The following is a 72,089-nucleotide window of genomic DNA, read 5'->3' on the forward strand; positions in this document are numbered from 1 at the left end:
ATATCCTAGTAAGAGCACCAGTGGAAGGGAAGCCATGGGTCCCTAAGACTGAACCCCCAGTGAACTAGACTGTCGGGGGAGGGCGGCAATGGGGGGAGGGTTGGGAGGAACACCCATAAGGAAGGGGGGGAGGAAGGGATGTTTGCCAAATGTACATAAGAAATACTCAAGTTAAAAAAAAAAAAAAAAAAAAAAAAAAAAAAAAAAAAAAAAAAACCCAGTGGTTCCTAAGCAAAACAGACAGGGAGGGAGACTTGAGGGAGGAAGGGAGGTAGGTGGAGCAGGGAGACCTAGGAGGGCAAATGTTGTCAATGCTTCACCCAGGACTGTCCTGGGGAAAGAGCAGAGGGGAGAGAGTAGTTAAGGACAGAGGTTTCCTCACAATGACCAGTCCTGACTGTGCCCCGTCTGCACGTGCACAAACCTTTGTCTCTCCTGTTCTTTGGCCCAGGGAAGCTAAGGGCTAGCACGGTCAAGATCAACTCACACACTGAGCAGATGCAGAGACGGTCCGGTATTGAAGGTAGTACATGGGGTGCGCCATGTTCTCCTGCATGGGTGGGGTCTCTGCACCAGCGACTAGAAGCTCCTCCATTTTGTAAGTCATCTTTACGTGAGGTAGGCAGAGAGTCAGTGAGCAGGCCTGAGAGTCAAGCAAACTGCCATGGCTGCTGACTGCGTTTTCCAAGTTGGTGAAGAAAAGGGGTGTTTGTAGATGCCAGGAGAGGAACTCTAAGCATAATTGCTCCATCCTGGAAGGACTTCTGATGAACTAGGCACCAAGACACCACACAGCACCCCAGTAGTAGCCATAATTTAATTAACAGTTAATTAGGTGCACATACTAGTCTCTCTGGGTTGAAGATTGTATTAATGTTTTTTGTTTTTCTATATTACCTGAATTCTGAGACCATGTGTTATTTTTAAGACAACCCACCCCCCCCCCAGTTTATTTGGGGGGAAGGGCATGTAGCACACGTGTGGAAGTCAGAGGACAACTTACGGGGGTCAGTTCTTGCTTTAAGTTAACGTAGGTCCCAGGGATCGAGTGGCAAGCGCCTTTGCCCACTGAGCCATCCTGTCAGCTTAAAGGGATGTTTAGAGGTTCTATGCAAATGAGAAAAGTCTCTCCAATGGCCACAAAAGAAATGAGAGATGAATGAAGAGAAGCTGTCCCCAGCTAGTGACTCCCCAGCAGACACTAGAGAGGAATTATTTAATGATTATACTTCCAAACTTGAAAACCTGAAGAAGAAAAGTCGTGATTGTCACAATGGCTAATCTTCACTGCCAACTTCGATCTCCTAGGAGACACACCCCAGGGCATGTAGAGGGGAGTGTTTCTAGAGGGGAGATGAGAAAACCGCTCTGGTTATGAATGACATCATTCTACAGGGCTGAAAAATAAAAAGAAGAAAAAGTGTCAAGAACCAACCTTGGCCAGGCTTCTCCTATGCCATGAGGAGCTTCAGAGGAATATTTTGCTGTAAAATCCCGAAGTGACCTCACCTCAGGAGCGAAACCCACAGAGCACAGATTGACAAAGTGACTGCTGCAATAGCCTTGCGCTAGCTAAATCCCCAACCCCGGGTTTAAGGTTTTTAATCCACGTACATGGGGTTGCTCATCCATGCAGGGAGAGGCAACCCCGAACCCAAAAAGCACACAACTTTTATTCATTACAGAGGGCAGACTTCAGCGACAGGGTTAGCTGGCCTTTTCTCATTGGTGGTACACAGGACAAAGGATCTGGTCAGGCATTGGCTGGCCTGCTCAAGGAGCTGTTCTTGGTTCAATTAGTCACTTTCCTCATCCAGCCCTGTACCTGGCCTTGGAGAATAACTGGGAAAGGGCTAAGTTGGCACGTCCCTGTGGGGGAGGGGGGGTGAACTGGATGGTTGGGCAGGGCCAGGAAGACATCTTGCGGTTGTTCTCAGAATTTACCACAGGGAGGGATAGGGGTCTTTCTGAGAACCGTTGTTTTTCTTCGTTTTGTCTTAATTAGCTTAGTCAGAATCTTGATCACCAAAACTTTATCATATCACTGGGCATCATGAAGTCAGATGTATCTCTCAGAAAGGTCACAAGTTTGTCATAGGCATCCTGACCACCAGATGTATTTCTCAAAACCTTGTTTTTATAACTTTGTTTCTCGTATCTATGAAACTTTGAAACTTTATTTCTTCAATTTCACTTCCTACTTGCAAACTTTGATTGAGCACTGCCCTGCTTCCAGGCCAGCCTCTTGTAGACAACATGGATGTTAGTTTTGGGCTTAGTCTTGCTATAAAGCTGAGTCTGAACCACCATCCTGCAAACACTCTCGTCCCTGACAGCGACTTGCTTTTTTGTGTAGTTGTGCTACAGTGGTGGTCGGTGGCTTGATTTAAATCATATTCCTGGACAACTAAAATCCTCCTTCAGGGGCTTTAGTAGCAGCCTGCTTCTGTAACCTAGTGTCATTTTAGACCAGGCAGGGCTGGCTTCCTTTGTCCCTGTACCAACCCTACTTTCTCAGTTACAGCTTACAAAGAACACATACAGCACCACATCCTTGACTTTATGTTACCCTTGAAACAATGTTTGTAGAGAAGCAAGTTTCCTGATTTGATAGTCTGGGTCACTCACCTGTGTGATTTCCTCTTGACACCAATTTCTGCCCTTCCGTTCTATGCACAGCTATGCTTTCTGCTAGAGACATTCAAAACACGCTTTCTCTGAGCCCGAAAGGCACTTTTTAGCAAAACTTTCCACCTCACCGTGCATCATAATCCCCTTTGAATGATGTAAAGGGATCAGGTCTCATAGCTCTGCCAAGTGCTTCACAGCATGCCCCACACAGAGGTGACTCAAACACTTGCTGCCCTCAGAGGAGAACTTTTTTGAAGAAGGAGGAGGCCCCTGCTCACTGCGACCCAAGCCAGCAATTCGGTATGGCAGTAATGTAGTAATGTGGCAAGGATCTTACTTCCTGAGCCTCTCTCCTCTCACTCTGTGGCTGAATTACTATGTAAGAGGGTTGCTTTTGCTTTTTGTTTGCTCATTGGTGGGTGGGTTGAATGGTTGATTGGTAGGTTGGTTGGTTGATTTGGTTTGGTTTTTCAAGACAGGATTTCTCTGTGTCATCCTGGGTGTCCTAGAATTCCATAGACAAGGCTGGCCTCAAACTCAGATATCTGCTTCTCAAGTGCTGGGATTAAAGGCACCACCACCATCACCACCCCCACCACCACCATCACCACCCCCACCACCACCATCACCACCCCCACCACCACCATCACCACCCCCACCACCACCATCACCATCCCCACCACCACCTGGCACATTTTGAGTAGGTTCTCACAACTTTAGGGTTCAAATTCTTTACAAAGCCAGGAATTCTACCTCCCCACTTGCCTCAGGTATACATGTGTGTATCTGTATGTGGGTATGCACATGTGAGGCCAGAAGAGGCTATCAAATCCCCTGGAGCTGGAGATTCAGGAAGTTTTAGCTGCCCGAGTACTGGGAATTGAACCTCTGTCTGCTGAAAAAAGCAGCAAGCTCTTGAAACCTATTACACTATTTCTCCATACCTAAAAATATTTCAGAATGTGAACAGGGCTCTCCTTGAGAGGTTTTGAATATTTTTTCTCTCAGTATTTTAAAGAAGTTTCGTATACCCAGCTGCAGACAGCCCTGCAGCAACAGGGCTGAGCAGGTCCAGCACCCCTATGATTCCTTGACCATCCTGACCACAGACACAACTCTCCCAAGGAGAGGGGGCTCTACAAAATATATCTAGAAAGTCAGCAGGTGCTGTTGGCACACAGGACGACCCTATTCCCTGACCGCTAAGGTTTGGATGCACTCAGTCATCAAAGGGTTCAGGTGTTAGAAGGTGGGAAGGCCTGTGGAATTGTGAGGGAAGTCAGCAGGCATAAGAGGTTACCTCCTGGGAGATTCCCTACGGTTAAGGCTGTTTGGGAATCCCCGCCCACCACGCGCTCTGCCTCACTGGGTCATATATTCTCCACTAGGAGCCCTTCATCAGACTCCAGCTAGCGTTGGTGACGCACCCCTGAACAGCTACAAATGTCAGATACGTCAACTTGTTCTCGTTGCAACATCACCTCTGTGATGTTGTTCCTGTCAAGAAAACCACGTGCACTGACTATTTTGAGATTTCTAAATCCTAGTGGATAAAAACCAGCAAAGATTTTTAGGACCCTGACCCTAATATTCTGCTTCTGGTTCTTCTCTAAACTAATTGATAGCTTGTCATTTATTCATTTCTTATTCATATATTAGCTGAACCTACCAAGAAATGGTCACAAATTCTACATTATGCTAAACGCCCAACATCTGGTTTGATGATATTTTCGTAGTCAGGATCTTTCTGCCTTGCAGTACCCCTGCATCCAAGCACCAGCATTCATACCACAAGCCCAGATAACAATATTTTTTTTAACTTTTTGATGTGTGATAAAAGTCAATGCTGGTTTTAAAAATCACTTTTAAAACAAGCCCTTGGAAAACCTGTCTCCGTTAGGCAAAAGCTTCTAAGGTGCCTGACATTAGAGAAAATGTCCAGACTTTCTGAAGCAACCTCATAGACTCTTACAGCTCACATTTTCGGGGGAGGGTAGAGTTGCAGGGCTGGGGGCAGATGTGGGCCCTATTTTAAATGGAGTCCTAAGAAGAGCATGCAACCTCGTGACAGACCATGAACTTTGCATGCATGACCCCTGGATCCAGTTTTTAGGACTAAATAAGTAAATAAGATGATAGGTGGGTCTCACCGGGCAAACCCCAAGGAACACTAAATATTAGAATTAAGATAACTGTGGCAATGTAGAAATAATCTCGACATTTTCAAAGGAAAGGCAAAGATTATTCTAGGGAACAGGTGCTGCTGCTTTAGATGTATAGATCTATACATCTATAGATCTATACATGCACTTATGGGATACAACAACAGGTAAGTTGTTGCAAATGGACGCCTTTACTATGATAGCATTATTTTTCTGAGTACATTATGTTTGCAGTTTAAGAAGTGTTTTATGATGTCTGAGTCAGCTCTCCATTACTATAACAACATATCTGAGACCATTTATAAGAATTGTATTTTGCCTCACTGTGGTGGTTCGAATGAGAATGGCCTTCGTAGGCTCATAGTGTTCAAATAGGTGGTCCCCAGTTGGTAGAAGTATTTAACGAGAGCAGGAAGCACGGTCTTACTGGAGTAGATGTGTCAAAAGGGATGGGCTTTGAGGTGTCAAAAGCCCACACCAGGTCTAGACTCTCTCTGCGCCTGCAACTTGAAAAACCGTGTGAGCTTCCAGCGACTGCTCCAGCCATAACTGGTCATGAACTAACCTTCTGAGACTGTAATAAGCCAGTCCCCAATTAAATGATTTTTTTTTTAAATTGGAGTTGCTTTGGTCATGGCGTCTCCTCACTGCATAAAAGAGTAGGTGGAACACTCAGAAGTGCAAAGGGTTTTCACTCTGTAATAGGGTGCCTCACGGCTTGGGGCCTCTGGTGGTAAATGGTGCTGGAATTGACAACACAGAGCTGTGTGCGTTGGGCCTGGAAAGATGGTTCCGTGGGTAGGGGACTTGTTGCTCTTGCAGAAGTTTCAAGTCCAGTCCCCAGCACCCCCCTGTAATTCCAGCTCTAAGCAATCTGTCACCCTCTTCTGGCCTCCACAGACACCCAAATATATGAGGCACATACACATACGTACACATAAATCAAAATAACTATTAGAAAGATATCTTTTTTAAAAGAGATAAAGGAGAGAAATGAAAATGTAGCTACAATCTCAAGATTCCCTTCCCAAGGCCTCCAGTGACTCAAAGACTTTAAGATCTTCCTCCAAAAATGATTGTTTGAGAGGCCTGGTCAGAGAGAGACAATTCCTGACAGGTTCGCTTCTTATAATGCTCGCTCACAGCTTCTAGGTACTGAGCATTAGTTCATCAAGAGAAGAGGGCAATGTGTTAGAGCAAATGCCCTAAATGCTGCCTTCCTCTTCCATATCATCTGCTCAACACTTGGGTTTCGGGGTTTGATTTCTCAAGAGCTCAGCTGCGTTTACCTAAATTTTCTCTCATTCATTCTTCCACCGGAACCAAAACCAAGACAAAGCAAAAACACAGCAGTACTAAAGGCAAGAGTGCATATGGAAGAGACGCTCTCATGCTTGTTTTGGTCACAGCCATGTTCACAGAAGCCGAGACACTGCTTCAACCCAGGTTCCCAGCAGCAGGGGCTGAGATGAGGAAATATGACACACAAACACGGGGTAGCCACAGAGAAGCTCTGAATCATATGACACGCCGCCAAATGCACGTCGTGGTATGAAGTGAGCTCAGCCAGACACAGGAGGATGACCTGAGAGTAGAGTGGTGATTGGGGATGGGGGAGGGGTGGGCGTGGAGAGGGAGGGGGTTAGAATGGGTCAGCAAACAGGGTCTGCACGAGTCTCATTAATATGCACATACAGCATATAGTTTAAAGTTTTTAAGTAGGCCTCTTGGGGGAAAATATACTATGCAATAAACAGGCTTCCCGGGATCTATCACTAACCAGTGTAGTTATTACAATGTATTGCTATTAGGAAATTTCCGATTGATTTGAAAAACAAACTGAGACAGAAAATAGAGTGACCAGGAACCCTGAGGGGGAATTAAACTTGACTATAAAAGGAGGAGAGGTGGCCTTGGCCTCACATACATTTCCTCCCCCAACCCTTTCTCCCTCCCAGTTACTTCTTTTTCCTCCTGGCTTCTTCTGAATAGTCCCGATTTTGCTTTGGCTGAGTTCTCTTGGTGCCCTGGGTTGTTTGGGTATAACTCAGTAATTAAGATGGATGGCTCTTGAGTCTGAGGATTCCAGCCCTGGCTCCCTTGTAACTTGCACAAGTTACTTGCCTTCTTGTGAGTCAAATAGTCCCAGCGGTTTGCAGACTTGACCCAAGAACACTGTTAGTTAGAGCGTGCTTACCTGGTACATGTCACAGGCTTACAAACTCAAGTTTCTCCTTTCTCAAGAGTGCCTTTAAGTCACAGAGCACGCCCACACACATTATTGCCTCGCTGAACCCTACAGAGAGGTAATCAATACACAGAGCTGAGAAAAAACTTGCACAGGACACAAGAATGTCCATCTAGGGTTCTCTGGCTAGCAGGAGTTGCCCTGTTCATGCAAATTAGCTCTCTTTATGTAGAGAGTAGACGACCTATCCATCATGTGGGCTGTCTACAGCATACATAATGGCACTCTAGAAACATTAGTCCTCTCTCCCACCCCACTCACTTTCCCTCCCCATTATGGACTTTCTCACATGAATGTTTAAATGTATTGTTTGATTATGGAAAGCCATATTCTCCAATAAATATTCAGAGATCAGTTATAAAACATAAGGCAAGAAACAACATGGTTTAAGGTGAGTATGAAAATTAAAAAATAAAAAGGCTCAGAAGGGAGAGTTTTTGAAAGAACACAGACTACTGAGGTTTGGTCTGTTGCTATGTACTGCAATGCTAAATTCTGTACCTGAAAGTCTAGGCCTACCAGTGAATTCAAAGTTTGTTTTAAGCTTTGGTTCCTTGATTTAAAATTATTGGTTAAATAAAATTAGCTCCAGCCCATTTCCGGGGGCACTAGAGATAGCCGGCTTGAAGTGACCTGGTTGGAGGAGAGAGAGGAGAGAGGGAGGAAGAAGATGCCATGGGTTGAGTCGAGGAACCATGGCTCTGAGGGCTGACCAATTGGAGTTAAGAGCAGCCCAAGATGAAACATAGTGAGTAATAACTCAGGGTTATCAATAGGAAAGTAAATTCTAATAGCATAGAAGGCAGATATCTGCCCAGCTCTTGCGCTGTTTAAGGCTTACTGTAAATAATGAGAGTTGTGTGTCTTTTATCCAGGAACCGAATGACCAAAGGTGGGGCAGAAACCCCAGATTGGGATTAAAAATTTCAGCAACACAATCAGGTTTGGGTGGGGCCAGAGGAAGCTTGTAAGGCAATGACACAAAATTCAGGAAGCTGTTTCCAGAATGGCCTAATTGGCTTCTCTGGCGATGTAGTAAGATACTGACCAGAAGCAGCTTGAGGAGGGAGGGGGTTTATTTAGCTTACAAGTTACAGTCCATCGTGGAAGAGAGAAAGACAGGAACTCGAGGCAGGAATTAGAGACAGGAACTGAAGCAGAAACCCATGGTGAAGCCTTGCTTTCTGGCTTGCTTCAAAAGGCCAAGGTTCAGCTGCCTTTCTTTGCAGCCTAGGTCTACCCGCCTCGCAAGGGCTTGCCTTTAGATAGTCCAGATCTGAACTGGAGCAATAGCTAATGCCTGGGAATGAATGTAGACTGGCAGTGTGAACTTTCACTCCACAACTCTTTCAGATGCCCATCAATCATGACAACCATCCGACTACGAGAATTTGTAGAGCGTCGTCCAATGCTTCCACCTAGGTAAGGCTCTCTTGGATTAAAAAGAAACCCACCAGACTGAGGGGCAGCTGCTACTGGGGATTGGAGGTAGGGGTGTTGTATAAAGTGAGTCCTTGAGTTTAGACAAAGTTGTGGGGTTTGTAGGGTTTTGTTTTTTTTTTTTTTTTAAAGACTTAAACAATATGCATGCATTCGGGGTGTGTGTGTGTGTGTGTGTGTGTGTGTGTGTGTGTGTGTGTGTGCCACGTGCTTGCAAGTGCCCCCAAAGGCCATAAGAGGACATTAGGTATTAGGTCCTGGATCTCAAGATACAGGTGGTTGTAAGCTGTCTGATATGAATGCTGAGAACTGAACCGGGATCCTTCGGAAGAACATGGGGGGGACGATCTTAACCACTGAGCCAATCTCCAGCTCCAAGTGTATGCAAAGTCGTGAGATAAGAATTACCTTCTTTGCAGAATCCAAGCAACCAGGAAATGTCAAATACCCAAAATATGAGACAGATGCTGGTTTTCTCCTGAAACGGGCTTCACCAGAAAGAAGGGCAAACTAAAACCCAAACTTTGAATCAGAACCATTTGTTTTTGGGGGTAAATTAAACCACCACATTTCTCTGCAATATGAGAGCTGACCGCATAAGGTGGGACCAAGGGGAGGCTTCCGTTCATTCTCCCAGGCCATATATCACATGGGCAAATACACCCTATAGGTATACTTTACTTTGCTGGGTTTATCTTGCTGGGAGACAGCAGGTACCATTCATAAGTCCTAAGCCCTCTTTCCCATCAACACCTACTATGAGGTCTGCAGAGACTTAGAAACTAAGAAGTTTGGGGCAGCAAGCTTCACACCCTGGGGGCCACCTTCTTTTTAAGCTTTTTAAAATTACTTTCAAGTTGTTATAAACATGAATGGGTTCTCGATTTAGAGTCAAGAAGGGTACAAAAAGGAGGTGGATTCTTCCTCCACAGTTAAGGAAAGCTACCCTAGGACGGGCTTGTAGCAGGGGAGTCCTGCCATAGAGGCCTGGAGAGGCCATTGCTTGAAGCTCTGTAAGCCTGGATTACATTGCAGACCCAAAGCTGTTGGCCATACCAGAGCAGTGGAATTCCTGTCAAGGAGAGCTGCACCTCAGAAGTAGAACTAGTACAAGAGAGAGAGACATGTTGTGCAGTCAACAAAACTGGAGGGAGTGGGATATCACGAAGGGTCATCTAAACCCTTGAACATCAGACAGAGATAACAGAAAGTGGGGTTTGCAGTGTTTCTTTGGTCCAGTAGTTCCTTAGTATGCCCCATTTCCTCCCACTTGGGATGGTATTATAGAATCTGTGCCATTGTATTTGGAAGTAGGTGATCTGGTTGGTCTATGGTGATTGATTTGACAGGGGTTACAGTTAAGAGATTGCATGCGTCTCAGAAGAGACTTTGACCCTTGGGCCTTTACACGGCGCTGAGACTGTGCTAGAGTTTGAGGCTGTTTGAAGCTGGACTAAATGCATTTTGCCTCATGGCGTGGCTATACGCCTGTGGGTGCCAAAGAGTGGAATGTGATGGTTTGAATAAGACTGGTTTCATGGGTTCAGTTGTTTGAATGAATTAGGATGTAAAGCTCTCAACTGCTACTCCAACACCGTGCCTATCCACTTCCCACCATGATGGCCATGGACTAACCCTCTGAAGTAGTAAGCAAGTGTCCAATGAAACACTCTGTTTTATAAGAGTTGCTTTGGTCATGGTGTCTCTTCACAGCAGCAGACTAAGAAAAATATTAACCTTAACAGTCTCGGAGACATCCGGACGCCACTGCAAGGTCAGCTCATTCTACCCAGAAAGACAGAAGCATCTTGAAAAGAAGACACTTTTCAGTCTCTAGCTACTAATGTCTCATTACTCTTGTTTCATCACTGGTGAAAGTAGGAGCTATTGTTCCCATTTTTCTGATGAGCAAATGGAACCTCTCCTCCCATTTCTTGAGGAAATACCTACCATACATGGGGTCAGTACATCCTGGGTGATAAGAGGGTACACTGGCCAACTCCAGTCCTGCCTTTATCTCATTTTCTGTATTTGTTCATATCCTTAGCTGAGATACTTAGCCCCAAGCTTCTCGACCAGGCTGTAGCATTCGCCGCTGTCATTATGACATTGCCTAGATTTGGCTGTTACCATGAGATGAGCTTCGAGTGAGAGGACCCCCATGCCTGAACACTGCAGATACAGCTAAGCTTCCTAACGGTTCTTCTGATTGAAACCACCTTTCTCTGTCCCTTTGGTACATTAGGTTTGCTTGCTGTCTGCCTAGAAGTAGGAGAATCACATAGTCCAAACAGAAATAGTGCTGAATTTCTCTGGAAAATAACAATCCTACATGTGCTGTAGATGGCTCTAAATAAGACATAAAATTTAGGGACTGGGTTTGTTTTACGGCTCTGGTATTCACTAGCTGCATAGTATCCAGAATGTGCACTTAGCCTCTCTGAGCTTCTTTTACTGTTATAACACAGTTATAAAAACAGGGAGCTCATGTTTACTTTGCTAGGTGCCTGATAATTATATGGGATCCTATCGTTAAGACTGGAGGCCCAGCACAGGTGACTCAGAAGGACACATAATGGTATCCCTTTGCATAGACAGACAAACTCGCTCCTGAACTCACCCATGTATACTGAATGTTCTCTGTGTCTAAGAACAGATCCTGTTCTGGTTACAGCCATCCTCCCAGGGGATAGGTTGAACCCACCCTTGCCAAGCTGTCAGGGGCATGCAAACAATGTACAGTGTAAGCAGACGCAGCAGGCTTACCCACTTACCTCAGGAGGGCTTTCTATGACTGATTCAGCAACCAGTACCCGGTAGGCACGGCCTAACACATGGGGCATCCCCATTCATTCATCCTTTCCCTCAAGCCAAACCTCCTACTGCAAAGCCCCTGGCTAAGCCAGACGCATTTCTCCTTAAGGTAAATTTTGTTACTCTCTCACTACTTTAATGGTTGAACTAGAAGCTTTCTCATGTTCCAGGTTAAGGTGACACGTGAGAACTTAGAAAACTCACACTAAAGAATCAGAGGGAGATGAGCAGGCAAGGTAGAGAACACCTCTAACCCAAATATTCAAGAGGCTGAGGCAGGAGGATTGTGAGTTTTGGGGTCAGCATGGACAATTCAGAGACCCAATCTCAAAATAAAAATAAAGGTGGGGCTGAGACTCGGTGATAGAACTCCTGCTTAGCAGGTGTAAGTCCCTGGTTCAACAGGCAGCTCTGACAAGGCAGGAAAGGGCTGGCTAAGTGAGCCAGACATGCAAAAGGAAGAGAGAAAAGTTAGAAGCAAAATGAGCCATCTCTTTCTCTCCCACATATCTCCTCATTTCTCCACTCAGCCTGCTCCTCCACCCCCAAGCTGCTCACTCTCCCCACCTCTCACCACTTAAGCCTGATCGGCCAGGGGTCTCTTCCAAGGGACTGCAGTGGGTCACACTACTGGAGGTCAGGGAGGGTGGCTCCATTCTTGAAGCAATGGCTAGAGCAGGATGAACTTCTTTAGAGGCTCAGCAGGCTTTGGTGTACAGATTATGTCAGAGAAGATCAAGCAGCCTGCTGCAGACAGCACAATAGCCACCAGAACCATGTCCCCGATGTCTGATTCCTCATGAACCTCGACTCTAGGGGTCTCCTTCTACCTCAGTGCTCAGAACTAGAGGCTTGCCTAAGTGGCACCTCCATTTCCCACACACTCAGCAATGTCATTTGGTCTCTATTTTTGGGCCAACTTCTCTCTCCTCTTATGACTTAATCCCTGGTATAACTCAGGGCTCACTTCTATTATCTTAGCCACTAGGCAGGCCCAGGCAACCTGTGGTTGATCAGAAAATTACAGCCCTCTGAGATCTGTTTGCACAGACAGAACCTGACTTGCCCAGCACTTGATTTGATTCACACTAGACAGTCATGCCCCCTTGACTCCTGTAATCATTCAGGTCTCCAATGGTTCCCAAAGGCCAGTATGTTGAAGACCTGGTCTTTCTCCTGCCACAGGTGCTATGGAGGGGTGGCAGAACTTTTAGAAGAATGCACTCCTACCGTGATGTGCTATGTAGCGGAAGCAACAGGACAATTAATTAGTCACAGACTGAGACCATAAGGCAAAATCACCTTTATTTATTTTTTAGATTTTGGTATAATTTTTAATGATATTTTTATTTTTTGCCAGTTGTCAAAGTCATTATTATTATTATTACTATTATTCTTTTTTTTTTTTTTTCCGGAGCTGAGGACCGAACCCAGGGCCTTGCGCTTTCTAGGCAAGCGCTCTACCACTGAGCTAAATCCCCAACCCCTATTATTACTATTATTATTATTAATTTACATTTCAAATGTTGTCCCCCTTTTCAGTCCCCCCTCCACAAACCCCACACCCCATCACCTTTGCCTCTAAGAGGTTGCTCCCCCAACTACCCACCCACTCCCACCTCTCCCCTCCAGCATCCCCCTTCTCTGGGACATCAGCTGAAGGGGATGGCAAGCCCATAGGAAGAACAACAGTATCAACTACCCAGACCCGTCACAGCTCCCAGGGACTAAGCTGCCAACCAAAGAGCATACATGGGCCTGTTCCTGTCTCCCGCTACATACGTAGCAGAGGACTGGCTTACCCAGCATTTGTGGGAGATGATGTACTTGGTCCTTTATTGTTTTTAAGATGATTTATCTGATCTGTGTTACAGTAACAAAAAGCTAACATACACACATACTCTACTCTGAACTGAGCTGTGATTTAGTCTTGGTTTATGTGTGACCTCCCTCCTCTAGAGAGTCTTGCCCATACTCTTAGCCTAAGAAAACCCTAGACACCCAGCCCTCCTTAGTGCCCCATTAGCTTGTCCTCTGCTCTCTGTCAGTAGGTTCCCTTTGTATGTTAATCTGACAGCTTTTGCAGAAGGGTTTTTGGACCTCACTCTCTATCCTAGTCTCCTGTCTCGATGATATTACCAATGACCTACCTCCCCCAAGCCCCATCTCCATAAGCTCTACCGCTTCCCAATGGCGTCATCACGGGGCCAGAGGCTTCCACATACCTCTGCATTTCAGATGCAGAAACAACTCAAGCTCACACCCCAGACATACTTCTTCCCATGCAGGTTACGCTTCAAAACAAGAACCAAGGTGGTGGCAAATCCTGGTAATCCCAGCACTGAATCAGGAAGATGGTAATAAGTTCAGGGCCAGCCAAGAGAGACATGTGGAGACACATACGGAGAGACACACCTGACTGTCCTCACCACACAGCTCTTAGATGAGACTAGAATCCTCCTCCCAGACTTACTATCACATGCCTTGACATTACCGTTCTGTATAATCAATTATTACAGCTAAGTAAAAAAAAAAAAAAAACTTGCTATGGAATCTTATAAACATTTCAAAGGTTAAATAATAAGGAATTCTCATTTTTTTTATTCCTGTGTTTCAGCCATTATCAACATCTGTTTCATTGACTTTAAGAATTTTATTTCACTTTATGTGTATGTTCCTGAGTATATATATATATATGTGTGTGTGTGTGTGTGTGTGTGTGTGTGTGTGTGTGTGTGTGTGTGTGTGTGTACCACATGTGTGCCAGTATCCTCAGGGTCTAGAAAAGGGCCTCAGATGCCTGGGAAGTGGAGTTATGGAACGTTGTGAGCTGTCAGATGTGGGTTCTGGGCACTGATCTGGGTCCTCTGCAAGAGCAGCCAGTGCTCTAAACTGTCTCTCCTTGACATTGGTTATACAGAGTGTCTCCCCATCTCTTTCCATCCCTTCCTCCTCTCTTCCCACTCTCGGTCCCACCCTCCTTCCCTCTCCTCCTTTTCCTCTTTTCCCTACTCTTTTGACCTAATACACGGCATGCTAAGTATTTCCCTGTGAGTCCTGGAAGTAAATGACATTCTGTTACAGGTTTTAGAGGTTACTGGGGAAGGGAAACCAGCCAATACCACAAACTCAGGTCTGCTGGAAAGACACTTATTATGAACAACAACCAACATGGCTGGAAAATTCCATTGGCTTCAGTCACTCGGAACAGGGCACAAAGTGCAGATAAATTATCTATCACACACCAGCTGGTATGCCTCTGGAAAGAACAGCCTGTAGTGACTGTTTTTTTCTCGCCTACTTCCTCTAGGCTATATATCACTCACCAAGGAAGGGACGTCAAAGGCTGGACAACTGGGCAACTGGCAAGACTCCATTTTGATTACAGTGTGAAGAAGGCTCCAAGGTGAGACATAGCCTTAAATCTTAATTTCTAAGAATATCACCAAATCTAAGAGGATAAGTAAAGTGGGCTGTATTATCCTTTTTTTAAAGATTAATTTTAAAAAAAATTATGTATGTGTCTGTATGTGGGTACGTATACCTGAGTGCAGGTACCCATGGAGACCAGAAGTCAGCTGCCCTACAGGGGTGCTGGGAATTGAACTCAGGTTCTCAGTAGGAGCTGAGCCATTTCTCCAGTCCCTAGCTGCACAATCTTAATAGTAACAATAATAATACTGTTCATCACAAGTGTTATCTGATAGTTAGAAGTAGGGGGATACACCAAACTATTAAAAATGTTGGGGCTTCCTGATTTTGGTTTTGTGGGACCTGAAGTGTTGAGATTGAACCCTTTAAAGCCCCAAGTATGCTAAGCATGAACTCCACCAAGGAGTTGCATCTCTAGCATTGACAATAACGGCTTTGTTTGCATTTTTCACAAGTGGTAATATTATTAGTACCTTGTCCTTTTTCCTTACTCCTTTGTCTAGTTTGCAGATTTTCTCAAAGAACATATTGCTTCCACGACCAGCAATAAATGTAGGATTTTTATTAAATCATCTATGAAATTCAAGAAACATTATGTAGTTTAGAATTCCAGGTTGGCAAAGCAACTTAAACTTGCTAGCATTTGATTTCATTCTCAGTAGAGTTATAAGTCTGGTCTTTGTGGTTCCTTCTGATCTGTGTGTGGCTTTCACAAAAAAGAAAAGCAAAATAAATAAATAAATAAATAAATAAATAAATAAATAAATAAATAACCACGGATAGGTTAACCTTATTTTCTGGTTCAGAAAAGCTAGAAACTATAGGAGGCCAAAAAAAAAAAAAAAGTGTCAATTTAAGGAATTTATAAAATGTTTGATTTGGGGCAATTTTCACATTCTGAGTATCGCACTCCCAAATAAAAGAATTGGTGTAGCAATTCTAAGGCAGATAAAGCACTTGGCATGATTATCATCATTTGAATTCACCATCTCCTACACATTACAGTTTCCCTTCTCTTAGTGATCGCCGTCCAGCCAACCCCCCACCGGGGTGGGGCTGGCACCACCTGTACTGAGAGCCGTGTAGAGTCTGCCTTTAGATCGTGCAGCTGGAAACAGCTTTGAACTCATCCTGACCCAGTGAGGAATACAGCACAAAGGAGTGGTAGATCGTTAGTTCTCAGTGTTAATCACTGTGTGCCCGCCTGCTCATACAACAGTACACACGTGGAACTCAGAAAACCCAGGGATCAAATTCAGGTCACCAGCCTTTGCTCAGTGGGCCATCTCGATGGGCCAAGTGACATGTCTCGACCTAGGTCACGCAATTACCGTAAACGTTAGGCCTAAAATGTAATCCATAGTTTCCAAGTCCCAGTTCAGGGCTCTTGGCACTAAGTCGAGTATTTGCTTCGATTAACTTCTGCTGTTAAGTTTTCGGGAATAAGGTCCTGTTATATTATTCAGGTTGGCCTCAAAATTCAAGCTGAGCTCAGGTGATCTTCCCCCACAGCCTTTGGAGTCACTGGGAACTATAGGTTCCATTGTACATGACTTAATACGCTATTTAGAGCTGAGTCCTCTACTAGAAAACAAATAGAGGAAATAACAGGTGCCCATATATGTATATAGTTTGTTTTGTGCCTTGTTGGAAAACATTTTAAAGAAATTGAATATATCCAATCTCATTCTAAGATGGGGAAAAGAATCCTGAAGCAATGAGGTGCATTACTGATTTCACGTCTGCCACTTCTGATGTCTCCCTACTTTTTCCAACATGAAGGTGTTCCCATTCCTTCTACTAGCACAAAAGTCCCTGGAAAAGCTTTCTTAGTCTTTGTCGACATCCTTCATTGCCAGACGTGCTGAAACAGAAAACACGTACATTTGCAAGGTCCGAGTGCAGGCCACCTAGTGTCCTAATGTACTTACAGCCAAGCCTCAAGCATGCCAGGCCTGTGAGTGAATCCTCCCAGGAATGGATGAAGGATTGGCCGTTGTATTTAGATTTTCCGTTTGCTTTTGTCTTTGAAGGATAATTGGGGAGGAGCACGGGAAGGTTACAACCGTCCTACAGAACACCAAGATGAGCCACGGAGTTAGTCTAGCTTAAAGAACGCTTTGATGGCTGGGGGTTTAGCTCAGTGGTAGAGCGCTTGCCTAGGAAGCGCAAGGCCCTGGGTTCGGTCCCCAGCTCCGAACCAAAAAAAAAAAAAACAAAAAAAAAAAACAAAAAAACAGAACGCTTTGACTCCTAGATTGCAGCTCATGAGAAAATGGACCCGTTCTCCAAAGGTGCTCAGCAAGCTCTTTTTGTTTCAATACAGACCCCTCATAGACTTGGCAATTCCACCTAGGAGCAAAATTCCGTACGTGCCGCAATTAGACCAGCAAACGCTCTTTCGATACATCTGTTATAGAAGATGGTCAAGGCCTACGGACAAGTGGCATAATGAGACAACTTATGAAAGAAGCTACTCCCTGCCGTTCTATGAGCTCGGTAAGCGCTATCACCTAGCTGAGACTAATCTTGCTGGTGGGCCGAGATCAGCTGGTCATGGGGGCTCTCTGCCTCAAGGGGCGTGACTGGGACCAGTCAGACTGGGGGCAGAGATGCATATGCAGAGCTGGGAGTTGAAACGGATCAAAGGGGAGCCCAAGCCTCCTTCCTTTTTTTCTAGCTCCCTGAATCTGAGACCGAAAGGGTGAATGAAGGTCCTTCACCGTCCTCAGAAGCTAACCCGCTGAGCACTGGAAATAGACTCTTGAGTGTACCCGTGCTCTAAGGGAACCCTTCTAAACACCTATAACAATAATTTTCACCACGGTTCAGAAGTTCTACACTCCCCTGGTAGCCCATCTGTATGAGGGTCCTCTTGGTGGGCAGAGGGGATCCTGGGTATTCATGTGACAAAAGGTGGTCTCACACTTTGGTGGGTTCTTATTTACCCCCATACAGCTCTCTGGGCTGAGTACTGTTTTAACCAGGGGGAGCCAAGTTTCCAAGATGTCTGGTGAATTACACACCAGGAGGAAAGAGACAGAATTCATCCCACATTGCTTTCCAGCATGGCTCACCTCAAAGCTATACTGCCTGTCACAGCCTGCACTGCTAATTGTTAACAGTTTTCCCTAAAGAGAGTTCCCGTCTTTTTACTGAAAAACAGAAAACTGTTGATACAAGTGTAACCACAACCCTAGAGGCTGAAGCTTGCAGACTGGAAGTTCAAAGCTGACCTGGGCTACAAAATGAGTTTAATTTAAGAGTGGTAGATTTGGAAAAATTTCCCTTCTGTCTCTTGTCCCCAGAAAAGGCAGCTGCAATCTGGAGGGATGCTGGAGTCAGGAGGGAAGAGATGTCCAGGCTGAAAGTCAGAAAAAAAAATTCTAAAAGAGCTCCATTCACTCTTCAGAAAGCTTTCTCTGATAGCTGCTAGAAAACTTTCTAAAAGAGCTGTGCCAGCTCCCCGAGTAATTCTTGGGATTTAAGGTCAGGAATCCTGTTAGAAAAACCTCTAAAAGAGCTATGAAAAATTCTAAAAGAGCTGTGTTCTCTATGAATTTTCCAACTAAAATCAGAAATCCTCAAAAGCTGTGTTTGCTCTCCAGAGATCTTCAGACAGCTCAGCTCTTGCTATAGAAAAATTCTAAAAAAGAATTTTTGCTATTGCTCTCTGCTAGCTCTATAAGACTCAAAGTGAGCCTTAGCTACCGGAAGACCTCCAAACGAGACTCAAGAACGGAGACTGATGCAAGAGCAAGAAGTTTATTGTTCTAGCACACTGAGGCCATCCTGCACCCAGGAGAGGCGACCTTCTCTCTCTCTTTTGTATGCTTTTCATACAGTTTTTGAGGGCAGATTGTAGGAACAGCAACTAAGCATGCAATGATTGGTGGATCTGAGAGTACCATTCTGACCACACCTGGACCTAAATTAATGCTGTTCCAGGCCAACCCTGAACTCAGGAGTCTGCCTGCATTAATGAGCATAAACAACACCAACAACAGAAACGTAGCTGGATGGGATCTTGCCCTGCAATCACCACTCCCTAAATCTCTATCTCCTTCCTTAGGATCTTTCTGACATTTCCAGTCAGATTCCCTAGATTAATGAAATATTTTTCATTCTTCCTATTATTACATGCTTGTTTCTATAGTGTGTTTAAAACACCTCCTAGCAGAGTAAAGTTCTGTTATAAGGGCACCATTAAAATGCTCTAGCCTTAGCCTTATTGTAAAAGGCAGTTGTGTTTAACCTATGCCTTCCTTGGACACTCCCTGTTACATACAAAGGACCTGCTAGGGATTCTAAAGAGTTATGATTGGGATGGGGGCTCCCGCAGGCATGAATTTAGAGATGGCAGACTGTCTGTCCTCCATACAATATAGGAAGGGAGATCAACAGTCTAGGGTTAGGACAGCAAAATAAAAATCAAATGATTTTTATTACATTTTAATATAATCTAATAATATCTATTAATTGTAAACTAAAGAAAGGAGCTTTGATTCAGCCCCCCCTTTTCTATATTTAAAATTTAAAATTTTCTAAACTGCATTCTTATTTGTCATGTGTGTGCTCATGCACGTGAGCATAAAGAGCTCACAGGTTAACTGGTGGAGTTGGTCCTCTCCTTCCACTATCTGGAGCCAAAGGATTGAACCCAATTTGTTAGACTTGGCTATAAGTGCCTTTTCCTACTGACCATCTCCCTGGCACCCACATTTTAATTATATCCCTTTAAGTGTCTTTAAAAAAAAAAAAAAAAAAGATTTATTTATTATATTCAAGTACACTCTAGCTGTCTTCAGATACACCAGAAGAGGGCGTCAGATTTCATTACAGATGATTGTAAGCCACCATGTGGTTGCTGGGATTTGAACTCAGGACCTCTGGAAGAGCAGTCAGTACTCTTAACCATTGAGCCATCTCTCCACCTCTCCCCAAGTGTCTTAAAATACTTTTATTGTACAGGGATTCTTTAAAGATAGTGTGTTAACAATGAAAGCTGTGCTAAGAGGAAAACTCATAGCGCTGAGTGCCTGCAGAAAGAAACAGGAGAGAGCATATGTCAGCAGCTTGACAGCACACCTAAAAGCTCTAGAACAAAAAGAAGCAAATACACCCAGGAGCAGTAGAAGGCAGGAAATAATCAAACTCAGAGCCGAAATCAACCAAGTAGAAACAAAAAGGACCATAGAAAGAATCAACAGAACCAAAAGTTGGTTCTTTGAGAAAATCAACAAGATAGATAAACCCTTAGCCAGACTAATGAGAGGACACAGAGAGTGTGTCCAAATTAACAAAATCAGAAATGAAAAGGGAGACATAACTACAGATTCAGAGGAAATTCAAAAAATCATCAGATCTTACTATAAAAGCCTATATTCAACAAAACTTGAAAATCTGCAGGAAATGGACAATTTCCTAGACAGATACCAGGTACCGAAGTTAAATCAGGAACAGATAAACCAGTTAAACAACCCCATAACTCCTAAGGAAATAGAAGCAGTCATTAAAGGTCTCCCAACCAAAAAGAGCCCAGGTCCAGACGGGGTTAGTGCAGAATTCTATCAGACCTTCATAGAAGACCTCATACCAATACTATCCAAACTATTCCACAAAATTGAAACAGATGGAGCACTACCGAATTCCTTCTATGAAGCCACAATTACTCTTATACCTAAACCACACAAAGACCCAACAAAGAAAGAGAACTTCAGACCAATTTCCCTTATGAATATCGGCCTTAAAAATACTCAATAAAATTCTGGCAAACGAATCCAAGAGCACATCAAAACAATCATTCACCATAATCAAGTAGGCTTCATCCCAGGCATGCAGGGATGGTTTAATATACGGAAAACCATCAACGTGATCCATTATATAAACAAACTGAAAGAACAAAACCACATGATCATTTCATTAGATGCTGAGAAAGCATTTGACAAAATTCAACACCCCTTCATGATAAAAGTCCTGGAAAGAATAGGAATTCAAGGCCCATACCTAAACATAGTAAAAGCCATATACAGCAAACCAGTTGCTAACATTAAACTAAATGGAGAGAAACTTGAAGCAATCCCACTAAAATCAGGGACTAGACAAGGCTGCCCACTCTCTCCCTACTTATTCAATATAGTTCTTGAAGTTCTAGCCAGAGCAATCAGACAACAAAAAGGAGGTCAAGGGATACACATCGGAAAAGAAGAAGTCAAAATATCACTATTTGCAGATGATATGATAGTATATTTAAGTGATCCCAAAAGTTCCACCAGAGAACTACTAAAGCTGATAAACAACTTCAGCAAAGTGGCTGGGTGTAAAATTAACTCAAATAAATCAGTAGCCTTCCTCTACACAAAAGAGAAACAAGCCGAGAAAGAAATTAGGGAAATGACACCCTTCATAATAGACCCAAATAATATAAAGTACCTCAGTGTGACTTTAACCAAGCAAGTAAAAGATTTGTACAATAAGAACTTCAAGACTCTGAAGAAAGAAATTGAAGAAGACCTCAGAAGATGGAAAGATCTTCCATGCTCATGGATTAGCAGGATTAATATAGTAAAATGGCCATTTTACCAAAAGCGATCTACAGATTCAATGCAATCCCCATCAAAATACCAATCCAATTCTTCAAAAGTTAGACAGAACAATTTGCAAATTCATCTGGAATAACAAAAAACCCAGGATAGCTAAAACTATCCTCAACAATAAAAAAAGGACTTCAGGGGGAATCACTATCCCTGAACTCAAGCAGTATTACAGAGCAATAGTCATAAAAACTGCATGGTATTGGTACAGAGACAGACAGATAGACCAATGGAACAGAATTGAAGACCCAGAAATGAACCCACACACCTATGGGCACTTGATTTTTGACAAAGGAGCCAAAACCAGCAAATGGAAAAAAGATAGCATTTTCAGCAAATGGTGCTGGTTAACTGGAGGTCAACATGTAGAAGAATGCAGATCGATCCATGCTTATCACCCTGTATAAAGCTTAAGTCCAAGTAGATCAAGAACCTCCACATCAAACCAGATACACTCAAACTAATAGAAGAAAAACTAGGAAGCATCTGGAACACATGGGCACTGGAAAAAATTTCCTGAACAAAACACCAATGGCTTATGCTCTAAGATCAAGAATCGACAAATGGGATCTCATAAAACTGCAAAGCTTCTGTAAGGCAAAGGACACTGTGGTTAGGACAAAAGCGGCAACCAACAGATTGGGAAAAGATCTTTACCAATCCTACAACAGATAGAGGCCTTATATCCAAAATATACAAAGAACTCAAGAAGTTAGACGAGGGAGACAAATAACCCTATTAAAAATGGGGTTCAGAGCTAAACAAAGAATTCACAGCTGAGGAATGCCGAATGGCTGAGAAACACCTAAAGAAATGTTCAACATCTTTAGTCATAAGGGAAATGCAAATCAAAACAACCCTGAGATTTCACCTCACACCAGTGAGAATGGCTAAGATCAAAAACTCAGGTGACAGCAGATGCTGGTGAGGATGCGGAGAAAGAGGAACACTCCTCCATTGTTGGTGGGATTGCAAACTGGTACAACCATTCTGGAAATCAGTCTGGAGGTTCCTCAGAAAATTGGACATTGAACTGCCTGAGGATCCAGCTATACCTCTCTTGGGCATATACCCAAAAGATGCCCCAACATATAAAAAAAGACACGTGCTCTACTATGTTTCGCAGCCTTATTTATAATAGCCAGAAGCTGGAAAAGAACCCAGATGCCCTTCAACAGAGGAATGGATACAGAAAATGTGGTACATCTACACAATGGAATATTACTCAGCTATCAAAAACAATGACTTTATGAAATTCAGAGGCAAATGGTTGGAACTGGAAAATATCATCCTGAGTGAGGTAACCCAATCACTTAAAAAACACACATGGTATGCACTCATTGATAAGTGGCTATTAGCCCAAATGCTTGAATTACCCTAGATGCCTAGAACAAATGAAACTCAAGACGGATGATCAAAATGTGAATGCTTCCTCCTTCTTTAAAAGGGGAACAAGAATACCCTTGGCAGGGAATAGAGAGGCAAAGATTAAAACAGACACAGAAAGAACACCCATTCAGAGCCTGCCCCACATGTGGCCCATACATATACAGCCATCCAATTAGACAAGATGGATGAAGCAAAGAAGTGCAGGCCGACAGGAGCCGGATGTAGATCGCTCCTGAGAGACACAGCCAGAATACAGCAAACACAGAGGCGAATGCCAGCAGCAAACCACTGAACTGAGAATAGGACCCCCGTTGAAGGAATCAGAGAAAGAACTGGAAGAGCTTGAAGGGGCTCGAGACCCCATATGTACAACAAGGCCAAGCAACCAGAGTTTCAGGGACTAAGCCACTACCTAAAGACTATACATGGACTGACCCTGGACTCTGACCTCATAGGTAGCAATGAATAGCCTAGTAAGAGCACCAGTGGAAGGGGAAGCCCTGGGTCCTGCTAAGACTGAACCCCCAGTGAACTAGATTGTTGGGGGGAGGGCGGCAATGGGGGGAGGATGGGGAGGGGAACACCCATAAAGAAGGGGAGGGGGGAGAGGGATGTTTGCCCGGAAACCGGGAAAGGGAATAACACTCAAAATGTATATAAGAAATAATAAAAAAAAAAAAAAAAAAAAAAGATAGTGTGTTAAAATTTCAGAGGGAGTAGCCCTAAAACAATCACTAATTAGTTTTAAATTCCAGGTTGGGATAAGAAACTAGGCACCATTTCATCGCATCCTAGACCAGTTAACTCAGTACCAGAAGTCTACTGCTGTGATGAGAGGAACGGCTTTGCACGAAGCACTTTTTAAAACTAAAGTAAGCATGGCATTTCAAGAAAACAATTTTGAGCATTTTTTTAGTGACTAAATTAACAGTAACAGCACTGACTGCCTTTAAGTTTGTCTACAGATGAATCTAATCCTAAATGATTTTTGTGCTGCAAATTCTTTTCAGGGAAAATGTTTGGGAAATCAAGATCTACCTTGAGAACGTGTCATCTGTTGGAGGGGATAGCTTGTGAGGTGCAGTACACTGCTTGTCTGCGACACCACCACATAAACGGTGAAATAAAAATGATGTCAGTGTCATAATGTCACAAGCTGTTAACATCTTGTTGCTGCTACTTACCAACTTCCAATCACCTAACCTTCTCAGTAAGGGTTCATCCATGGGAACAGAGAGTACACAGAACTTCCTGTACTTATGATTGTGCCATTATTATATATACACACACAGAGGAAGGAAGTGGGGGGGGGGGAGCGCCAGAGTGCCAGAGGGAATCTGGTCAAGGAAGAAGACTGGAGACAAATCTGTAGTGGGAGTTATGACCAGTAAAGGGGGGAAGGGGCTGATGAACATCTGTTTACAGAAGAGTTAACCGTGGCTGCTTGTATTCTAATACTAATTATGTTCCCCAGAAAATTGTTTGCACAGTGAAGTCTGCTTGTAGCTTCTTGGAACCTGCCCCCAGTTGGTTCTGATGGGTAAATAAAGATGCCAACAGCCAATCACTGGAGAGGGCAGACAGGCAGGATTTTAGGATTCCTGGGTTTGGGGAAGGGGAGGAGGAAGAGGAGGGGAATCTGCCAAGCCAGCAGAGTGTGGAGGAGAGGAGAGGCCAGGCCTGAGAAGAGTGGAGGACAGAGAGGCATGACCGCCATGTGAAGGAGCCAGGAGAGCCTGGCCCAGAGGGCTGCCCGACTGGGTCCGGAGCAGCCAAGATAGAACATGGAATCAGTAAGTAGTGATTGGGGATTAACCATGTGGAGGTTAGGCAGTGGCCTGCTAATGTGCTGATTCATGTTGGATATAAAGGCAGTGTGTGTGTCTTTCATTGGGGAACCTAGACCATTGCAGTGGGTAGTAGAACCTGCTCTGGGATTTATTAATTAAACATTAGACGACACTTAACAGCATCCTTCTCAAGAAGCCTTGATAACTAGGCATAGGCTCCTCAGGAAGAGATAAAGGGTCCCAAAGAAAAGAAATAGCCCCAAAGAAAGGAATCCTGCCTTCCGGGTGCTGGGAGACACTCTCCCACAGCTGACACATCGATTGGCTTCTTACTCAATCCCCCAAAGTTTAGCCTTTCTGTGAACAAATTCCCTCCAAGAACATGGAGTTCCATGTAGTTACAGCTGCCTTCCTTAGTCTCTGACATGATCACCTAGCCATCACCGAGAGATCTGAAAACCAACACAAGAAAGACTAAGGCCAAAAGAAAACAGACCCCAGTCCATCTAGAATAGAATTCAAGGGATACAAAGGGGGAAAAAGCTAGTGTAACTGCATGTATTAGAGAATTAGAATGTTATGTATGGATCAAATTTATGGGCATTATGAATGCAGACTTATGATGGACTCACTCTCGTACTTGTACAGAGACGGAGAAGCTCTGTGATATGCTATGTGTCCGCAAGCTCCCCTGAAGGCTGTGGGGTTCCAGTCCTAGTCCAAAGTTCCTTGAACTTGCATGGCGAGTGCCAGTGTGTTAAGTCCTGGTCCGAGTCTGAAGGCCTGGTTCAGTCCAAATGAGTTTCCTGAACTTAAATACTTAGTCCCTCATTGGTGGCCCTGTTTGGGGAGGTTTAAAAGATGTGGTCTTGCTAAAGGAAATATGTCATTAAGGACAGGATTTTAAAGCCCAGCGTTCTCTCCCTTATGGGTACTGTTCAAGATGGAAGCTCTCAGCTTGCTGCTCCGGTCATTCTTGATGACCACGCTTTCCCAACAGGACTCATCCCTCTGCATCAGGTAGAGCTCATGATGGACAGCTTAAGTTGCACGATAACTTGGTAGCTTAAGGTCAAACATTTCAGTCTCTATTGAGGCCCACCAGCAGGCCAAGAACTTTCTGAAAAGGAAAGTTTGCTGCAAGACAGAAGGGTCTGGCTCTGTGTTCTAAAGACCTGCTCTGTGATTCTGCACCTGCCTAGAATTCCCTTATTTCAATTATTTGTTTGGCAAAATCAGCAGCTTGAAATAACAAGACCAGATGAGGAATAAGTTACATATAAAATACAAAGAGGCCCCGTGGGCATGGCTTACTGGTAGGAGCCTGATGTAGCAACCCAGCCTTTCCCTCAGGAGGGCTCTTGTTGAATTTTTATTAAAATTTTTATTGTAGTTTACTATTTATTATTGTGTGTACATACACATGGAGGCATGCGTGTTGTGTGCATGGCACACATGTGGAGGTCAGAGGACAACTTTTGGGGACCTTTACATGGTTCCAAGGATCAGGCTTGTACAAGAGCTCGTGTGTAGCATGTAGTTTAATGCTCTACCCGCCTTTAGCTCCAGGACATGACCGAGATACCAGCCCCCTCCCAGTTTCCCTCGAATCCTCTAATAAAAGAGACAGACACACGCACACATGCAGGTACACACACACACACACACACACACACACACACACACACACACACACATACACACACACACACACACACACACAGAGTTCAATTACAACTTGCCTTCTCGGCACAATTGTTGGGTGCTACTATCTCCTACCCTAAACTTCAGTGCTAGTCCCTCCCACCTGGCCCCTGTCAAACATCCTTGGCCACAGGCCCCAGCTCCCCCGCAAGACCTCACATGGTTGCTGTGTTCTTCTTCCTCCAAAACATGGCAGAAACTCTCTACCTTCCCTGTGACTGTCTCCCTTTTCCTCCTGGGACCCAGAAGTCCCACCTGTACCTTCTACCCAGCAATTTGACCCCCAGCATTCTTTACTGAAAAATTAAGAACCAATTGGGGGATGGGACCTTAGCATCGGAACCGCTCCCTTGAATCCCCCAAGGATATTTATGCTTTGGGTTTACTATTTCCTTGGGCAGAAGCGGTTCTAATGATTTCCAGGTGGCCTCTCCCACCAGCTATTCTTCCAGATGCGGAGTATTATTCTCACTGCTCCTTCTGGACCCCCCCAAAAAAATAGACAGTACAGGTTCAGAGCCATGAGACACAGCACTGACCCACACCACCACAGGTCCTGATCTCTGTAAGCTCTGTAAGGCCAGCTTCTGAGCCAGACCCCACAAAGGTGAACATTTCTTCTGCAACAATGCACGTAAACATTAGTTAAGAACCCACAAGAATCTTGTGGGGAAGCAGGAAGAAATAACAACAGCACACGTTTTGGGTAACGAGCTGTTGAGGTCATCACACACACACACACACACACACACACAGACACACACACAGACACACAGACACACACACAGACACACACACACACACACACACACACACACACACACACAGACACAGACAGACACACACACACACACGGTCATACACGGTGCATGAGGGCCTTGAGCATTCCATGCCAGCAGTCCACCACAGGTCATCACACACACACACACACACACACACACACACACACACACACACACACACACACACAGACACAGACACACACACACACACACACACACACACACACACACACACACACACACACACCGGTCATACACGGTCGCAGGGCCTTGAGCATTCCGTGCCAGCAGTCCACAGGTCATCACACACACACAGACACAGACACACACACAGACACACACACACACACAGACACAGACACACACACACACACACACACACACAGACAAACACACACACACAGACACAGACACACACACAGACACACACACAGACACACAGACACACACACACACACACCGGTCATACACGGTCGCAGGGCCTTGAGCCTTCCATGCCAGCAGTCCACCACAACCCTATTTGTTTCTTTTGGTTAAAAGCTTATCACTCAATGAAGTTTGACTTTTTCAAAGGCTTTTGCCAAATCTTTGCCTTTTAATTGTATTTAATCCTTACAGATTGCCAACAATTTCCACCACTTTTAGTTTGCCTTTTGTATGTTCTACACCTTGTTAAATAAGTGTATCTCCCATTATTGCCTCTTTTTGTGTTTTGCTTGTTTTTTTTTTTTTTTTTGAGACGGAATTTTTCTGTGTAGCCCTGGCTGTTCTGGAGCTCCCTATGTAAACAAACCAGGCTGGCCTCAAACTCAAGAGATCTTGCCTGCCTCTGTGTCCCAACTGCTGGCTTCAGACTTTTATATTATCATAGAAAGTACAAATTACCGTTCTAAATCTATGTTTAATACCAATTTAGCATCAATAACATACGGAAATCCTGGTCTTAGTGGCTGCTGTCCCTGCTCTTATTGTCAATTGTGTTTTTATAAAGGCACCAAGTACCCTAAATTGTTAAAACATTAATAATGCCAGTTGTCAAGTTGCCTTTCATCGGGATCTTGGGTACATTTTCATGTTGCATGCCATCTACACTTCCTGTAGATTTATTCATTTTTCTACTAGTTATTTTTGTGGCATCTTCAGTATTTTAAGGGTCTGAATTAAAATAGCTTTTCAAGTTCCAACTTCCTCAACGTTCTTAAAACCCTTCAACGTCCTCCATGATAATGCTATGTTTTAATTACATTAGCTTTGTAACGTGCCAACTGGTTAAGGCAGACCTCCTGAGCCAGATGTAGTGGCACACACATGGGAAGTGGAGTCCAGAAAGTTCAAGGTGACTTCCAGGCCAGCCAGGGCCATATGAGACCGTCTAAAGTAAACACACATAACCTCTCTTATTATCTTTTCAAAAATGTCTGTCTGCCCTCCTGATTCTATATAGTATTCAATTAGTACCAACTGTGTACACTAACGCCCCTGCTCAAGTATCTTGTGCTACAGTTCAGTAAGGTTAACTTTGGGGTGAACCCCACTTGCAGACACGCAATATACGAAATTTTAAATTTTAAGATGCATATGCCCACTACATGCTTGCAACTATCCATGGAGAACAAATGACAGCATCAGATCCCCACAACTGGAGTTAGAGGCAGCTGAGAGCCACACAGTGTTGGAACTGAACTCTGGTCCTCCGAAGAGACAGCAAGTGATCTAAACCACTGGGCTCTCTCCATCCCCTGGCTCAGGCTTTCCGACTCAGCAGTTCTGCTGCTGCTCAGCTCTGACAGGCATGTAATATTTCTACCTACAGGAGTCTCTCATAACAAGGACTGGCTATTTGGCTGAGCATCCCTGAATCCACTGCCAACCTCACCAGACCCTTCCTAACTCAGTTCCATTTCTTCGCCTCTGCAGGTCTTTCCAGTCTGGGCCCTGAACATTGTCCCTCATCCATTTTTCTCGTTAGTTATGTTTAGCTGTCTCCTAAGAGCCTTCTCTGGCCCTCATCAGATGTTTTGATTAGGTTCCATTCATTTCACCATGTACTGGGTCACTCATCAGTGTTTAGGATAGGACTATACTTGCCCCCGCTGCTGCACATTTACTGTCTAGCAGGGTGTGGCATATACAGCTTGTTAAATAAAACTATAATAGTTATCAATGACTTGAAGGACAGCAGAGCTTCTCTTCTAAGCAACGGATAGATAGTTCACATCGGAGAGAAACCAAATTAGCCAGAGTGGCTGAAAATCAAACAACAGCAACGGAGACATCTGGATACTGCAGGGAAACCCCTGGAAACCCGACTTGAATGAAAATGTGTTCATTCCTGAAAATATGTTTCACTAATGCAATGCTTATAGCCAAAACACAGACCTTCCAAGGTCTTTCATTTCCACGGGGAGAGAAGTGGGACTTACCACCATTTGCTCCTTTGACACGTTAGATGGCTGGAGGAGTCACTGTACTAATCATTCATTGAACGCAAGGAAACCGCTCCTATCTAGCACTTTTCTTGAACCATGTGTTAATCAAAATACTTCAGCTAAAAATATATATATATTTAGATCCCAAAGATTCTACTGATCTCTGCCCACTTTGTCCCAGACTGCATGGGACAGCCTTCCTCCCCACTAGTATTACTAGGAACAGAAGAAAAACAACACACAAAACATACTGGAAATATTTGGTTCCTTTTAATCAGCTATTGATGGTATAATAAAATAATCTCAAGTGATACCTAATTAAACATTTAATGGTTCATGAAGGATAATCTCAGCACAACATAAAGCCTAAGTGTCAGGTGATACCTCTTTGCTTTTTCAAGAAAGGAGGAATGAAGGCATGATCGAAATTCTGGCTGACAACTTGGACTTGTGTGGGTTACTTAAGGGTCATTTTGTAGGTATACTGGCAGATGGAATGTTGGAAGCAAACCCACGGTCTTAGAAACAACAGTATGCTTAAAAAAGAAAGTGAAAAGATATACATTGAGCTCATATCTGCAAAACAAAAAAAAAAATATCCACCAAATATCACAACAGATTTTTTTTAATTATTTTCCAACATTAAGATTGTTATTGTAGGGAAACATTTCTCTCTCTCGCTCTCTCTTTTTGAACACTCAATTTAATGTATTAAATAAATTGCAGAGAGAACTAAGTTCTGTGTTCTATACAAATTAAAAGTCCCATGAACATACTCCCCTCACCCTACCAAAGCTCAATTTTGCAATGGTCTCAGCAGAAAAAAAGCAGTTCACAATTTAAACAGAATTTGTAGCATTACAAAAGTTGACAGAACACTTATCTTTCCATCATTTTTTTTCCTAACAGCAAAGATTACAATGACAGAAGTGAATGATCAGAATGTAAAAATATTTGTGCAAAACTGCATTAATTGTTCTTACCATCTAGTTGGGGTAAAACTCAAACACAATGGCCATAATGAAGAAAGGCAAGGCTGCAAGTTCTAGATGTCAAACGGGGATACATAGTTACTAACCATGGACAGGACTGTGCGGCACCACGAGCAGCAGAGCAACAGATGTGGCAGCCAGGCCGCTGGAAGCTGGATGAGAGGCCAGGCCAGCCGTGACAGCCATCAATCCAGAGACTGCAAACCAATGCAGCTGAAAACGCACTTCAATGTCTTTATTCTTGAATTTGTGGGTCACAGAGAAATGTGTAAGTCCTCTCAAGGAATGTCTCTTGCATTGCTGGCAGTCCTTAGAAGAGCTGAATCATGGACTCTCTGGATTTACCCACACCAATCCATTTAACTGGAGAACATAACGAGGAAAGAACATCAGGTCCCTGAGGGAGGGCAGCCCTGCTAGGTCAGAGCTAGGCTCCTAACTCTCCTACACTTTAAGATAAGAGCAAGGTTGTATTTAAAAAATAAAGTATTAAGTTTTCCCAGAACTGAGTGATTGACATGAAAAATTTAAAGTTAATATTATTTCTTAAAGTGCAATGAATACTGAATATCTTTCATCTCTACAGCAAAGTAGAACTATAGGTATAATTCTGTTAGATAATTTAGTATATAACAGAAACCTTTTAAAATGAATTAGATAGTATCCATTGATGTAAATGTTGAGAATCAAAGGAATGGGTTTCTGGAGAGTTGGTTCAGTGGTAACTGCTGCTCCTGCAGAGGGGATCCTGGTTCAATTCCTAGCACAAATGACTTAAAACCATTTTTAACTGTAGGTCCTGAGAATCTGCAGTGCTCTCTTCTGGCTCTGTGGGCATTGTACAAAAGTGGTTTACACTCAGGTACACATCAAATAATAAAACCTTGAAGAGTTCTTCCTCCGTGTATATAATTTTAGCATATTATAAACATAAAACATGATTTATTAGCCTTTGTATTAAGAAATGTATTTAAAATTGAAAAACCACATACTGTATTAGGAGTACTTTTTGTATTTAATTCTAAACATGACAAATATACAGGAAAAACTGACAGTGATTTGAGGAAGTAAATTGATTTCTTAAAACATTGGGAAATTAAGTTGCAAATATTACTGCTTTTGGCTTTTTAAAAATAAGGTTATATATTGGTAAAAAATGATGAGTTAGCTTCATTTTTCAGTTTTTGTTTTATGATTTGTAAGTGTACCATGCAGAAATTCAGTGTACTAAATTTTTATATTTTCATTTCTAGACCACAAAGGAATGACTGCTACTCAAAAATAATTTAAATGGATAAAATAAGTATCTCGGTTATGTTATTAATAAAGGTGAATTCCAAATATTTTTGTTTTGCTTGCTTTTTAAAAAATTATTTAATTTTTTTTTTGTTTCATGTGCATTGGTGTTTTACCTGTATGTACGTCTGTGTGAAGGTGTGAGGGTATCAAATCTTAGAGTTACAGACAGTTGTGAGCTGCCATGTGGGTGCTGGGAATTGAACCTGGGTCTTCTAGAAGAGCAGTCAGTGCTCTTAACCACTGAGCCATATCTCTAGCCCCTGAAATTTGTTTTTTGTTTTTTGTTTTTTTTTTAAATAAAAAGCTGTATTCTATGTCAGAAAGAGAGGTGGTCCTCTACTTTTTCCATGGTTCTCTTTCTGTCAGCAGCTTGTACTCATTTCCCTCTAGAAAGGATGCACACAGAAAGGATCCAGTACTGCCTGACTTGCCTTTTATTCTGTTTTAACTACACAGCTTTTACCATTTCTTCACCCTCAATGATTATGACAATAAAGTCTTGGTCCCAATCAGCAGAGACAAAGAATTTTTTAAATAGAGTTCCTGACAAATAGAAAATATAAACAAATATAAAACTCCATTGTGAGTTTTACATTAAAACATATAGAAACATCTTGATGACTTTAGACTACGGAGCCTTAGGAATGGCCCAGTGCCCCAGTTCAGGGGCATGCGCGGACATCCCTGCCGCAAGAGCTCTAAACTGGAGAACTACTGGGTCCCTAAAGTACTGGTGGGAGGGACTTTATGTCACTTTACAGGGTTCACTGAGAGTCAGCTATTTATATTTCAAAAGCTGTTGACTAAAAGCCATTAGCAAATATGCCTTACTAAGTTTGACATCAATCTGGGACAAGAAAAATGTCTGAACTGAATCACGAATAAAAATGAAACACAAGGGACGGTGTAAGTTCACAATAGGTTGTGTGTGGAAAATACCTCCCACCTACTTTTCTTCTTTAGTTCCCAGCACTGTAAGCAAAAGCATAAAAGGGATGAAGCAAGCAGGTCATCTCATTTTAATGGCTTTATATGAGTTATACCCATTTCTCCTTTTGTCTATTTGTCTTGTTTGTTTTATTGAGATAGGATTTTACTATATTTACCATACTATATCGGCCTATCTAACCTAGCACTCTGAGCAATCCTCCAGCCTCAGCCTCCTATGAGCAAGGACTAATGAGTAAATCAACTCATTCTTAATTATTGCTTTGTATTTTTTGAAATGCAATGAAATGTACTGGCTAATTTTATGTTGACTTGACACAAGCTAAAGTCACTAGAGAGGAAAGAGATCCTCAACTGAGAAAACGCCTTCATAAGATTGGACTGCAGGCTGGCCTGTAGGGCATCTTCTTAATCAGTGATTGCTGGGGGAAGGCCCAGTTCATTGTGGATGTGCCAGCCTGACAGGTGGGTGGCTGAGCCAGCCATCAGGAGCAAGCCAACACTCCTCCATGGCCTCTGCATCAGCTCCTGCCTCTCCCAGGCTCCTGCCTGGTTTGAGTTTCTGCCCTGGATGAGTATCGAGGAACAGTGATGTGAAGGAATAAGCCAAATGAACCCTGTCCTTCCCAAGTGCTTTGGTGACCGTGTTTCACTACAGCAACAGAAACCCTAAGACAAGAGATGTCCTTTTTAAATATCTTACATTTCCTAATGTCTATCTATGCAAGACTTCAACTCTTAAGGTTAGCTTTAGGCCAAATGAAAATAACAACCACCACAACAAAAAATCATTTTCTGATGAGGGTGAAAATCATAAAAGTATTATTTATCAAGAGAAATGATGGGGCTAGAGAGATGGCTCAATGGTTAAGAGCACTGACTGCTCTTCCAGGGGTCCTGAGTTCAAATCCTAGCAACCATATGGTGGCTCACAACCATCTGTAATGAGATCTGATGCCCTCTTCTGGTGTGTCTGGAGACAGCTACAGAGCACTTATAGATAATAAATAAATCTTTAAAAAAAAGAGAAACGATAAAGTCAACATCACAGGGGAAAAAAAAAAAAAAAAAAAAGAACCAAATATCAGATAAACAAACAAACAAACAAAAAAAAAACCCCACAGACTAAAAGAAAGCTAAAGACAGTCGCTCATAAAGTGTTTACCTGGTATTTGAAGCTCATCTTCAATAAACCGAACATAATTTTGTGCATTGACAGGTAGCTCCTTAAATGTCCTTGCATTAGATATATCTGTGTTCCATCCTGGGAGAGTCTTATACTGAACTTCCACTTTATTTAAGACTTCTTGGTTTGCTAAAAGTCAAAGAGTATATGTGTTTATGGAACACCGTGCCTATTGCAAAATGCCAGTTTCTGAAAATACAGAGGCAGATGCTCACAGCCAACCACTGGACTGAGAATGGGGTCCCCAATGGAGGAGCTAAAGGACTGAAAGAGCCAAGGGGATTTGCAACCCCACAGGAAGAACAACGATAGCAACCAATCAGACATCCCAGAGCTCCCAGGAACTAACCCACCAACCAAAGAGTATATATGGAGTGACCCATGGCTCCAGCCGCATTTGTAGCAGAGGATGGGCTTTACAGGGCATCAATGGGAGGAAAAGCCCCTGGTCCTGTGAAGGCTCGATGCCCAGTGTAGGGGAATGCCAGGGCAGGGAGGTGGGAGGGGATGGGTGGGTGGGAGAGCACCCTCATAGAATCATAGAAGAAGGTGAGGGAAAATGGGATAGGGGGTTTCCAGAGGGAAAAATGGGAAAGGGAAAACATTTGAAATACAAAAAAAGAAAATATCCAGTAAAAGAAAAGAAAAGAGAAATTGACAGGAAAATTATTCTTTATGAATGTCCAGTCTTAAAGTCATAAAAGCGTCCCAGCCTGCCAAGTTTCCTTAAGGTTGTCAACATTCCCTCAGTTGGCGTGTCCTTGCTGTTCAGGAGAGATAATCTGAGAAATCAGCAATGTCCACTGCTAAAGCCAGAAGCAGTTACTGAACTCCCAGTAAGGACAGGCTGCCCAAACTGTACTGCCTCAAGTAGGTGTGCAAACTACAGTTCACCTACAAACTTCAGAGAGATTAGCAAAACCACTGTGGGGCTCGGAGGGTGGAGTAAGTTCATGTACCAAGAAAGAGCACACCACAGGACACTTTTCTTTTATCCTTTTCTCCCCCCCTTTCCCCCCAGGAAGAGATAACTCCTCCTCTATGGAAATTATTCACTTTAAAATTTTCTCTCTCCCTCACTTTGATGAGACGGAGGGGTCTTACTATACATTGCCCAGACTAGCTCTGAACTCCTGAGCTCAAGTGGGCTTCTTGCCTTAGGCAATTCAGCACCATTCTTAGCTTGTGTATGTGTCAATTACGTAAGTTAAGAAAGATGAAAGCTTGAAGCTGCATGGTCGATCCAAGCATCTTTCTCATTCTGAGTTACAGCACATGCTTGTGACCCAACACTCAAGTTAATACCTGTTTTGAACAAATGCTGATGTGAGTTTATCTGCACTATTAGTAAAAATCAAGCCTGTGAAAGATAATCTTATAAATAAGTAGCAATTATATATCACATATAATATAGTTAAATAACAATATAACTTATAATAGGTTATAATGATCCTATAAATTTTAGATACAGCTTAAAAAACAAAAGAGTACCTGGGAAATGAGGTATGGTTTCCCCATCTAATTTGTAAGCAACTCCGACTTTGATCTCCGTAAACATATCCAAAATATCCAACTTGGTAAGGGCCAACCTAATTTTGAAAGAAAAGACATTGTTGAAACAGCAAACTTCTGGCATCCAATAAGGCTGATACAGGAGTAAGGAAATTCATGCAAAGCTCAAAGTTCCATAGCAATTCTGAAAAGTAGTTAGGATTGTACTTGAAAGCGTGCCACACATAAACACCACGCTGACGAGGACACTGCATGGACATAGTCTTCATAGCACACCGAGGTGCTTTCTAGTAATTACAACGGACTTTCACTGGTGGCTTCACACTTCCTCAGCTTTCTCACTGAGGGATGACTGTGGGAGTCTGCTTGGAGTTAAGGATGCACTTTGTGCCAGAGGAACACAGCAGAACGCACTGCTCCACATAATCACAAGATATTAAGTACATTTCCACACATGCTACCAGCCCAGTTCTTCATTCTGGTTAACATCACCTCCACCCTTCTGGTCAGAAACTGACAGAGTAAGGAAACGACCTCTTCATGATACATCAAAGTTTCTCGAAAACTGACTGGAAAACAGGATTTTAAGGGAAAAATCTGTGAAAATTAAATAAAACACTAGGTTTGGGATTCTGATCCATAAATTTGGGGGGGGGTTGTTTTGTTTGTTGTTGTTGTTAAAAAAAGCTTATTAGAAGTTCAGTCTAATTAATCCAGATACAAACACATTTACAGCAGATTTTCATGATCTGGACAATGTATCTACATCTCAGCTCCTACCAGCACCTTGACTTAAAGACGATCAAAGTCAGACTCAAAAGGTTAAGTACATCCAGTCACATCAGCCGACGACGTCTGAACCCAGGACATCAGATACTGAGTCCACTACAGACTAAATCTCCATGCACCCCCTCCGCCTTTGTATATACGTACACTGCTCACTCTATCCACCCACGTAGGCATCTGTTCGCTCCTATCTGCCTATCTATCTTGCTGCCATCCTCTGTTCGGAAACACTCATGAGGTCAGATGAGTATTGAAAGCACTGGGTATCCAGACTAACGTGGGGGGTCTCTTCCTGTGCACTTTCTCCTCTATCTCACTGCACTTGGGAAACTACCGTTTCATTCTGGAGACAAACGAGTGAAGTTTCTTCTCTGTTAGGGGACTCTCAAGTTTACTTTCTACAGAATCAAATCTGTGGTTGCCAACTGTCCACTGTCTCCTGAAACAAATGTTTCTTAAGAACACTCACGCAGTAAATCCATTGATCATGTGAGCGTATTTGAGTAAGACAAGGTCCAACCAGCCGCATCTTCTTTTCCTCCCAGTAGTTACTCCAAATTCTCTACCCCGTGTTTGTAATAATTCTCCAATTTCCTGGATAACAGAATTTATGAGTTAGAATATCAGAGCTATGTATATCCAGGGAATTATAATACACACACCACACACCCACACACACACACACACAATCTCTTTTGATAAACATCTTTGTGAAATAAGATGAAAATGGGAATTCCATGGAAATGACATTACTTGGAATATATTTGGTTTTGACTTTTATTTTTAAATTTTTTTTTTCTTTTTTTTCGGAGCTGGGGACCGAACCCAGGCCTTGTGCTTGCTAGGCAAGCACTCTACCATTGAGCTAAATTAAATCCCCAACCCCTATTTTTAAATTTTTAAGCTAATATTTTTACAATGTTATACACAGCTCAAGTGTAGATTGACATAATAAAAGTTAAATGTTGTCAATTAATAACAAGTTGCTATGGTCTTAGACATGTCCCACAAAAAGGCTCTCATGTTGAAGGCTTGGTTCTAAGCAGTTGGCAATATTGTGAGGTGACTGAATCATAAGGACACTAACGTTACCAGTGCGTCAGCCCATTAACGAGCTCACAGCTGAACAGCATACAGGAGGCAGGACCCTGCTGGAGAACAGGCTACTGTGGTGCCTTTAGAGGTCAGCCTAGCTCTTGCATGCTGTTCTCCCTTGCAGTTCGCTAACTACGTGAGGTGAGGTGATGAGCTGCCCTATGCCATGCCTTTCTGCCAGTGTACTTACTGGCCCAGACACACAGAACAGAGCAACCACAGACTTGAAACCGTCATCAACAAAACTACATCTTTCCTCCTTTCAAATTTCTCATGTAATTTTCACAACAAAGGAAAAGCTCATAAACAAATGTTATTAAAATTTATTTAAACAGACAAACCCAGATAATCATTCCAGGAACTAAAGTTTTACAGTTTTCCTGAAAGTTTTAAGGCAAGCACATCAAATGACCTGTGTAAATGAAGAGAGAGGCAGAAATGAAGAGAGAGGCAGGAGTGTGCTAAGGCTGGGGTCCGGGGAACATGATTCTTCTTCCTGAGAAACAGACTTACATTGTCTTGCTCTGTGGGAAAGGCACCAATCCCAACTCTAGTGGTGTAAGCTTTCACAACTCCATACACTTCTCCAACATTTTGAGGGGGCATACCCAGACCTGTACAGACACCTCCAACAGTGCAGTTTGAAGAGGTTACAAAAGGGTAAGTTCCTAGAAAACAGAAAACAAACAAACAAACCACTGAAAAGATCACACGAACATAAACACTCTAATACAGAATTACCATTAAGACATGCATATGAGTTCACTCCAGGCATCTGAAAGACTTGACCATAACTGTCACTGTCCTCTCTCAAGTGCTCAATGTTTTAGCTTCGAGTCTCTATCTGTAACGTTAAAAGGCAGTTACAAATGCAGGTGGTTAGAACTTTAACTGAGGAACTCTAGTTACAGAGAACCCCAGAGTATGGGCAGTTGTTAACTTGGCTCTCTAAGTACATGCTGACTAGTTAGAGGATCTTATGTAGAAACCCACCTACATATTTTGACTGGGTCCTCTTAATTCCAAGGAAATGACTCCCTGGAGGACATATTTAGGGTGCAGCAGGACCCAGGGCAACAGTAATTTTGTGGTGTTCACCATTTCCCCAGCTTTTAAACTCTATTCAGAGAAATCCTCAAGTTACAGGAACAATTATGAGGGTGCATTTCCCTTCCCTTCCCTTCATACTGAACCACTCACCCTGCTAATTGTACACTCTCTTTCCAGATTGAAAAGTCATATCATAGGATAAAAGGATAAATATATCCATTATAGACAAAGATATTCTCTGTAACTAGTATTAGAGCCAATGAAATGTCCTGAGGCTGAGGGAAGGCTCAGCAGATAGGAGCACTTGCTGCTCTTCCAGAGGACCCAGCTTTGATTCCCAGCACCCACATGATGGCTCACAGCCATCTGTAACTCTATTTCCAAGAGATCCAAAACTTCAGGCCTCCAAGGTCCTTTCACCCATGTGGTATACAAAATGCATGCAGGCAAAACACTCAAACCATAAAACAAAAATAAACAAATTAAAGAAAAAGAGAGCGAAAGAAATGTCACCCAGAACTGTTAACAGTATAAGAAAACATTTCAGTATAACCACCAACAGACTAAGGAAGACAGTCATCTAGCTAAGTTTAGCGTAACCACGAGGATGGGAGAAATGCTGAGTCTACAGAAAGTCTCATGCACAGAGTTGGCATAAACAGGCTTTCCTAGACCTCAACATAGGTTTAGTCCAATTTCCATATTTTAAAAGACTCAGGGGCGATTATTATTTTACAGTTCCAGAGAAACAGTAATTGAATAAATCAACAATTCACAATCTGCAGAACTCCAAACCCACAGAATCCAAAAGATTCCATTTTTAATATAAAACTTATACTGTGCTTGCTACAATATTCTTTAAAAAAAAAAAAACCTTACTATATATGACAAGCTACCTCATTCCCAAATACACAAGCTAACGCACTATTTATAACCTCCCTAATGCTAACAGTAACATTCATGTCTAAGCACTTTGGGCCCAGTCAAGCTACCTGGAAACCGTATCTCACTTACCAAAGTCAATATCTAACAGTGCTGCGTTCGCACCTTCTACCAAGATTTTCTTGGGGGGTCCATGGAGGGCCTCATATAGGAAATAAACTCCATCTCTCACCATCGGTTTAATCCTTTCCATATAACCCTACACAAAGACAAAAACCAGTTTCCATGTGCACTAATACATTGTAACACCAGTCAAAGTGTAAACTACCTGGCCTTCCACAGTGGAAACTGACAAATCGGACCTGAAAGGCACTGGTGACAGGCTTCATCCTAGTGCAACATTTGGATTAGCTTTGGTCTCTCAGAAGAGTGATTAGTAAAACAAGGGTGGGGGAAGTGGCACAGTAGCAGAGTACTTACCGAGCACGTGTGAGGTCCTAAGCAACACACACACACACACACACACACACACACACACACACACACACGCGCGCGCACGCGCTGTAACATGTAAAGGTTCTATAACAACTTCACTGGAAACAGCGTAAATGCTCACTTCATAAACTAGCTTTCAGGAAGAATAAAAAGAGCTACTATCTGTATATATTAGATGGCACTTTTTCAAGGTATTTGAAAAGCTGCATTTATAATCCACATAACTAACAATTTTCAAGTTCAGACACCGAAATGTGATAAGGACACAAACCACACTGCCAAGATTGCAACATTAGTGACCGAGTGCTGTCACCGTTTACAACAACACTGTAATATGTCATCAGTCGACAGCACCAAATACTAACATGCATTGCTAGTAATGTTCAACTTCAGAAATGTTTAAGTAAAAATTGTGAATACAAGTTTCCCTGAGGACTGCCGTACAGCAACAAAACCTGGGTTTGACTATGGCACCAGGAAAAATCATCCCAGAAGCTGCTCCCAGGAACCTGTGTGAGTATGTCGCACCTGCTAATGAATGTCTGTCTGGCCCCTCCTTGGCATCTGTCTTTAACCTCTTATTTATATTTTAGTCCTTTCTCTATGGCTAACACAAAGCCCTGGTTCAACATATGCTGCTTAGGAAAACCTTCTCTGGCTTCTTTTGTTGTTCCTTTTTCTCCCCTTGAGCCTCCCCTCCCCCTCCTGCTCTAGGCTGAGCTCCTGCAGGCCAGGCTGGGCTCCACCTCAGGGTGCAGCAGAGGAGGAACTTCGGCTGGCGATCAGCTTCCTGCTTCCACCTCCCAAGCAAGGAGTGCTGGTGTGTGCCACTACACCCAATTTATACGAACCATAAACAGAACCAAGGTCCACAACTATTAAAGAATGACATATAGTATGTACATTTTACTCAGTTCTGAAAACAAAATTAATACTTTTAAAGAAGTAATCAGCAGGCATATAGGAAACAATGTGAGGTTTACCAATGACTAAGAAGGCATTGCTAATGCAGGCACCAGCGGATCTCACAGCTACCACTGGTAGTTTTCTCTGATGGCCAGGAAAGTTAATCGTCTCAGAAACTGTTATCAATCCTACCAGCTGACTTCAACTTTTCCAACAGTTCTCCACGGCCTCCTAAATCGTAGCTAAGTCTCCTGCAAGTGCATTTGAGACCTGTGATCTGGCTACTTCCGCATATCCTTCCTTTTCCCACCCAGCACTACATCTAGACCTAACTGTGTGACGTCACTGACATGCTACGCCCAGGGATGACTGGTCACTAGTTAATACGCAAAGCTGAAATGTATCAAAACCTCAAATGTTAGTTTGGCAAGTTAGTATTTAAAGTCCACTACTGAGCTAAGAAAGCATTACCTTGAGTTGTTGTAATTCACCTTCAATGTCTATTTCCAAAGTCGGATATATAGATTTATACTGGTTAGCTAGAACTTTGAACCTGAGAAATAAACATATCATGGCATTAACTATGTAGAAGAATATTTCAAATAATAGCATCCAAGTCAAGTGATTTCTGTGCCTTATAAATGGTCTTAAAAGCAAATTAGTTTTGAAATTGAAGTTACTTTTGGAGAAATAAAATTAAAGAAAACAAACATGAATAAATTATGCACTCAAGAACATTTTCATGTTTAAGGAAAAATATAATTAAGGTGATATGTGTGGTTAAAGAAAAAAAGACTGGAATAACTAAAATCTGAAAATACAAAGGACAGACATTACAATACAATTCTACTATGTGAAGAAGTCAAAGGGGGCAGTCTGCATGACACTCAGACAGCAGCAATTATCTCTCGGACTTTTCAGTGCCATGGCCTGCCAGTGCAAGTGTATAACTACATTTTCCATGAAAATAATTTTATAAAGGATATGTCAGTATAGCATTTCTACTTTTAAAGATGTATCCAAAAAATTTACCAGGACCTGGAAGGCTAGTTATTTCTGGATGGGAAGACATAATGGGTCCCTGAACCTGAAATACCAAAACCAGATCCTACCTAGGACATGGTTAGCACATCAGAATGCCACATTGGGAACATTTCCTTTCACAGAAACCAGTTCACATATCAGTCCTCAAAGACAGTACGGCTGTCTCTGTTCTCTTAGGATACCATTCTTCACAGTCATCAGGTTATTTTTATGAAGTAAATGTAAATACTAATGCTCCAATTATTTTGTACTCTGGGTCTTAAAAATCTGGGTTTCTTTGTTTTTTTGTTTAGTTTTGATTTAATAGTGAAAAAACAAGTCTTTTACCTCTCAGAGAAGCCATCGAAGTCAGAAACAAGATCACACATCCGAAGTCCACTCCGAGCAGCTTTAGAGGAATATACAGGGCCGATACCCTTTTTTGTGGTACCCAAACTTAAAAAACAAACCAAAACAGCTTTAAGTTACACAGGAAGATGGAAGTCTTGTTGTTGGACAGATCTTTTTTTTTTTTTTTTTTTTTTTTTTTTTTTTTTCGGGGCTGGGGTTTGAACCCAGGACCTTGCGCTTCCTAGGCAAGCGCTCTACCACTGAGCCAAATCCCCAACCCCCGGACAGATCTTTTCAAAGAAGGAAGTTACATCTGATTATTTTCTATTTGTGCAATATCCTATGAGCCTATTAGCACGATCTAACTGCCCTTCTTTGAAACCTAGGGAAAGATTCTTATCTATCTGGGATTTTGTTTTGTTTATTCTTGGCTCAGAATTTATACATAAGGATGTATGAAGATGTCCTCAAACTATATAAAAATGAAATATGTATGTCATACTTTTTTCCTGCTTGCTCTTGTCTCTGCTGTTCCTGGATACCATCAGCTGCTTGATGAAAGTCAAACACTGAGGAGAAATCAAACAAACCACAGTAGTTACTAAAACAAAGATAACATGCAAGGTAGAAATATTTCACTCCAAACTACTTAGACTACAGAGCCTCCCAACCTTGCTTAAAGTAACAGTGAGATACGTTTCTAAAAGTAGTAACAGCAGCTCACACTTATAATTTCAGAAGTAAATAGGCAGTAGTATTGGGATCACAACAAGTTTGAGGTCAGCCTGGGCTATGTGTTGAGTCCCAGGCCAGCCTGGATTATACATTTGAAGAAAGTAAAAAAAGAAGAAAAAGACAAAAGGCCAATTTTAGAATATCTTACCCTAAAAAAAAACCTCAATAAAGTTCAATCTCTAACAATAAAGTTCAATCTCTAACAATAAAGTTCAATCTCTAAAGATACTTCCCCCTTTCTTCCTCTACATCTTTAAGTTCTAGACCCAAGGTGCTTGGGCTCACCTCCATGCCTCTCCTTTCTTCCTCCATAGGCCCCAACTCCACATTACCTTTCTCTAAAACCATACTCTAGTCTGTGTGCCTCTTTCCACTCTTCCACTCCTCTAGTACATCCAAAACTTTCTTGCCAAGACACAAACAAGTCATCACACCCTTGTCTTTGAAACTTAATGGCTTTCTTCTACTCTTCGGGAAAAAAGTCTTATATGGCAAGTGCCGTCCTGCTCATCCCAGCAGTCCCTGACTACAGCTGGAGGCTCGCTGTGCAGTGAGCCTCTTTCTGTGTGTACATACACAGACACTCCCTCCCACGCACTCTGAGTCCTGGGACAATGACAGTTTGCTAGTTAATTTCTGTAGCATTAAGTGCTCAAATATTTACTAACTACATAAGCAGCTTACAGACTGCCAGGTCTGGGCTTTTGGTTTCTGAACTTCTAACGAAAGTTTATCTACTTAACTTTATAATTAACCATAAAACTCACCAGTTTCAGGTATACAATTCAATGATTTTTGCATATTGTGCCACTATTTCTTTCTACCAATTATGTTATTTCAAAATAAATATACTGAAATATGCAAATGTTAAGCAGAATAGCTGAGTTTTTAGAGTTAGGGGAAACATTTGTAAAATAACAACTTAAAAACATGAGAAGATACCCATTAGATATAGGAACTAGAAAACTGATAAAACCTGGACTGAAACTGCCCTCTCAGAGCCTTAGACTCCAAGCTAGGCAGGAACTGTTGTTCCTCTATCTCCTGCTTTTCCAGACACTATACAAAACAGGAGAGCAGCCCACCTATAGCCTGCTTGGCAAGGAAAAGTTACAGTTTGGTTTGTATAATTATCAGTTTTCTCTGGCAAGCCTGGTGAGAGTTTTGAGGGTTTTATATTTCAATTACATTACAGACGCTGAGTTTGCAGTGTGTACATTAATACATGGCTCAGTACCACATAAGTGGGTAAAAGAGAATCCTTAAAATTATCCTGAAATATTACATATTAAGTGATAGCTACAAGAATGTCACCGAAATATTTTTAATAGACCAATACTGGAAAAACTTAATTTTCAACAAATGTCAAGGGGATAAAATTTTTGGTATATTCATAATGAAATTTGAGGTAATAAATCTTTAAAACAGAAAATTTGCTTCAAGAAGCAATAGCAATAGAATTGTAATAATTATAGGTAGACTGTTCAGTGGAAGCCAGATGTAAAACACAGTATAAACTACAATTTTAAATAAATTTTCAAATGTCACAATTAATCTATAAGAGAAGTAAGAGCTGTGGTCACTTTTGATCAAAGGGAAGAGATAATAACTCAGAAAAATCATTGAAGCCATTTTTCCAGGGACTTGGAAACTATATATTTTAAAGTCTGTACTGGTTGAGTATTTTATGTTTTTGTGAATTTCAGTCTATCATGTTATACTGCAAACTGCTATCGTATGATTAGTTTATTATCATATTCCTATCCTGTTGCCTAGACAACAGCCTTTCTAAAATATTTCAGAAGCCAGGATTATCCATTAGGAATTGCTTCATTAAACATTAACTTTGCAAGTCAGTTATGACTAAGGGACTAGAATATGCCATATACTTTCTTCTGAATGAAAGAGCATTTGCATTTAAATACTTATTTTCCGTGATCAGACAAGTTAAAAATGCAACTAGAAAAACTACAAATAAAGAGTTGACAGAAAGCAGTTGAGCTGTATTTTCAAAACTTAATTTGGAACTCTGACACAAAGGTACTGCCTTCCTAGGCCCCAGGAAGCTATTAGTATAATCAGAACAATGACTTTCATATGTAGAACTTAAATGCCTTCTAATTATTTTTGACTACTCTCTCTGAAGTTGTTTTGAATATTGCTTGTTTTCTACAGTTCTAGTCACTGAAAGACCCCCCCCCCCAAAAAAGCCCTGAGAATTAGTCTAATTTTTAAACGGAAAGATTACTATATATTCTTAGCAGTTTCATTAGTACCCAAGTAAAGGTGTTGTTATAAATAAATTTGAGTTTTACTTTAGACTGGTAAGTACTCAGGATTTTCTACCACTTTGTTACATTCCCAGCCCTCGGCATAAGCTTTATCAACACACTTAATAAAACACTGCACTCAGTACAGCCCACAGCTAACACCTTTGCCTGCTACCTTGTGCCTCATCTCCACTGGGGCTTCATAACAATATAATGGGAAAGACATTTTTCATATAAAAAGCAATGTAAATTCAATAGTTTTCTTCAAAACGTTATTTTTACTTTATAATTTTTTGTGCACTGTGCATGTATCTGCACATGTCAAGCAGCTCGGGTCACATTACAAGGCAAGCACGCTTATTGGCTGAGTTATAGTGCCATTATTTTACTGCATTACAGAAGTGACATATAAGGCTCAAACCTGAAGCTGTTACCTAGCCACACTGTTACTTGACTTCCACTTTGGTTGAAACCTTTTAAAAAGAGAACAATGACCTAGATGGTAGTAGCATGTGCCTTTAATCCCCACACTCAGGACGCAGAGGCAGGTGGATCTCTGAGTTCCAGCCTGGTCTACAGAGTGAGTTCTAGGACAGCCAAGGCTACATACAAATAAAAACCTGTCTTGAAACAAACACACAAACAAAAGAAATAAATATAAATAAGTAAGGAAGTAAATATGATGAGGGGGAGGGAGAAAGAGAAAAAATAATGCTAAAAATTCAGCAGCTACTGTATCACAATAGAAACCTTTTAATAGCTTCAGGTCCATACCAAAGCTCTCTATTGAATCCCCTACTACTCTTTTTAGGTTATCATCTTGCAAACATGTCACTGCTGATTAATCCTATTGGTTCAGGAACGATAACCAAAAAGAAGACACCAAACTCACTGGGGACAGCTGAAATTAATTTTAGAATCTAGTTCTAATTCATAGTGAATGAAGAGAGGTAATCACTTGTGCAGGCAATTGCTCTGAAGACTGAATTCATCACATGTACGGACAGTCATTCTAAAGATTTGCCAAAGGGTAAATGCGTTCTTACAGGAACGTCAACGAATACAAACCAGTGCTTCCTATTCCTATGGTTTTCTCTTGAACGACTAAAGCCACGACAAAGCACGGCTCTGTTACCCTCCGCTGAGCTATGCTCGGCTTCAGAAACAGGTGTTTCAATCTCGTCCTTGTCAAAACAAAGCATCGAGATCTTATTATGTATTTAACTTCAACTACAATCCTTAAAAACCAACACAGAAATAATTCATTACTAAAAGCTTTCTCGTGATACAGGTGACTAAAAGGCAGCTATAAATAAGAACAAATGGCCTCCATACCAATATGAGCTCTGTCCGATATGATAAGCCTTTTTTCCCAGCCATCTAGACCTAGGAAAGAAAAGATAGACTTTATCAAACATTTTCTGCAACAATTTTTAAGACTTAATTTCTTTATGAACAGAATGTCTACAAGTGTTCTTACTAAAGCAATCATGTATGTATCTCTCCTTCTGCATGGGAAGGAAGCATTGGGCTTATCAAGTTTGTCACTGGTCTTAATGTACAAGTTCATTCACACTCTCATCTCCAAATATTTTGTTCTAAATAGTTCCCGTCTCAAGTTACAGTCACATAAAATATTCCTAAGAACCCCAAAAAAAAGAAAACAGCAGGAAAATATTTTCTGGACTAGGTTTGGAGATCAGGTATATAGTATTGGGGAAATTCAAGAAAAGGAAGTTGGTTTTAGTAATGCCACCCTTCCTAAATGAGTTGTAAAGAAATATGACTGGACAAAAAATAATGAAATAATATTTCCACAGTATTTAGAGGACTACACGTAGTATATCTCAGTGATGAGAGAGATGCATCTCTCCATAAGAGATCAAGAGCAGGGCCTGTGAGCTTTCACACCTGGGTCTCATCACCCAATTAATTAGGGGGAGACTAGAGATTAGGACATGGGTAAATAATGAGCGAGACAGTGGGGGAGACAGAGCGTCTTAGTCAAGAATACTTAAGGGTGGATTGTTTTAAACCAAACACAACTCAAACAGATAGAGAGCATTTTAAAGCTGAGCTCATCTTGAGGGAAACTGTCTGAAGAATGCCCCTTAACTGTGGATTACTTGCCTTGTAAATAAATCCCTCCCACCCTATAGAGCACCCACAACAGGACTCAGGACGTTTCTTTCAGGTCAGTGCATGATACCTTGCTTCGGGAAAAACCCTTTCAAGGCTGCAGCAGTAGAGTCCAGAAGAAGTCTAGCAATGTGCAAAAGCTCCAAGAGCTGGTCGTGGGCAGTGTCACTCTAGCTACCTTAAGATCAAGTGTAGAGGTAATGAACACTTCCAAAGACTTGGTACCTTCACAGAGGTCTACAAGAATGCTATCCTTGATTAGATATAGTAACTATGAGTGAAATTTAAACTCATATAAAAATGTGTTCTATAATAATCTGAAAATTCTAAGTACAGGACAAATATTCATCAGTCTATCCGGCATGAGATCTTACTGAAACTGAATAACACATTACAGTTAAACCCATTCGTTCATACCTTTCCCCTTTTGAACATTTTTCTCTGCTTCTTCAAACAGTCCAGGAAGATGAATTACCACTCCATTGCCTACAAGAAACAAACAATCCTCTACCTTAAACACCTGTAATTATAATACAGACATACACGTAAATGTTAAAATGTAGACATCTATAATAACTATCTATTTTGAATGGAACAAGTTACATTCATTAATAGGACACTGCATTTTATTAAGGAATTCCCGCAGAAAGTACTCAAAGTTTGTAATATGTATATAAGTGATAGGGGATATAAATACTAAAATTATGTTCAAAACAACTTGGAATTCTCTGTAACAAATGAATTATGTTTTGAAAAAAACTATGGGTACATCTGGGTCACCTTCTACACCAGTATCTTTCAGAATCACACCCTGCTAGTGATCACAAAATTAATTTAATGTGACATGAGCATTTGTACACAACAGAATATAAATTATCAGATGCAAGGGTTTAGAGTGAAATATTTCTTATCAAGAGTCAGAGTTGAAAGTCTTTGGAAAACTCATTGATAACCAGAACTTCTCTATAGAATGAAAGCTATGATGCCCACAGGTGGCTGCAAGGTAAACATCCTGGGACCCACTTCTGCAAAAGGCCTGATAAGCAGTTCCACATATCTGTCCTAGAAGGTATCCTGGCCAAAGTTAGTGAGGCATCAAGGAACAATCTGGTCAGTGAAAAGTGACGTTGGTTTTGCCCCCGAGAAGTGCGGTTTAAGTACTCACCAATGAAGGCAGTGACATTTGGGTTGATTATCCCACTAGGTAAGAGGTGAAAGTCATACTCCACTGAGTCTACGACAACTGTGTGGCCAGCGTTATTTCCTCCCTGAAACAGAGCAAGGGACACTGAGCCTCATAATAAATATGGCAAAGAGCTTAACTTTCCTAAGTGAGTTTACTAATTCTTGCTGAAAGTAGACACAATCCAAGGAAACTCAAACGTTTTTAACCAAAAAAAAAAAAAAATCTATAATTGTTTGTGTTTTGCTTTCCACACTATTTGTGGATTGCTGTGAAAGAATCAAGAAATTTGTGATCTCGAAGTCACATTTATTTTTAAGAGAGAAGGGGTAGGAAAGGCACAACTAATTTAGTTTTTTAGGCTGACTTTGGCCCTGTATAGGACATGTATCAATCTAATCATGATTCTTTACACACACACACACACACACACACACACACACACACACACACTCTACAGTAAGAGACAGTTATTCTAAACATACTCAGGTTACCCCCATTGCTCTTTGATATGTCAAGCAAGGCTGGATCTGGAATTGTTATGCTTGCATAGATTTAAACAAGGATGTGTCCCCAAGTAGCTCCCTGGATTGGCTATCCTAATAAGACTCTAGTTTACAAATCAATCTTAAGCATTTAGCTAGTGACAGATGCCTACCTTTTCTTCCTAAAAGACATTAGACCAAGAAATCCTCAATGCTTAGAATTGCAGTCAAAAGGCATGCCTATATGGTCCATCAACAGTAATATGTCAAATATTAAATTTCAAAAAATCAGATATTAAGGCAATATCAAATTCACATAATTTCTCCAGCATTTAAAATAAAAAACAAGGGGCTGGGGATTTAGCTCAGTGGTAGAGCGCTTACCTAGGAAGCGCAAGGCCCTGGGTTCGGTCCCCAGCTCCGGGGGAAAAAAAAAAAAAAAAACACCAATAAAATAAAAAACAAGGAAGGAAACACAAAGCTACTGATTTGATTGTACAACAAATTTGGAAGAGTAAACAGCAAAGGAGAATACAATAGATAATAGCACTATTGTACAGCATTTCAACACACACACATACACACACACACACACACACACACACACACACACAGCACAACTGTCAAGTCATTCTCATATATTTACCACTTGGCACCAGTTACAAGTTTTTAGTATCCTTCTGAAGGCACGTTTTGCATAAAAATACATATTTACTTTCTGTCTTCTGTCTTCGTTGCTGTTTTGTCACAATGTGAGGACTCAACCTCAGAGCCTCCCCTGGAGGCCACAGCCACAGTTCACTCCTTGAGTGTTCAGTGTTGCTCTCACTGAGCAGCACTGGGTCTCCAGCGCATCATGCACCATGCATTTGATAACATTCATTCCCTCACCTTCTCCTCCCCACTCGGCTCCTCTTTCCAAGTTGTCAACTCTCATTCTCCTCACATATATAAGACAACTGCACACGCAAACTATGCTGTCCTTTCATTCAGACAATTAGACCTGTTTATTTAATGTTAATGACCCTTCCATACATTGCAAATAAAACCATTTCATTCTTTTATATCTGTTTACACAATAATTAAACTAGTCCCATAATGAAATGCATGAGTTGTTTCCAGTTTTCTGTCTTTATAAGACCAATCAGCCTTTTTAAAAATCATGTCTTATGCTTCAAAATAACATATCTCAAATTTTCTAGAAAAATCTCTTAAAATATGAAGCACGTTAAATTTCTAGGTCCCCAGGAAAATGCTAACTTGTCATTACTAAAATTGCTTAATTCTAAGTTATTATTAAATGTAATAATTATTTACATGTTCAATGTATTGGTAACTTTGAGATTGGCCATCAGCTATTTACTATGTTCAATATTTATTACTAATCCCAAAAGCCTCCAAGCTGAAACTCTGTGCTGACAGGATACCATTGGTGGAAACTTCCACACCATGAAGCTTCCATCTCATACACAAATAAAAACCCTGAAATCGGAAACACTTTAGGCCACCAACATCGTGGATGCAGCATATTCAATTTTAAAAATCCAGCCATTAGGGGTAAATTAAATTATGTTCTCAACACATCTTAATCCAACCACTTAGATTAAAAGGAGATAGGAACTACCGTAGGCAGGACCATCCTTCTACTTTAAGTGTCCCTGCAATAACTAACTGTCACTCATCTGCAGTCTCCTCTTCAGATGCTTTGTTGCCTAAGGAAACGCATTTGCTGAGGCCTGAAAACGTGCCTGGTTTAACTTTGTTTTCACTGTTTACAGCAGATTCCTAGACATCAAAGATCCATTGCACTTACAAACAAAGAGCCTTATCTTCAAGTTCTGTGTGATTTTGCAAATGTACAATGAGTGGGTGCAAGTCCTTTCCAGTTTGGGAGAATAAATGTTTACATATGTAAAAAAAATTCCTATGTTGGTAGTGCACCCCTGCAATCTCAGCTATTGGGAGGTAGAGGCGAGAAGACCACGAATTCCAGTCCTCCTCAGCTACAGTGAGTGAGGCCAGCCTGGGCTGTAGGAAGCCCTATCCCTAATGTACCCACACAGTCCACCAATGGTGCAAAGGCTGCTTTATTTTACGTACTACCTAAGAGCGCTCACCTTATGTCACAAATGCCTTTTCTCTCAGCTGCTATTTACCATGACAGGTGACAGTGACAACAACAGCCATGCTTAAGAGATGAAAACTGGCACGGATGTTTTTTTAAAGGCAGACGGTTATGATTAATAATTCCAGGGAGATAAATTGGCTTCCTCCCTAAGTTCATCCAAGTTAATAAATAGTTTGGGCTGGAAAAGTTCAATCATAAAAGACTAGAAATTCCATTTGCTGCAAAATTTGCTCACTGAAATACTAATGTCCATTTTTAAATAACCAGTCCAAGTTTAGCTGAATGCAGGAATATAGTGAAAATATCAGAAATACTCTTGAATTCCCTTATTGAGAGATAAGATAGGAAAAGTTAATCTTCAAACAGTGAGATGAGATTGGGAGTACTACAGAGATATATGAGGTTTCTTAATGAGGTCACCTGTAAAATAAGTTGTAGTACATGGTCATGTTCACAAAATACATAGATTTGAACTGCCTGTTTGGATGCTAACCTAAAATTTATAGATTGTAAGATGCAAAATTATCTCGAGAGCTCAGACAGCTGTCCTCAAACACAGATACTGAGCCAAGGAGAGGACACATACATTAGCAGATAGCAAAACAAAGAGGTTCTAAATGGGAATACTACTGCCTATAACCTCAACTTCCCACCTACAAACTATCAGAGGAGATGGACCCACTTCTAACACAACTCCATGGCTACACACCCATATGAGCCTCAGATTAAATCACTTTTAACCTAGATTTAATCTGAAATACACAAACTTGTCTATGGCCATACCAGCCTGAGCATACCCATTCTTGTCTGAAACATAAACTCCTTCCCAAAAAAGCCCCCCAAAAATGTATTATCCCCAAAACACCTTAGTGTATGTTATGTGGAAAGTTTTTTGGGAAATCCTAAATTTGAATGCCTTACATGATGCTTTTATAGTATAAAATAACAAGAATAAATGCAAGTTAACTGCACAAAAACAAGCAATAAATACATAAATGAAAATTGGAGCCTTTCACCACAAAACACCTTCTGTGGATATCCCCTAATGGGTACTTGTTACCAGTTTTCTTTGACTTCAACTTTTACATTAAGATTAAGTAACTAGAGGCTGGTATGGTGGTTTGAATGAGAATGACTCCCATGGACTCATACATTTGAATATTTGGTTAGTGGACCTGTTTGGGAAGGATTAGGAGGTGTGGCCTTGTTGAAGGAAATCTGTCACTGGGGCGGAAAAAAGACTAGTGATTCCCCATGATACTCTTTCTGCCTCGTGGTTGAGGATCACTTGAGTTCTCAGCTGGTCCTTCACTTTGCCATCATGGACACTAACCCTCTGAAACCATAAGACAAACAAATTAAACAATTTTCCTTTTTAAGTTGCTTTGGTCATGGTGTGGTCATGGCAATAGAAAAGTAATAAAGGGGCTGGAGAGATGGCTCAGCGGTTAAGAGCACTGACTGCTCTTCCGAGGTCCTGAGTTCAAATCCCAGCAACCACATGGTGGCTCACAACCATCTGTAATGGGGTCTGATGCCCTCTTCTGGTGTGTCTGAAGACAGCTACAGTGTACTCGTCTATAAAAAATAAATAAATCTTTAAAAAAAAAAAAAGTAATAAAGACAGGAGCTGGTTCCAGGGAGATAGACTATTGAGATAGGCCTGACCATGTGCAGGTTTATAACAAAGTATACGAGGCGGGGGGGGGGGGGGGGGGGGGGGAAAAAAAAAAATAAAAAAAAAAAAAAAAAAAAAAAAAGAAAGAATGTAGGCGATTTTGAGACTTTGGACTAGGCAAACAGTTGAACGGGATGAGCAGAGTTTAATGGGACATCCTTGTAGGATCCTGGAAGAGAATACTGCCGAGAGCTCTACAGACTGTGTATGGAGGCCCAGCTCAAGAGGTTCTAGAGGCAAATACTCATAGCAGCTGGGTTAGAGAGCATTTCTGTGAGATTTTGGCAAAGAACGAGGCTGCTGTTGCCCTTGTCCTAAGATTTTGCCTGAGGCTAAGTTGAAAAGTAATGGACTCTGAAACCATGAGCCAAACCACATGCTTTCTCTTGCAAGCTGGCTTAGCAGTCATGGTGTTTACAGCAGCAACGAAAAACAGGACTAAGGCATACGGAGAGACGGGTCAGAGGTTGAGAGCACTTATTCCTGCAGAGGACTTCAGCTCCATACTTAGTACCCACATGGCAGCTCACAACCATATAGAACTCCAGTTGTAAGGAATCCAGTGCCTTTTTCTGACCTTCTTCTAACCTTCATAGGCACCAAACAGGTGGTACACAGTCATATAAGCAGACAAAACACTTATATCCTTAAACTAAACAAGTAGAAAAAGAATAAAATAAAATATTAGTCAAGCATTATGACAAAAGCCTGCAATCCCAGAATTCAGGAGACTGAGATAAAAGAATAGTTAAATTCCAGGCAAACTTCAACCACAGAGTGAAGTTGTGATTCAACAAAAACCAAAAACAAAAAACTAAAAAAACAAGAATTTACATTACGCTTCTCAATAACTTGGGTATTACATCACAGAGCTTTGGAATAACATTATAACAAAACAAACAAACCCAAAAAAACAACAACAACAAAATCTCACTTAGAACAAAAAGCAAGGTTTATAATGAATCCTTTCTGGCCTTTAAAACACTATATTGTAGGCATAAAGTTTTCTCAACCTACTTTAATAAGGTTTCAACCTCCCCGCTAGGCTACCACCCGCCAGAGGCAGTTGGGGGTGGGGGGGAAGTTATTAGCATACAAGGGAAGTGGACCTGTTTAGAAATAGTTCTTTGGGGTGATTCCAATCTTTGTGTTCTCTGTTCAGTCCACACGGAAGATACCACACATGAATCAGCAACTGCAGCTGAATCCAGAAAAGAAACTGTGAGCTGCAGGAACCTCATGAGAAGGTTTTAGCAAATTTCTCTCTATGGCATCACCACAAGTAAAGCTCAACAACGCAATGTAAGGAGAACCAATATACGCAAGCCATCATCAAAGAAGAATAACAAGGCTGAGCAAATCGAGTCAATGCTCCGGCTCCCGTATTTATATCACTTCTGAACACCACATGTCCTCTCACTTGTCTGCTTTAGCACAAAACATCCAGCAAACGTGTCTACTGCAGGAGAACATTCTATTGACCTATGTGTCCCAACAAAACCTCATTCCACGTAACTGATTGACTTTCCAAAGAAACCAGGAGTTTCATTATAGTTAATCTCCACTGTCTGTTTATCTCTAGAATTGAAATAATAAGAAAATAATTTGGTTCCAAAGATTATTTGTTCCAGAAAAGAATATTTTATGAACAAGAACAACCCCAAATTTCCTAGATGCTTTCTTCTATCTTGTATCCCCATATGAAATTATCTCCAAGTCAGCTTTTAAGAGTAGGTTCAGCCACACCTCTTTTCCATTACTTTACAAATCACAATAAACATGTCGCTGACCACAGTGATTGATCCAGACAAGCACAGTAATCCAATCTGAGCCAATCAGACTCAGAAAAACAAGATTTAGAGGCTAGAACCTATGGATGCTGCTGAGATAGATCCCAGAAGCAGCCTCGACCACCAGACAAATCCTTACTTTGTTTGTTTCAGTTTCTTTCCATTTTCTATTACGAAGAATGCATACTATTCAGAAGCAAGTCCTTTACTTCTGTGCTCTTGGAGTTCACTTCTTGCTCTAGTGATAAAATATGAGATTAAATGCTGAATTTCAATAACTTTTCTATGATGCCCAGAACAATACTTCAATGAATGGCACTGTAGGATACAGGCATGCAATAATAATTCTTAGTCATCTTGTAATTGTTCTCAGACTTTGCTAACTGAATCTTAAAGAAATCAGAAAACAAATGCTTTGGATATTTTTTTTTTCTGTGCTCCTCAAAACCAAAGCCCACCAAGCCCAATTCAAGTTCAAGTTCAACAGTACAAGTTCAGATCAAATACTGTTGATATGTCAAGTTTCTAATTTTGAAGTCGTAAAGGTCCTGGAGAAGTTTTAAAGTGTGGGGCAGAGGGAGCTGAAAGGAAATGAAATCAGTCTGCAAAAATGAGTCCATTCTTAAGTTTGCCAATAGGCCTTTCTGTCCCTTCAACTTACTCCCCTCTTTTTAAACATGTAAGTGAGTTCCTGCTGTGACAGAGATGAAGGCAACCCCTTGGCAGTGTTAAGAACACAAAACAATGGTATCTTCTTTTACAGCAGCAAAAGCTCAAGTGTCAAGAACTAACAATTTCAGACACAAATCCAGAGGCACTTCTCAGACATATTAGGACTAAATTTAAATAGTGTCTTATTGAATACATGAACACTGCTATAAGCAACAGAGCTCAAAATTAATGAAACAGTGGGGTTCCCACTACAGATTAGAGCAAAAGTCACAATGTCTTAGACCCCAACTATTCCAGAAACCCAAAATGGATGCTATTTCTCAATAGACTGATCTACAGTCTGGCCTACAGAGCGAGTTCCAGGACCGCCAAATATACACAGAAACCCAGTCCCAAAAAACCAAAAGGGGGCTGGGGGAAAGAACCTGGTAGTTAGAGTTAATGCTTACTGTCAGTGACATTTTCTTGATACTGAATCCTCACTTTTCCAGAGAACTATTTCACCAGATCTAATGCCCCTGTCAACCCATAACAATAAGCACCGTTTAAGCACTAGTTTCAATTAGCTTGTAACTCCAAAGTTGACTATTTTAAGTTACTACTAGTACACTGATTGAACTATTCAACATAACCAGACACACTACATAGGAAAATACATAAAGGCGTCTGCATTACTTTTCAGGAATGATGTCCAGTGTTCAGCGTTGGAAGATTAAAAACACCCACTTGGCCTTTCACTGTTATGGCTGCTTTCAGTTTCAAACACACAGATGTGGAAATGATGCCAGTCTCTGGGTTTGTTTCTCACCTTAAATTTCCATTATGAAACTACTCACTGTGAAAGCAGCACTTGTCACAGCCTTGAAGGACAGGAGAGTAGTTAAGTTCTGGACCCTAAGTATCAAATTCCAGTACCTAGTTTTACCTGATCACGGCACACCATGTTTGCCACGGTAACCAAGACCAACACCCTTGCTTTCTCTAAGAATAACTAAATAAGGCTGGCACCAACTAGTACAGTCTGATCATCCCTGTAGTTTCTACTCAACAAACTAAAGGAACAAAATATAGTCATCTATTGGGGGAGTGGGAACAGTAATAGGTTTCTAACGAGCTACTTCTGTGCTATCCTCCCTCCACACACTACTGAGTTCCACAACCCTGCCCCAGGCAACGAATCCATTAACATGGCAGTGGCTTCCCAGACTCTGAGTTTCTTGTAGGCACTGGCTCACCCTTTCTGTGTTTCCACTGCAGAGCTAAGTGTTGTCCTGTAGATACAAAATAGGTGTTTCCTGGATGAATCATCTGTCTGTGGCTGCTCCTCTCCTTCTCCTTCTCCTTCCCATTTAAAAAAAAAAAAAAAAAAGTCTATATTGATCTAAAACCAAAGACAACACAGCAGTAATAGCCATTCTAACTCAACTCCTACATACCTAGTTACTTACACATTTATAAACAACTGTCTATGACTGTGAGGCAGGAGACAGGCCCTCAGTGCTCCAACAGTGAAAATGCCATTAGTTGAGCACCTATTTCTTCCCCAAAAGGAATCTTATTTATTAAAATGTATAACAGAGGAAATGCCCCTTTAAAAATAGTACAAGCTATGATTCACAAGTAACAGACTCATTTTGTGATTCTACTTGAAATATGGAATATGTATACACTCTGGAGAAATGACATGTAAACCCTAACACAAGATGCATTTTATTAATATAAACTTGTTTGAATATATACTTAACCAGTACAGTGACTGTGCAAAGCGGTGGACTTGTTATGACACTTTCACACAGATGGGTCATGTACTTTGATCATATTCATTGCTCTTAGTCCCAATCTCCTTCCTCTTCCCAGAGAGTTCTTTGTCTTTTCATTTTCCTTTTGGATAAGGAAACATGCTATATTTGTCTTTCTAAGTCTGACTTACTTACCATAATGTTCTCCCCATTTTCCTATAAGTGACATTTTTTTCTTTATAGCTAAAACCCCACTATGAAATAAGATCAAAAATCAATCCAAGCACAGAATGTCTTTCCCACCACTGGCTTTCTCTACTCTATACATCCCACTATCTTCAGTATTGTAACCTAAGGGAACTTCATTAAGTAGATATTGGCTTACTAATGCTGGTCAAAGTTAGTTGCAAAGATGATTCATCACCAAAGAGAAATGTTACAGGGTCAATGGTGCCATAAGGAAATTGGGAGGCAGACACAGGCAGACCTCTGAATTCGAGACCATTTGGTTGACAGAATAAGTTCCAGGACGGGCAGGGCTATATGGAGAAACCTGTCTCAAAAAAACCAAACCAAACCAAACCAAACAAACAAACAAACAAAAAATCTTAAGTCTATTTACCTTACAGTTAATGAGGTTAGTAAAAATCCAAAAGCATACAAGAAAAAAATGTAAGGGTTATATAAATAGTAAGGTGTTTGTAAGAGTTTAAAGTCTGAAGATCATTTATTTCTCTGCTAGCCTCCTCCCCAAGCATTTCTCCCCTGGACATTCCAAAGGCATCAGATCAGACTGATACATGACCTCCCTCAAGAACACTTTCTTGGTAACATAATAACACCTTCAGTCTACAAACTGACTCTAACTTTTTAAAGGTCTACTATATGGAAAGCCACAGTGACTACAACCATACACTCTACATTGCAGCTGGGCCTGTGCACATTTCCAAGTAAAAAGGCAAGCAGGCCTCAAGCCCATCCATCCTCCAGCCCAGTCAGAGTTTAGGTGCTTTGCTAAGTCTTCAACCCAGCTGGATCTCATTTTAGAAGTGTAAGGAGAGGCTGGGCTTTGGAGCACTTTCTGGGCAATGGCAAAGTGAGTGAGATTCCATGCCAACACCTGTGAAAGCACCATTAAATATGCATGGTGCCAGGCAAGCAGCAGGAAGAGAAAGAACCATGTGAACGGAAGACTGGTGGTAAAGCGGTAGTTGGAGCGATAGCTAGCTCAGGGTGGGTGTCTGCACAGAATGAAAAGGAAGATGACCCAAGTCAAAGCATCTGGCTTTTTATAGACAGGTTTCTTCATAGGATTCAATTTTAGGTAGAAAGCTTCCCAAGACTAGCCTAGACCACAAGGCATCCACACACAGAACCATGTACCTTCAGGGGTTAAAAAATTCTTACAACCTAAATATGCCGTTAACGTTCAACTAACTCTGCCCTTGTTTTGAATGTGGGAACTGCTCATCTATTTTGAATTCTGAAACCGGGAGCTAGTTTTCTGAGAGCCTTTACAAAGGCCTAGTCTAGGCTGCTTCAAAGCAAATGACTAATAGGGGAAAAAAACCTAACACTAAAACCCACGTGTCTCCGGGTAGGAAACATTCGATTTCCTGAAAGTCAACTTTTTATGTTACCGAAGCATTGTAAAATATTTCTACATATCCGACTTGAAATCTCCGTATCTACTTGCCTCACACTCACTTTTCAACTTAGTGGGGATTCCTTAAGGACCGATGAGTAATAAAAACAGATCTCCCCTAAATAGTAATTTAGGAAATACGGAGTTAAAGACAAAAACAAACGAAAACGCAGGGGGACCCTAAACAGTCGCATCGCCCCGCAGCGGATTCTGATAGCCACAAAGTGGACCGATGGAGCCGACGTTCTGTGTGCCTAAGTCTGCAGGTGATGCAGTGCTGAGTCTCGATTCAGGGAAATTGGGGAAAAGGACCCTTCCTAGTCCGCTCCAGTGGGTGGGCCTCGCCGGGTCTAACCCGAGTCCGGAGCAGGCCTCTGGCGGAAGCTCCCTCCTCTCCGCCGGCGGCGCACCGCTAGCCCAGTCCCCAGACCCCGAAATGCAGCTCAAACGTCGCGCATCTTCCTGGTTCCTCCAGGGCCACCGGAACGTCACCCGAGACTCCAGGGCAGGGGTTCCCCGCAGCTCCCAGCCCGAGGGGCGCACCTCAAGGTGACACCTCACCGCGCTGGCCGTCCCAGAAAGGGCCCGGCTTCTCTCACCTGGCAACGGCACACGATGTCGGCGTCCTGCGCCAGCAGATCCACCACCTTCCCTTTGCCCTCGTCGCCCCACTGCGCTCCCAGCACCACAGTCACCCGGTTCCCTCCAGGCCGCGCCCTGGGGCGGCCGCAGTCGCCGTTCGGCAGGGAAGTAGCCGCCGGGCTGCTCTCAGAGATCGACATGGCTCCCGGCAGGGAAGAAGAGCCGTGAGGAGACTCGGCAGGAGAACAGAACCTCAACTTAACTGCTGTGGGACCGCCCGCGACATGCGGAGGAAGAAGGAGCCAGAGGCCGGCCCCGCCCCCGCCTCGCCGGCCGCCACCCTCCGCCAGGCCCCGCCCCGCGTTCCACCGCCCGCTCAGGGCGGGACCACGTGGCGCAGGTCGGATCCTGCGAGCCCCAAGGCTTCAACTGCCGCCACCCCAGGACCGAGGCCACACCCCCTCCCGGCCTGGCGCCTGCTACCGGGAGAAACGCGCGAGAGCCGAGGCCAGGGGGCGGGGCTAACGGAGAGTTCCCCCCCCCCTCCGTGCCCCGCCTGTCAGCCTCTTTGGGCTTTCAAATTCCGGCGGGGAAGGGCTTGAGGCCCCTAAGGTGTGTGGAACTACAATTCCCAGCATGCAATGCTCTGCGAGGCGGCCAAGGCACAGCGCCAAGGTGTCCTGGTAGGCAAATTTTGGTCTCTAAAAGCCAATTTTGTTTTCTGTGTTTAAACACTTGGGTTTCTTAAGGAATGTAATACCCTTACAAAACGCAAACTGGGATTTAAAATTACGTAGAAACTGGAGTGGAGCCGAATGTATTTTACAACTGAAAAGGGACTGAGAGTACAAACTCGAAACCAGTAAAAATGAAACCTAGAGAGCCTAACCCTTCTCATTTTTACAGTATCTGAGGCGCAGATATGTCAATTGCCTACGTCATATCCGAATGCACCTGCGTTATTTCATACCCACAATCTTAAATCTCACCATATTTTATAAAATATGTTCTTTCTATAAAGGATTCTCTCTTCTGCTCCTATATTTTTCTCTCTTGAAATGCTGGAGATCAAGTTCAAAACCTTGTAATTTGAGGCGAATACTCCACCACTAAGATGATCTAACTCTTAACGCATAAGTTGCTCTCATGAGAGTTGAAATGGTACCTGCCTTGGGCAGTCTGCAGATTCAGTATTCAGTAAGCCTATGTGCTTCGGTCTGTACTGCTCTCAGTGTTTCAATTGTGACTGATTCCAGGGTATTCCCATTGCCTATCTAATGTGGGTTTAACTAGTATTTATTTACTTATTTATTTATATTATTTGTGTGTGTGAGGTCACATACTGTTTCGTCTCTGTGTTTCTGTCTTTCTATCTGAAGACCAGCAGAGGGCATCAGATCCCTGGAAGCTGGAGCAACAGGTGGTTGTGAAACATCTGAAAATACAGCTGATGGGTTGAGACCCCTTTGGGAGTCAGTCAACCCTTTCACGGGGATTGCATATTAGATGTCTATCTGTCAGGTATTTACATTACAGTTCATAACAGTAATGAAATAGCAATGAAGTAGTCTTATAGTTGGGGGCTGGGGTCACCACAACAGGAGGAACTGTATTAAAGGGTCACAGCATTAGGAAGGTTGAGAACCACGGAGATAGGAGGTGCTAAAAAGGGAGTCCAGATGCCCTAAAAGAGCAGCAAGTGCTCCTAACTGCTGAGCTGCTTCTCCAGCCCTTAGCTAATGTTTTCCCAGCAACCCGAACTAACTGCGACATTAAATCCTGGTAAAGAAAATAATTACTTTGGATAAAAACACTAATAATAAAGGATGTAGTTCACTGGTGGGGGGGGTTTGCTTACTGGCACATGTAAGACCTAGGATTTAATACTCACCATTACAAACGCATGCATATGGCATAGAATCATATTCCGTGTACTGTCTCCCAGTGTGGGTATGCTGTCCTGATCTCCAAGCGTCCATAAAGTCCAGTTTCACACTGCATAGTTCTCCTGCTCACATACTAACCAGACCAGCCTCTGCCTAGATTCACAGTGGGCAGGGCTTGGGTGGGAGCATAGTAAGCAGTATTCAGTGTGCCTGTCCAGGACGTATCCTGAAACACTGAGAACCTACTATGTACTAAGACTTCTGGGCACAGCTGGCACAGTGAGACAAGATCACCAGTGGGGACAGGAGAGGTGATTTGCCACTTCTGTTCTTCTGGTTCTGATTTCTGCACCCTGATGGCTATTTGATCCATGCGAAAAGTTTCTCTATTTTGCATAAACCGTGGCCCGTTGCCTTGAAACCACAGGAGATAGCAATGGAGAACTGAGATCACTTGTTTTCCTAGATTTTTGCCACATGCCTCTAGAGCCTTATAATGATAGCCATCCAGGATACTTCTTAATCACCTAACATTCTTGACTTGGGAGGCCCTGCAAAGGCCAATCTGAGGGCCAAAAGAGGAAATCTATCAACACTCCCCTGGCCATCCACTCTGTGATGGTTTGGTTTGTTTATGCTCGGCCCAGTGGAGTGGCCTGTTCACAGCAGTAAAAATCTGCTTTTATACCATTTTAATTACATGCAGAATAATAAGATCAGTTCTGGGTCAAGGAAAAAGCAAGACAATAAACAAAATCCTGTAAACACCTTTCTAGGGGCTGGTCAGAATGACCAAGACAAAAGAATTGCCACACTTGGTTCCCCTGAGCCTGCTCTGAGCTCTGCATTAACTCAAATGCAAATGTCTTAATCAGGACCTATTTCCTGAGTCCCGGCCCCAAGCTAGATTCCCGCCCTGGGTTTATTTCCTTTGTCCTGATAATGTCAGATTCCTGCCCAAGTGTCTAGAAGCAAGTGACCCCAAAAGGCCCTCTACATCTCCCCCTTATTTATTTTATAAACAAGACTAAGCCTGTCTTAGTTCGTTCTGACAAGACTGCCTCATTACCCATCATGGAATATGCATTAAGAAAAGCAATGCACTTATGTCTCAGGTTGGTAAGGCTCTGTGCAGAAGCTTACCCGTCCTTGCTTGCCAGCCTGTTAAATTAATAACTCTGTATGAGGATCCATATTTAGTTTCAAGCCATGTATTTTGGCTGCCAACATATTGCTGTTGTTAGAGGCAAGCTTTATCACAATGGGCAAGAATAAAAGTATTTCCAGAACAAAAAAGGGCTAGTGTGATCAAGCTATATATGCCATTCTCGAAGGCAAGATGAAATACTTGACCAAGATGGAAATACTGACCTCAGGCCATGAATAGCTTTACCAGCAATATCAGTGGAGCGGCATTCTTTAAATTCATACGGTATGCAAAGTTAAAACATCCAGAGAAGTGTTAGAATTATGTCAAATACCCTGCAAGTGTCTTTGAACCTCTTCCCAATTATAGTGACTATAAAACTATAAAGTTTATATAGTTATATAAACTATAAAGTTTAGAAGTAATACAAATCCATTGGTAATTAGCATGACATTCAAGATGGCTTCTCACTTTTAAACTCCAATAATTGAGTAGTATCATAAAGAAAATCAATCCATTGTTTCAAACGCCTATATAAATTCTTTTGAATACTCAAAACATTAGTAACATTTTTTCCTAAATTATTTTTAAAAAGTAGCTGTCTTAACTTCTTGTGTCAAAGCAAAAGTGCTATTAATTGAATAGCTATACTACTAAACCAGCAATAATCGAGCCCACTATCCTATTGCTTCTGCTTAGAGCCTGACTCACTTCTTCCAATATTTGTAAGCCTTTATCAGAATAGCAGGGTCCTGTAATACAAGCAATAAAACAAGAACTGGTTGATAGACCGTCATAACAGTCATGTCAGATTTCAACACATTAGCACAATTACCAAGTGTACAATCGATACAACTTAAGTTAAATACTGTGAAAGAAACTAAAGTAATTTTAACATGACCAATTAATAAAAAGTTAGGAGCTTTAACACATGTGCTAACATTTATTAGAAATCTGAATCCTATCCCAATTTTATCCACTGCAAATGTAACTTCATATAAGACAATTGTGAATTTTTAAATGTCTCTGAAAATATCCAGAACCAATCCTCCAAATGAAGGCTGTCATTTCCTTTTTTCTAATATTGGGTTGATTTCTAGGCCAGACAATGATTGAGTCAGAATTAAAGGTCACATTAAACGAAAGAGACGAGTCATAACTTCTTTTGATTTTTCTGAAGGCAGTTTCCACAGTCTCCGTGTTCTCTGTCCAATAAGGTCTAAAAGCCTGAAGCAAGGCAGCGCGTCCAATCTGGGATATAGGCAAGCAAAGGTGGGTCAGGAACATACGTCCAGTATAGCTTTCCAGTCACCGTTGTCAGGGCACTCAGCAAGCTCACAGGTCAGCATCATTCTTTGTCCCAGCATCAGCATGTCTCACCACTCACTCTGGCACCTAGCACACTCCTTCTGCATCCTGCAAACAAAACAAAACAACCCCCCACAAAAAAAACCCACAAACATGCCCTCTTCCCTATATCAAAACCTGAACAGGATCATGCCATATGCCAGTAAGTGGATCCTTCCATTTCACCTAGCATAAGTATGCCTAGTTGTAGGTGCCACAGATACTCAGAGAGCTCCTTGCATGCAAAATTTAAAATTTAAAATAAAAAGAGCATTATTTAAATAGTTGTATAATATACAGGGATATAACTCCCCTTTTTTTATTTTATGAAGATATCGTTTTAAAGTTTCACAATACCTGGTCCTTGAGGATAAGGAATCCCAGCAATATGGGGATGAGAAAACATCTCAAATGTTTGACTATAATAGACAGTTCCATTATCTGTTTTAATCTGATTTGGAACACAACACATAGAAAAACATAGGCAATGAGTAATTATATTTTTAAATGCTTCTCCTGTTAAAGCAGTTGGAACTAGAAAGCCTGAAAGTGTCAATAGTTATATGTACATATCTTAATTTTCCAAAATCAGAAATGTGAGTAACATCTATTTGCTAAAATTGATTAGGTATAAGTCCTCAGGGATCAACACCATTATGTGGTACAGGAAGAAATTGAAGACACTGAGGACAAGTATTAACAACTTGACTTGTATAGTCTCTAGACAATAAGCAAGTTATTGTCTCAAGCTATTACTATTTTTGATGATGTCAAGAGTGCAATTGTCTGGTTAATTGCCCTGTATAAAGTCTAAAATCTGCCTGGTATACAAATCTACTATGGCATTGACCTCACTAAAGGATCCAGGCAATCCAGTATGAGTTCTTAAATGGCCTATTAAGTATGGAACAGTACATTCTCTTAAATTGAGTTGTAGTGCATAAAATTAATTGCAAAATTTGAGTATTAGCAGTATTTAAAAAAGGAAAAATTTCAATCAATTGCAAATCTTATCAGTATACAAATTGAAAGCTTGATTTTTCAACATTTCAAAAACTGGCTACACACAAAATTCAATAATCTGTGCCGAAGCCGGGGGAACTCAAGAGAATAAACATGTGATCCAATTACATGTGCTGCCTTCTCATTAGATGAGCCATCTATAAATATAGTAAGCACATTTTCCATGGGCTGCATGCAGAAATCTACAGAAATACAAAAGCATGCATAGAGGAAAATTACCAATTTTTGCCTGAAAAGTTTGCACATGCAATAGGCCAAATATCAGTATTCTGCAATAACCAATTTAATTGCTGTTTGGAATAAGGATATTTCATCAGGTTCTTTCCCAAAATACTTCTGTGATTCTATCCTACAATTCTGTATTAACACAGCAACAGCTTCACAATAGGGCGTTAAACATTCTTTGGAGATGAGGAAAGATGAGTCCACTTTAATGGTCCCTTTTGCCAAAGGACTGCTGCGGGGCGCAAACAACCAACAATTGATCATAATCTATATAATGTATCTGTTGTTGACTGTTGCTGTAAAATTATTTTTTTAAAAAAATGCTTTCTTTTACCCCGCACTAGATCCAGTACTGTAGTGCCCCAAGACGTCTGTTCTTCATTTCAGTCAGCAAAGCCTCTCACCCACTTTGCTCCACGCTGCCAATGGCTACTCTCTGAGCCTGGCAACAATCTCTCTACCCATCTGGTTCCCAAGGCAGGTTACCACCATGCCAGACATACCCATGTCTCCAGCCACCACCTACTCTTGAATTATATTAAATCGCCACATGAAACAATAACCTTTGACCCAATTGATAAGATATAATTGCCCACCTAGACATACAAAGCCCTCCCTCAAGAACATTCATAACAAGGGGTTGGGGATTTAGCTCAGTGGTAGAGCGCTTGCCTAGCAAGCACAAGGCCCTGGGTTCGGTCCCAAGCACCAAAAAAAAAAAAAAAGAAAAAGAAAAAAAAAAAAAAGAACATTCATAACAACCTGTGAATACACAGTGGAATCTTAACATCAGCCTCCATGTTCTCTTGGCTGTTCTTCCCTTTTCTGTTCCTCCTCTCTAAACTGTTCTCCCGCCCATCCTTCCTTCTCGTCCAATGACAGGTCTCGTTCTGTCTTATACCTGCCTTCACATGTATAATGACATCCTCCTACATTTCACCCTTTTTGTCTAATTAAAAAAACATTTTCTCTCAAATATAAGCTAAGCACAGTTATTATCATTTTGTAGTTAAAATATACCTAACACCCAGTCTAAGATTTATCAGTTAAACAGAACATTTAGTTATCCATTCCAGCTTAACGAAGGCTTAAAATCTATGTTATATTCTGACTAGCTTGTATACTTTCTGATAACTATCTAATAAATATGTATTTTCAAAGTTAAACAGCCTGATAGGCTATGGGACTATACTCAGTCTTCAATCCCGTCAGAAATCTGAGAATGACCAAATGTCTGTAAACGTAGGAAGCCTAACACGGCTTCCAGAACTGAGACAGGTTGTAGAAGACAAATCTCCACTAGCACAGTCCCCTGTTAGCAGCATGTGAGCACAAGTCTTCAGCCTTCTGGCCCAAAATTAACTGACAGACTCTTGAAATGTAGAAACCTTATCAGTCAACTATTCTGCAGAAAGTGTCCCTTTTTGGACAGTATTAGTTTGTAGATGAAATAGATAGTTTCTACCTGGTGCCTGCCTAGCCACAAAGTATTATCTCACCTGGAGGTAGAAATGTTCAATTTCTTCATTAAATCTACCAAATGGGAACTGTTAGGAGCAGATATGTCTCAACAAAAGATAAATAACCTTAAATGTTATATCTTGTGGATTTCTGATGTTTTTGAAAAACATCTATCTATATAAGGTAATCTGGACTGTTGTCCGTTAATTATCTTAATATAGTACCTTGAAAGCACTCAAACAAACTCAGAGCCATGAATTTGCTGTTCAGCCCTTAACCCACATTTGTAATCAACTCAGAAGTTTGTAATGGCATCAATAGAAGGACTGGCTCTATACCTTGTACTTTAACATTTTTTTTTAACAAATAAATTCTATATCAAAGCAAAGATATGATTTTAGCTTAGTTACCAAATGAGATTATAGCTGTACAAATCAATCTAGCTAATTTCTCCCTATTAAATTACGACCATTTCTAAATTCCTCATTAAAACAATCTTAGAATAACCACGTTCAGCACCCGCCCCCCAAAGTCCAGGGAATTGGGACTGAGATGGGGTTAGGGGATAGGGAAAATGGAGCAATGTTATGCCTGTCTTGGCTGGACCTAGCTGAAAGTCCTTGAGACCAGGAATCCAAGCATGTACATTCTGCAAAATATAATTCTCAAGATGAAAGTTTAGAATCGAAATACCTTTTTGTTTGATTGTCTTGCATTTAGTTCTTCAGATGGTCTTCCTCTCTCAGATCTGATCCATATGATTCTGGAAAGTGACCAGAGCCTAATCACCCTTTTTAAAAGCACAAAGACAAAACCTTTCTCCCAAAATACTATGTTCCTTAGTCTGTAACCAGAAAAGCTTGTATCTTGTACTCTCTCTGAGAGGAATGATATAATCATAAAACTCAAAGTCACACCCATTATGAAGATTAAACAATTTTTAAAAAGAAGTAGTCTAAACAATGGTGTATGGACTTTCATAATCTGTCATATCAGGAAATTAACCCAAAATTCCCATGGAGCCCACGTTAAGAGAACCTGAGTTTCCTGTTATGGTAAATATCAAAAATAACCACAAACCCTCGCTAGCGGCATCATTGAGCCATATGGCCTTTAGTGGGGTAATTTATAAAACAAATTAAACACCTTCTATCAATTCTTTACACCAATAAGTAAACTTATAAAACCAGGACTTTAGCCCAAAATATGTCGATCTGTCAAGCTCTCTACCCGGAGTCTCAGACTTTAATAGTAACTCTATAAGTTATGTCTGTATTCACTCTGCCTGGTGTTGCAGACTTTTATTTTTAATAACTTTAATAACTTGTAAAGATCACAACTCTCTACGTGGAGTCAGTGATTAATTTTCCCTATCTAAGTTTCAAACCATGGATGAAAATCCCCACATGATTTTTGTAATCTCTGTACTCTCTTCTAAAAACAAACTTGATCACCTTCTAATAATACCTGTCATTAAGAAGCAGCTTGTCTAACTAGAACTTTAACACAAAATTCCCATGGAGCCCATGTGAGAAGGAATATGAGTATCCTGAAAGACTTTCTAAACAACTTTCTGAAACAGTAGCCTTTAATCTCTAATTCTCTGAGCTGCCTCTACCTATCGCAGTAGGGGACCGACAGCCTGCAAGCATGTTTGTGCTTCTTTGGTTAAGGTTCCTGAGCTTGGGGCATCATGTGATTTAACATGGCGCTGGCCCCCTCTTACTCAGAAAATAAAACTTTTTCTCAACTCTTAGGCTTACTAGTGAGTTCTTGCCCACCTCTACTTTCTGCAAATCTATTCGTCCCTCATCAGTTAATTTTTGAGAATTAGTGTACGGAGCCGTATTGGATTTGGGCCTGGCCGTTTTGTGACTGTATAGCTCAAAGTGGCTACGGGACTCTTGGCCACACATACTCCTCTAAGATGACTGCCATAAAGCCTCGAGATTGTGGGACAAAAGCCTTTCCCATGAATTTACAGCACAGGAAGATAACATCACGGGATGCTTCAGCCTAAGCAAAAATCAGTTATCTCCTGAGTCAACACCCGGTGTCTCTACTGCCTGACCTCATTGTCTACCGCCTGACCTCTTTGCCTCCAGCTATCACTGCCTATACCCTCATCTCCCTCTCCTTCGTGTTTCACAAAGGTCACTCCCCCTACCTGAAAGCCTTAAAAGCTGTAACGTTCATCCCAATAAACGAAACCTTGACAATAGAATCTTGCTTGGTCTCCTTCTTCTCTCGCCCCCCATTTGGCCCAAGGGTAACGCCCCTTCAGAACCCTGAATAACTGGACCTGCTGGACGGGTCAAATTAGGATTTGCATCCCCCTTAAGAATATCAGAGGTTTAAGGTCTCCTGTAATAAGCTTATGGTGCGGTCTTAAGCCAACTAACGTCTCCTAACAGCTTTTGAAAATAATTTAAAGTAAGTAAACTATCTTATCTCATTTGAATTTTCTGTGCCACAATTTGTTTAGGATATAATTAATGTCCCAAATATTGAAAAGGATATTGTCTTTGAATCTTTTCTGGAGTAACAACTACTCCAAAAATGCAAAGCTCATTGTATAAGAGTAAAGGCTTGTAGTAAAACTCCTTCAAAGGGATCAGCTAATAAAATATTCATAGAATAATAATATATACCAGAAAATTCAAGGTCCTAACTTCTTGTATTAAGGTAGAGACAATTTTTTTTACATAATGTAGGGCTATTAGCCATTCCTTTGCAAAACTTTCTAATGAAATCACTTCATGATATCACTCCAAAATTACAAGCAAGCTCACTAAATGCAAACCTTTTTACAATTGCCAGGATGCAAAAAAAAAAAAAAAAGCAATCCTCCAAATCCATAATAATTCTATATGCATTTCCTGAAATGGCAGTTGGAGTAAGCAATCAGGCTGTAATGTTCTCAGAAGTTCCATAGCCTCATCAACCCTTCGCAAACCCTGCAACAATTTCTAACTGCTTGCTTTTTTTCTATTACAAATATGTGTAAGTTAGAATCCTGAGCCTGTAATCGAACTGCAAACTGCAGCCAATGGAACACTGGCAGTTTAACCACATTCTTGACGTTTCCCTTGCAACACCAGAGCACAACCACAACTTTTCAAAGCAAAACTCAGCCTCCAACAAACAAGCCAGTCTCTCCAAAACCAACACCAAATGCATCACCCTCGTGCTGCGAAGTTTGACTGCCAATTCCTGCACACAAATGCAGGACAGTGCAGCCTCCCATACCTCAACAGTCACTGCCCTAAATCCTATCTTTTATAAGTGTAGCTTCTAGGATAAGTACTACATAAAACATTATCCCAATTTAGAGGTATCTTTAGAGACCTGTTTCCCTCGGTTGGTTCATGCCACTTGTTGTCTGAATGACTCCAACCCTGAGTTACCAGTTTTAAGCCAACTTTCTATTACCAATGTTACAAATTTTTAATCATACCCAATAGCCCATAAGCCAATAATCTATAACCAAGACATGCAGAGTATATTTATACATTTAAAATCAGTCAGAAACAAACATGAAGTGGCCACACATTTACTTATTTAAACCAGACACAATTCTTACTTTTTCTAGCTGTAATTTCAAGAGGAGCACTTTGTCACCTGTTGAAGCCAATAAACACAATCACAGAGATTTTTCTAGGAAAAACAACCATTAGCTCCCTTACCATAGAAGCTGAGAAGCTGCTGGCCCCTTTAAGAGCTGCTTGTGCAGACAGTCAGCTCCTGGCATGATTTCTCCAGCTATGATAGACCCTAGCTACAGGTGCAGGGCTGCAAAGGCCAATTGAGACTGCTTTTTATTTTTATTTTTTTGAAATGAGTTAAAACTAAATCAAGGGGTGAATGACCAGCAGATAAAGTTTTAACCATTTTCTCTTTTGAACATGAAACAGAACAACATTCAAGCAACAAAAAAAAAAAAAAAAAAACACACAGACATAAACTGACAGATATGGACAGATTGGTACACCAAGGACAGACAATAGACAGAGAGGGAAGAAAATTAGATGATGTCCCACCAAAGGGACCCAGATATCCTACCTAAGGGACCCAGAACCAAAAATAAGCATTTCTCCAATAGGAGCCAGCAAGGAGGCAGGACCTCTCCCGACTCTTTCTGTCCCTAGGAGAGCTCTGAAAGGGCTTACACTCATTTTCCTTCTCTTTCGCCCGAGCATCCCCAGAGAGTCGGGGAGGACTGCTTTTCTCAAACCCATCCTCTCTCATATCTAGGGTAGTCAGGTTCCAAAGACTGAAAACATCTATGAGAATTATCTTCACTTCTCTAGATTTTAGCATAACTCTAAAAGAACACATACACAAAAACACTCTACCATTACCTGTCCCTTTTTACAAGGTTTATTCACCGCTGTCCTGTGAGGTCTGAATTGGACCTCTTCCAGGACCTCTTGAGTGAGACTCACAGAGGCAGTCGATCAATGCAAACGTAAGAGGAGTTTAATTCTGACATGTTGGGATCATCCCACTTCAAGGGGAGATGACCCTGACCAAACTCTTAACAGGGAGTTATATATCTTGCAAATAATTGGGGCAGAATTCAAACAATGGTAACCAGGCAGGGTACTATTGATGGGGTGAAGCGACCTTCAGGCTGACTTGTGGTCAGTGAACCGTTCTGGACTTTCCAGGGGGGTCAGTTGGGAGTGGGGGATGGGGGAGGATGGTTGGGAAGTGGGGAATGGGGGGTCGATTGGGAGTCATGGTGGCTTTGTCTGACCTTTTGGCTTACAGTTGCTCCAGGAACTAAACTGGCCCTGCCCTCCCTGGAAGGGAGGGGTCTTTGTGCTTGGAGGTTTGTGGTGGAACTTTCCCACTGGCCTTAGATTGACCCCAACTCTGGCCCTTTCAGAATGCTTTAAATGGAGCTTAATGGTCTATCCTAGGAGGAATATGGAAGACTTTGTTACTGAGAATGATTTGAATTTTGTGGATCTGGCCCAAGAGGTTCCAGTAAAGAATTTCAGTAAGTGGCCTAGAGACTGTTTGTGTGGTATTTTGTTGAAGAATGTGGCTACTTTTTGCCCTTGTCTGAAAAGTCTGCCTGAGACTAAGGTAAAGAGACTCAGGTTAATTGCATTGATAAAGGGAGTCTCAGAAACACCCATCATAGACTTTGTTCTCTGGTTAAGTCTCATGAAGAGCATTTTAAACTATTTCTAGGAAGCTGAGAAGGGAAAAATATAAAATATATAGTTTAAATTTTAAAGGGGTTCCAGGAAGTGAAATGGAGCTGAATCCTGTGTTCACAGATATTAAATTGAATTAAGGAAGGAGTGACCTTAGGGCAAGACCCTACCCAGCTAAGTTTAAGATCAGGCATGAAAAGGTAGGACAACCCTTTAATCCCAGGAGGCAAAGAAAAGCAGATCTCTGAGTTCAAGGCCAGTCTAGAACAGAGCAAGTTCTAGGTGAAGAAAAACTTAAACTCAGGCTCTAAGATCAACTATTGACTAACGGGATCTCATAAAATCGAAAGGCTTCTGCAAGGCAAAGGACACTGTCAAGAGGACAAAAAGGCAATATACAGATTGGGAAAAGGTCTTTACCAATCCTATATCTGATAGAGGGCTAATATCCAATATATTAAAAAAAAAAAAACTCAAGAAGTTAGACTCCAGAGAACCAAATAACCCTATTGAAAACTGGGGTACAGAGCTAAACAAAGAACTCTCAACTTAGGAATCTCAAGTGGCCTAGAAGCACCTACGGAAATGTTCAACATCCTTAGTCATGCAAATCAAATCGACCCTGAAATTCCACCTCACACCAATCAGAATGGCTAAGATCAAAAATGCTGGTGATAGTAGAAACTAATGAGAATGTGGAGAAAGAGGAACACTCCTCCATTGCTGGTGGGATTGCAACCTGGTACAAACACTCTGGAAGTCAGTCTGACAGTTCTTCAGAAAATTGGAAATAGTTCTACTTTGGGATCCATCTATACCACTACTGGGCAAGTACCCAAAAGATGCT

The 72,089-nt window shown here is 41.6% G+C and overlaps 2 protein-coding genes across 4 annotated transcripts; one reads left to right on the forward strand and one right to left on the reverse strand.

Annotated features, from left to right (window-relative positions):
• The first annotated feature begins 438 nt into the window (after positions 1–438).
• C10H1orf100 (chromosome 10 C1orf100 homolog) lies at positions 439–25,346 on the forward strand. Of its 3 annotated transcripts, none has more exons than XM_032914701.1 (6): positions 439–523; positions 8,395–8,463; positions 14,606–14,701; positions 17,054–17,226; positions 23,720–23,843; positions 25,148–25,346. In XM_032914701.1, exons 2-6 carry the CDS (start codon positions 8,408–8,410, stop codon positions 25,164–25,166), a joined length of 468 nt encoding a protein of 155 aa, XP_032770592.1. In that variant the 5' UTR covers positions 439–523; positions 8,395–8,407; the 3' UTR covers positions 25,167–25,346. The 3 variants fall into 3 exon arrangements, with proteins under 3 accessions (XP_032770592.1, XP_032770593.1, XP_032770594.1); XM_032914702.1 differs by lacking the exon at positions 25,148–25,346 and adding an exon at positions 24,184–24,298; XM_032914703.1 differs by lacking the exon at positions 25,148–25,346 and adding an exon at positions 23,465–23,581 and having other exon boundaries at positions 23,720–23,853.
• A 4,316-nt stretch (positions 25,347–29,662) lies between these two features.
• On the reverse strand, positions 29,663–59,303 carry Adss2 (adenylosuccinate synthase 2). Its single transcript, XM_032914705.1, has 13 exons — positions 59,003–59,303; positions 48,249–48,351; positions 47,501–47,569; positions 46,280–46,330; positions 42,442–42,508; positions 41,937–42,044; positions 41,037–41,118; positions 39,297–39,423; positions 37,746–37,900; positions 36,607–36,731; positions 35,331–35,428; positions 33,819–33,968; positions 29,663–30,769 (listed from the first exon to the last, which is right to left on the reverse strand). The coding sequence occupies exons 1-13, from the start codon at positions 59,183–59,185 to the stop codon at positions 30,717–30,719; spliced, it is 1,371 nt and encodes a 456-aa protein (XP_032770596.1). The 5' UTR covers positions 59,186–59,303; the 3' UTR covers positions 29,663–30,716.
• Positions 59,304–72,089: the final 12,786 nt, after the last annotated feature.

Source organism: Rattus rattus, chromosome 10 (genome assembly GCF_011064425.1).
Source record: "Rattus rattus isolate New Zealand chromosome 10, Rrattus_CSIRO_v1, whole genome shotgun sequence".
Lineage (NCBI taxonomy): Eukaryota > Metazoa > Chordata > Mammalia > Rodentia > Muridae > Rattus > Rattus rattus.

Coding starts and splice junctions, on each gene's coding strand:
- C10H1orf100 (XM_032914701.1), top strand. CDS start 8,408: ATGACAACCATCCGACTACGAGAATTTGTAGAGCGTCGTCCAATGCTT. Junction 14,702..17,053: donor AGTGTGAAGAAGGCTCCAAG/GTGAGACATAGC, acceptor GTTTCAATACAG/ACCCCTCATAGACTTGGCAA. Junction 17,227..23,719: donor CCTGCCGTTCTATGAGCTCG/GTAAGCGCTATC, acceptor AATTCTTTTCAG/GGAAAATGTTTGGGAAATCA.
- Adss2 (XM_032914705.1), bottom strand. CDS start 59,185: ATGTCGATCTCTGAGAGCAGCCCGGCGGCTACTTCCCTGCCGAACGGC. Junction 42,045..42,441: donor CAAGAGCAAGCAGGAAAAAA/GTATGACATACA, acceptor TTGTTTTTTAAG/TTTGGGTACCACAAAAAAGG. Junction 37,901..39,296: donor ACTGTTAGATATTGACTTTG/GTAAGTGAGATA, acceptor TCTGTTTTCTAG/GAACTTACCCTTTTGTAACC.